This window comes from Phyllobates terribilis, unplaced genomic scaffold (assembly GCF_046119375.1).
Source record: "Phyllobates terribilis strain yellow unplaced genomic scaffold, ASM4611937v1 Scaffold_4__5_contigs__length_816908805, whole genome shotgun sequence".
NCBI lineage: Eukaryota > Metazoa > Chordata > Amphibia > Anura > Dendrobatidae > Phyllobates > Phyllobates terribilis.
This window is the reverse complement of record NW_027362764.1, coordinates 114,095,384-114,167,472: the sequence shown is the minus strand read 5'-3', so window position 1 is coordinate 114,167,472 and position 72,089 is coordinate 114,095,384.

Here is a 72,089-nt window from a genome sequence, read left to right as displayed (position 1 = left end):
CCCCCACCATCACACCTCCTCCTCCATGCTTCATGGTGGGAACCAGGCATGTAGAGTCCATCCGTTCACCTTTTCTGCGTCGCACAAAGATACGGTGGTTGGAACCAAAGATCTCAAATTTGGACTCATCAGACCAAAGCACAGATTTCCACTGGTCTAATGTCCATTCCTTGTGTTCTTTAGCCCAAACAAGTCTCTTCTGCTTGTTGCCTGTCCTTAGCAGTGGTTTCCTAGCAGCTATTTTACCATGAAGGCCTGCTGCACAAAGTCTCCTCTTAACAGTTGTTGTAGAGATGTGTCTGCTGCTAGAACTCTGTGTGGCATTGACCTGGTCTCTAATCTGAGCTGCTGTTAACCTGCGATTTCTGAGGCTGGTGACTCGGATAAACTTATCCTCAGAAGCAGAGGTGACTCTTGGTCTTCCTTTCCTGGGGAGGTATTCATGTGAGCCAGTTTCTTTGTAGCGCTTGATGGTTTTTGCAATTGCACTTGGGGACACTTTCAAAGTTTTCCCAATTTTTTACACTGACTGACCTTCATTTCTTAAAGTAATGATGGCCACTCGTTTTTCTTTACTTAGCTGCTTTTTTCTTGCCATAATACAAATTCTAACAGTCTATTCAGTAGGACTATCAGCTGTGTATCCACCAGACTTCTGCACAACACAACTGATGGTCCCAACCCCATTTATAAGGCAAGAAATCCCACTTATTAAACCTGACAGGGCACATCTGTGAAGTGAAAACCATTTCCGGTGACTACCTCTTGAAGCTCATCAAGAGAATGCCAAGAGTGTGCAAATCAGTCATCAAAGCAAAAGGTGACTACTTTGAAGAACCTAGAATATAAGACATATTTTCAGTTGTTTCACACTTTTTTGTTAAGTATATAATTCCACATGTGTTAATTCATAGTTTTGATGCCTTCAGTGTGAATCTTTAAATGAGAAGGTGTGTCCAAACTTTTGGTCTGTACTGTACATATATGTGAAACCAGAAGTTTACATACACTATATAAAAAGACACATATGCATGTTTTTCTCACATGAAATCAGAATAAACCTTTACCGTTTTAGTTAAATTAGGATTACCATAATTTTTTATATTTACTAGTGATGGGTGAGCACTAAAATGCTCGGGAGCTCGATGCTTGGGTCGAGCACATTGTAATACTCGGGTGCTCGATCCGCGCTATGAGCCCAATGTAAGTCTATGGGAAACGAGCATTTTTCAGGCGGCTCCCCCTGGCGGTCTGCAGAGGGCCTAAAAATTTCCCAAATCGATGGGAACAGTGCTCAAGTGACATGGGAACAGCATGGGGAAGACCCCTGGAAGCATTTCGGACTCTCAGGTCACTTTTGTCAACAACGTTGTCAGAGGTATTACACCTCTTTTACGGACTCACAATAAAACATACAAAAACGAAACCAAAATGGATTTTCCTGGGAAATATGTTAAGGAAATCCTTTCCAGGGTAATGACTTGTATATAAAGCAAAATAAATAACCAAAAACAAAAATATTCCTCCACACCTTGGGCTATGTTCACAGTTAGCATTTTTTATGCGTTTTTGCACTTTTGCATTGCTTTCTACCATGACAAATGCATTCACCAGGAAATGTCATTTTAACATTTTACAACCTTATCTGGCCATGGTGTGTGAGATATCAGACACATCGTGTTTCATTTATGAAGGAGGGCCTCTGAAAGTCACAAAGCCTATTTTTATAGGGCCATCAGGCGGCCTTTACTATTCTTAAATGGCCAGCAGTCGGCCCTCACTATTCTTAGAGAGCCATCTGCCGGCTATGTTTTATTGTTCCCATTATAAAGAGTGGGTCTCCTATACTATTATTGCATCTGCAGTGAGTGGCAGGTCTGCCCAAAATTTGGACGCACCCCAATACCACTTTGAAAATTTGGACGCACCCAAATATCCCTTTGAAGAGACTTAGAGGAGGGCCTCCTGAAAACAATGTTCCCATTATTAGGAAGTCGGTCTCCCATTGTGTTTGCCTATGCAGTCAAAGCAAGGGTTGCCAAAAATTTGGAGGCACTCCAATGCCCCTTGGAAGAGAACGTGAATTTTGAGAACGTGAGAGTCATGGGAAAGGCAGCGTAACATAAACTCAACCATGCGTGCCATCTGCTAACAGGCAAGACTTCAGTGTCCTCAACCAAGAGGCTGACTGACCATGCTCTCCTCCTCCTTCTCTCTGTCCTCAAGCCATCCACGCTGAACAGACGGTATGACAGTTGTGCAGGTAGTACCGTCTATAGCGCATGAAACTAGCTCCTGTTCTTCCTCCTCCTTCTCCTCTTCCTCATTGTCACCCAATCTACATTGGGATGAGATGAGGCTGGGCTGTAAGTAATCACCCTGTATGGTTCCTTGCTCCATCTCATCGTGCTCCCCCGGCAATGCCTCCTCTTTGATTGTGAGCAGAGAGCGTTTCAGAAGACAAAGAAATGGAATGGTGACGCTAATTATGGCATCATCGCCACTCACCATCTTGGTGGAGTCCTCAAAGTTTTGGAGGATGGTACATATGTCTGACAGCCATGTCCACGCCTGAGGTCTTATGTGTGGAGTCTGAACTGAATACCGACGGCCTTGTTGATGCTGGTACTCAACAACTGCCCTCTTCTGCTCACAAATCCTTTCCAACATCTGCAGTGTAGAGTTCCAACGCGTTGGGACATCACATACCAGTCTGTGAGTCGGAAGCTGCAAACGCTGCTGAAACACGGCAAGGGCGGCGGAAGCTGTAGGTGACTTTCTAAAATGGGCACACAGGCAGCGTACTTTAACAAGAAGATCCGGCAGCTCTGGGTAGGATTTGAGACACCACTGAACCACGAGGTTAAGCACATGGGCTAGGCATGGTGCGTGTGTGAGCTCACCTCAGAGCCGCCACCAGGTTCCGGACATTGTCACACATGACCATGACTGGCTGTAGGTTCAGAGGTATGAGCCACAGATCTGCCTGCTCTTTCCGAGCTGTACACAAGTCTTCAGCATGTTGCGGTTTGCCACCTAAGCATATTAGCTTCAGCACAGGATGTTACCGCTTGGCTGAGGCAGTGCTGCAGTACTTCCAGCTTGTGACTGATGTGGTAATTTTGGAGATGGAGGCTGAAGAGGAGGATGAGGTGCAGGAGCTGTAGATTGTGGGGGCAACCCTGATTGACCTAAGGCCCGCAATCCTTGGCGTTGGGAGGACGTGTTCTGTCCCAAGGTCCGACTGGGTCCCAGCTTCCACTATGTTAACCCAGTGTGCCGTCAGCAAGATGTACCGTAACTGCTCACAAGCACTTGTCCACGTGTCCATGGTTAGGTGGACTTTCCCTGTAACTGCACTGTTGAGGGCACGGCTAATATTTTGGGACACGTGCTTGTGTAATGCGGGGACGGCACACCGGGAGAAATAGTGGCGGCTGGGGACAGAGTACCAAGGGACGGCTGCTGCCATCAGGTTGCAGAATGCTTCCGTTTCCATGAGCCTAAAATGCAACATTTCAAGCGCAATCAGTCGTGTAATGTGGGAATTTAGTAGTGTGGCCTGGGGGGCGTTGGCTGCGTATTTGCGCTTGCGTTCCAAGGACTGGGGTATGGACAACTGAACGATGCGCTGGGACAAGGACGTGGATGTGCTTCCTGATGCTGCAACTTGAGAATGTGCAACGACAGGTGCAGGGCAGGAGGCATCTTCGCATGCACCATGGACAGGGGATTGGCTTGCATGCACAACAGCGAAGGAAGCAGTGGTGCCACATGCAGACACTGTTCTTGGACCCTGGGGTTCGGACCACAAAGTCGGGTGCTTTGCTGCCATGTGCCTGATCATGCTGGTGGTGGTCAGGCTGCTAGTTTTTGACTCCTGCTGATGCTGGCCTGGCAGGTGGTGCAAATGGCCTTTTAGGGGTTATTGGCAGAGTCTTTAAAAAACAACCAGACTCGGGAAGACCTAACTGTTGTACTGGCAACTTCCTTCATGTTGGTGTTACGGTTGCTTGCCTTCTGTCTGCGGCCACCACACTGCTTCTTCCTGCCTGTTGGGGTGCTTTGCCTTCCTCCCCCTGTGTGCTGCTGTCCTAACTCTGCATGTCCTCCTGCAAGGTTGGGTCAGTTACTATATCATCCACCACCTCGTCTTCCACTTCCGCACCCTGGTCCTCCTCCTGACTTTCTGGCAATTGTGTCTCATCATCGTCCACCTCTTTTGACACTTTCCTACCATCGCCTTCGTATGACCGTGGCTGCTCAAATATTTGGGCATCGCTACATGGAATCTCCTCTTGCCCCGATTCAAGTGGACCGGGTGAGAGGCCCGAATCTATAAATGGAAAAGTGAACAGCTCTTCGGAGTGTCCAAGTGTGGTATCAGTTGTGTCCGGGCACTCAGCATGGTGGGAGGAAGGAGGATCAGGGTAAGGAATATGCAGTCCAGACTCACGGCTACTGAGACTTGACCGTGTGGAAGACAGGGTGTTGGTGGTGGCAAAGTGACTGGAAGCATTATCCGTTATCCAACCAAAAACCTTTTGACACTGCTCTGGGTTCAATAGTGGTGTGCTGCGGTCCCCTAGGAATTGGGACAGGAAGGTCGGGTGAGAAGATGTGGGTGTTTGTTGTGGCACAATTTCAGCTTGCCCACGGCCTCGGCCTCTGCATGCACCATCACCATCACGTCCAGTTCCCCGTCCCTTGTCATGCACCTTGCCCATTTTAAATGGAGGACAATATCTTCCACGCTCACTACAAATGGCTGAATTTGGAGTGAAATTATATGTAATCCGTGTGACGGACAAACCAGTTTTGAATACCTGGCCTGTAGGTAACTATTTTGAACAGCAAACCGATGTCAAAAACTTTGCTGACACACTGAAAAAAATTTGAATGGAGGCCAAAATTGGCAGGATTTTCAGCGCAATTATATGTGATCCATGTGACGGACAAACCACAGTTTTAAATATCTAGCCTGTAGGTAACTGTTTTGAACAGCAAACCGGTGTCAAAAACTTTGCCGACACACTTAAAAAAATTTGAATGGAGGCCAAAAATGGCAGTATTTTCAGCGCAATTATATGTGATCCGTGTGATGGACAAACCAAAGTTTTAAATAGCTAGCTTCTTGTGCTATATGCACTGCAGTCTGCTATATACACTGCCTGCCTATATACACTGCCTGCCTGATATCTTTGGAGATGGATTAGTCCTCTGAAGGACTGTTTGTTGAGATGGATATGTGTAATGTACTTGTTTTCTCCCTACACTACCTAATACACAACCAAATCTCTCCCTAGCTCAGCAGCACCTCTCCCTACACTGCCTGATTGCATAGACCGACGAACACAGTAGCGCAAGGTCTGATATAGACCTGATGACACTGTGCGGCCAGCCAATCACTGTAATGCCACAACCAACATGGCTGCGGCATTACAGTGAGTGGCAGGCAATCCCTGCATGTTGATTGGTGATCTAAAGAGCGCCAAACATGCAGGGGGGGGACCCAAGCATCCACCCGAGCATCTCACAAGTACTGAGATGCTCGGGCAAGTACTGAGTACTTGCGAGTATGCTCGCTCATCACTAATATTTGCCAAATGCTAGAGTAATGAGCGTGTTTCACACCTGAAACACACTGCTACTTTATATAGCATCATGGGAAAGTCTAAAGAAATCAGCCAAGATATCAGGAAGAGAATTGTGGACTTGCACAAGTCTGGCTCATCCTTGGGTACAATTTCAAGATACCTGAAGGTGCCTCGTTCATTTGTACAAACAATTATATGCAAGTACAAACAAGATGGGAATGTCCAGCCATCATACTGCTCAGGAAGGAGACGGGTTCTGTGTCCCAGAGATGAACGTGCTTTAGTCCGACATGTGCATATCAACCCAAGGACAAAAGCAAAAGACCTTGTGAAGATGATGGTGGAAGTTGGTAAGATTGTGTCAATATCCACATTGAAACGAGTACTGTATCAACATGGGCTGAAAGGCCACTCTGCCAGGAAGAAGCCATTACTCCAAAAGAAACATAAAAAAGCCAGATTAATGTTTGCAAATGCACACAGGAACAAAGATCTTAATATTTGGAGACATGTCCTGTGGTCTGATGAAACTAAAATTGAACTTTTTGGGCATAATGAACATCATTACATTTGGAGGAAAAAGGGAGAAGCTTTGAAGCCTAAAAACATCATCCCTACTGTGAAATACGGGGGTGGCAGCATCATGTTGTGGGCTTTTTTTGCTGCCGGAGGGACAGGTGCACTTCACGAAATAGATGGCATCATGAGAGAAGAAGATTATGTGGCAATACTGAAGCAACATCTCAAGACATCAGCCAGGAAGTTAAAGCTTGGGGGGAAATGGGTCTTCCAAATGGACAATGACCCGAAGCATACTGCCAAAATGGTAACAAAGTGGCTTAAGGATAACAAAGTCACTGTTTTGGAGTGGCCATCACAAAGCCCTGATCTAAATAGTATTGAAAATTTATGGGTAAAGCTGAAAAGGCTGTGAGCAAGGCGACCTACAAACCTGGATCAGTTACACCAGTTTTGTCAGCAGGAATGGGCCCAAATTCCGACCAACTATTGTGAGAAGCTTGTGGAAGGAAGGATATCCCAAACGTTTGAGCCAAGTCATTCAGTTTAAGGGTAATGGAAGCAAATACTAATGAAATGTATGTAAACTTTTGACTTTGCAGTAAGAAATAAAATTGCCTTAACATTCTCTCTCTCTCTCTCTCTCGTTCTCTCTCATTATTCCAGCATTTGGCAAATATTAAAAATGATGTCAATCCTGATTGACCTAAAACGGGAAAGGTTTTATTCTGATTTCATGTCAGATATTGAGAAAAACATGCATATGTGTCTTTTTTATAGTGTATGTAAACTTCTGGTTTCAACTACATACTGTATATACAGGTGCATCTCACAAAATTAGAATATCATCAAAAAGTTAATTTATTTCAGTTCTTCAATAGAAATAATCACTTGAAATAGATCACTCTGTTTGTAATGACTCTATATAATACATGAGTTTCACTTTTTGTATTGAAGAACTGAAATAAATTAACTTTTTGATGATATTCAAATTTTGTGAGATGCACCTGTATATACACACATATATATTTATATACATGTTTATATATATTATACATTTTGCGGAATATTGCTATATTGTACAGGAGAATAGTAAACAGGACATCTATATTATTAGCTACAAGATGCTGTAATGATGTAAATCTGAGAGTGCGGAATATGCCTTCTTTTTTTATAACACTATGTCATTGCTATCCTTTAAGCCAAGAGGATTGTGGATCACAGTAATGCATCGCTTGCGTTTCTCAGATTAGGTAGTCTGATGTGTTGTACTCACAATGATCTCATCCTCTGCAGTCCTTAATGCTGTCTTTTCAGAATTAACTATACTTTCTCCTCCCTTCAACCTCATTGCTCTCACTCTTCCTCTCTTTTTCTTTTCTTCCAGTTATATTATGAAAGTAGCCTAAACAGTGTGAATGCCATAGCACACCTAAATGATATTTATTACATTAAAGGGAATGTGTCATCAGAAAATGACTTACTGTTTAAATCAGGTTTTATGTTAATGTATCTTTTTAAATTGTTGGTAATTTATTTCATTTTTCATATCATCGTCTGTATTTTAAAACAAATTAGAAATCTTGCAATTTTCATACGGGCATCCTGGGATCTTCTAGTCTTTGAATTCCTTATTTTTCAGGAAATTCACATGCACATGAACAGCAATATACAGATTCAGAACCTATTCTATTGTAGTAAAGCATCTAATGAGTGTGTGCAAAGGTAATTGTAAAGGGAGGATGAGCAGGATCAGCTGTAGCATTACCTATTGTGAATAGTGGATCATTTATTATCCGGTACATATAGAGTTGTTACTTGTCAATGTAATCCTCCCTGTCATGATAATGAGACTTCTAATTTTTTACATTTTTTTTTAAATAAGTAATTTTCTGATAACATATTCCATTTAAAGCAAACCTGTTATCAGGATTTTCCTAAGTAAACTACAGGCAGTAGCAGGTTGGCGCCGTTAAACTGATTAAAATGATACCTGGTAGATGCTACTGTGCACTTGCTGCCATTTTGTTGGAGGAAAAAAATGTAACTACAGCAAAATGGCTACGCATGCACAGTAGCATCTATCGGTTGCTACTGCGCAACCGTCAGCTGCGCCATTTTGCTGCGGCCAATTTTTTTTCCCTACAACTGTGCATGCTCAGTAGCATCTATAGCTTGTCAATAAATGCTACTGCGCAAGCAACGCCGACTGCGCCATTTTGCTGTAGCCAATATTTTTTCTCCTCCAACAAAATGGCTTCGCCGGCGGCGCTTGTGCAGTAGCATCTGTCGGTTGCAGATAGATGCTACTGCACAAGCTCAGCTGCCGTTGCCATTTTGCTGAAATTAAATTTTTTTTTTGAAAGACCACAATATGAACTGCACAAGTGCAGTATTTATAATAGAAAGTTCAGTGTCATTTAAGCCCATAAGGATGAATATAAGAGCAGAGCACCATGAAAAGCCCCCCCTACAGGCCACCCTGAAGCACGAGAGTCTCATTAACTGAAAACTGCAAATAAAGATTAAACAACCACAAGACAGATTTCATCAACCCAGGTATCATTTTAATCAGTTTAATGGCGCCAACCTGACACTGTCTGTAATTTACTTAGAAAAATCCTGATGACAGGATCACTTTAAACAGGTAATTGTTTGTTCATGCTCTCACAATAGATCTAATGTACATTAAAATGAATTTATAACCAACATGCAAGTGGGTCAGTACTGTGTGTGTGGTTTATGACCTTTAATGAAGCACTCCTCCCATCAAAGTTTTTATCCTCTTAATATATTGCAGTCATTATATTAAATGGCACTGTGTACTTACAATTGCTCATTTTGCCCTTCTACATAAAAAATTGACTAGCTGATTCTTTCTAAGCTCTATGTAGAAACAGGAAGTCTCTTTTCACTTAATAAGTCATGAGTCCCTGCAAAAGTCCATGGCAGGGGGGGAGGAGGGAGCAGCTGGGTCAGGAGTTGAAGAGGGGAATGATTCATGTAGGGAAAAGAGACTTCCTGTTTCTACATAGTGCAGAGAAAAGAAAAGAATTAACTTGGTAAAAGGGCAAAATGAGCAATTGTAAGTACACAGTGCCATATAATATAATGACTGCAATATATTAAGAGGATAAAAACTTTGATGGGAGTGCTTCTTTAACTTGACACTTGGAATAGTGCAACAACTCACATGCACACCTCAAAGTTCAGCTGAAACAGGGGTTTACTCAACAAGTGGTAACCAGCGCACTGCTTATAGTCTTTAAATAAGGGCATGATCCTGACAGTTACACACATTATTGGGGCACAGAGCTTTACTATTAGACACAGTATTGAGACAATAGAGAAAAAATGTTGCAAAACAATCCAGTTTCAGATGTGTAGACTTCAGTATTTAAAATCCATAGTTTATTGGTATGATTAAAACATAAGGATACAGTGGGCGATAAAAAAACCAATGCATTTCAAACGTCAGAGCATTCTTAGTTTGGTCTGCATGGCAATGCAAAATGATGTTGGCCTGCTCTCTAATGCTTTAGCAGTTTGGGGAATAGTGCCGGGCAAGGGTTTTGTTTTTTTTGCGAACCGCGAATCGAATCTCAATAAGTTCCAATTTGCGGGAGACCGTAAATGTCAGGCAATTCAACTGGAATTCGATCCTGTGTAAATCAATCCGCTCATCTCTACTCTAAGTAGTCTAGACAATAAAAAAAAAACTTTTTACAAAACACTTCTCTGTAGCTATACTATTTATACTCCATTTTTCAGTTACCCATTATTGCCCGCGTGAGATGCGTTTCACAAATGTAGGCAAAACAGAAAAAGAAGACTCTAATGTATTCTTAATTTTGAAAAAATTAAAGCAAAGTATATATTTTTATAGTTAACTTAAGGTTTCACAATTCAGATACTTTGGAGTTTTCCTGCTTCCTATAACATGATAACTAGATAGCATTGTCGCAAAAAACACTTGAGCATCTTCAAAATGTCTTAGACAAAAGAGTAATCCCTTATGAAGATGAACAATCACATGGAAGGAGCATTGTAATTGCTAAGCCCAAACAAATCCTTGGTGATAGCTAATGGGATAGAGCAAAAGCAGGTAGGAAGGGGTTATAAGAAGCCTATAGGTTGAGTAAGTTGAGCACCATTGGGTATGTTGATCGCAGTTGCTCTGAGCAAGTGATTGGTCATTAAAAGAAGCTAGATTTCACTTTGTGATTAGTTGGAGAGCAAGTAGAAGGTTGCTGAGTTTGAGTGGCAGATCAGGGGTTGGAGGTGGTGATTTCAAGGGATGTGGGAGAAGGTCCCTGTTGGATTGAGTGCTGACAGTGGAAGTCAGTTCAGCTGTCTTGACTATTAAGAAAAACCATAGCTTTTAGCCACTGTACAATTAAGTCTCATCATTGAAGGAACGTTGACAGGTAATCTTTCCTAGAAACCACAAGCAAGAAAGCCAGGATCAGTCAGGGTTGTGAAATCATCTAAGATATTTATAAACTATTTATTCTCAAGACCAACATGATCCCCTTCACATGATAAAAGTCTATTGAGTCTGGTGATGATCAGTGTCATGACAAAATAGGCTCTTTAATGGAATAGTCCCTGGCATGTTAAATAATAAGGTTATCTCAAGGCAAACCCTTTTGCAGTGGAATAGAGTTTAGACAGGTTAGGTCAATAATTAATGCAAGGTTAGATGATTTGAACAGTAAAATAAAGTGCAAAAACACAAGTGTGAACCAAAAATAACAGTCTTTAACTGTAAAGTCCATATATTGTTTACCATTAACGGGTTTAGTTATATTGTTAATATACAGAATTAATACAGCATAAAGTTTCTTTGTTGTACTTTTGAGTCTTTTTGATTTGCTATACCTACATTTCCCAACAGTACTTGCTTCTCCTCAGTGCTGCAGTTCCCTTCCTCTCTTTTGTGCACCTTTGCTCCTAACTCTTAGTTATCATCAAACTAATCTACAGTAAGTGTAGAATTTACCTAAAGCTTTTGGGCGCTCTCTGCTCCTGTATAGTAACCTGCATGACCGATTTTATCTTCTGCCATGCATATCAATAGAGCTGCCTGTATGTTTTTACATTATTGTTGATTTGTTTCTAGCAGAGCTCAACTTTTCTGTCCTACTCCACAATATAGCTTGTAATAACTAGGCAGTGCAGAACTGAGAGCTGTGTATTCTGCCTGATGCTAAAATATCTTTGATGTGAAACTCAAAATGTTGTATTGTTAATGCATATTGCAGAGTATTATCTTCTACCATATGCATCGAGAGAGCAACATTTGGAGTTTCACACCAGTGATCTCTCAGCAGGAAGCATCAAACACAGCTCAACTATTCTAAGTTCCTCTGTATACAGACCTATTCTACAGGATATCTCTCCTTTTAGCGCCTCTAAATACAGTCCCATTTTGTAGTTTATCACTTCTCTCTGCACCTCTATATACTGTAAAATCCTAAAGAATATCACTCCTCTCAGCCCCATTATGCAAAGGCTTATCTGCAGTATATTACTCCTCTCTATCCCATCCAATAATATATCTCTCCTTTCAGCTCACTGTATACAGAGCCCCACCTTGCAGTACATTGCTCCTCTTAATTACCAGCACATATACACACATCTGCTTCCTGGTATGAACACTGTATTCTAATGAAGGCAGCTCTGTCCCTTCACATGGCATCATTCCTTACAGTAGAAGCTCTGTTTTAAACACATCCCAGACCAATGCTGTGCTGTCAATAAGCTGAGAGAGACTGCACTGTTCATGAATAAACAGGAGCACTGCAACTACAGCTGTATGGTTTCAGTAGCAACTGGAGGGTAAATAGTAGTGTTGAGCCACCCCCGTAGTGTTCGAGTTCGGTTCGTCGAACACCCGTGTGTTCGCCGAACTGTTCGTCGAACTGTTCGTCGAACACCTTCGAACACCGTTAAAACCAATGGCAGGCAAACAAAAACACATAGAAACACATAGAAAACACCTTCAAAGGTGTCCAAAAGCTGACAAACTGCTCAGAAGACACAACTAACACATGGAAAAGTGACAAGTACATATAGTCATGCGAAAATAAAAGAGGTGGAGGAGTAAAAGGAGGGGGAGACACAGATATAGGCATGTCATGCCCTTCTAAAATCCAAAAAGTGAGAAGCCGACACGTTCAGTCCGCTCCTGCCCGTGCCACCTCCGCGTCGCCGGGTTTGTGCTAGAGCCGCGGTGAACCCTGACGGCCAGCCCCCCTCTCCCAATACTGGTGCCTGTCCGCTGGTGGGTCGAGCGAGCCCCCCTGTGGTGGAGGCAGCTCTAAGCTTTTTAATTTAAATTGTCTCTCTAATTTGAATGAATACACTTTAAATCCATTTACAAGGATCTATTGGAGGGCAAGTCTCATGCCAGCAGCCGCGTAATTCCAGCTCCAGTAGCGTCCACTAAAGCTGCTGCAGTTAATAAGTTTTTATAAGGATCGAGCTCGGCTGTCCACCGCAAGGCATCCTACTGCCAGTCCCAGCCCCTATGCCTTGGGGTGCCTCCTGATGCTCTTCACTGAGTATCCCGTGGTCCCGAAGCATTTCCTTTGAAAAAATTAAGTGTCCAAACTACAGGTGGTGTAGCTTGCTTAACAGCCGGGATAATCCGCTGACTAGCAGACACTGCTACTAGGCACAAAGTATTTCCTGGGCTAGATGCAGTTAAAAATTTGTAATTAGATACTCTCGTTGGATGCTGAGAAAGCATTCCATAGAGTCTCCTGGCACGCCATATATTATTCTCTTAAAAAGCTTGGGGTAGGGGTCTAGGGGACCCTTTTATAGCCAAAATCACGGCCTGTATCGCAATACGTCACCTAGGCTGAAGATAAATGGAACTGTAGCACCCTGAGGGCTCGGTTGCTACAGAGGTATTGCACCTCACCCAGAGGTGTGATATCTCAGTCTCAGGTAAGGATGTAGTGTGGATCAGGACCCGACACCTGCATGCATTACACCACATTGCCGTGGGGCAGGGCGACCAATATGCCCCTGAGATGGGCACGACAGTCCCTGTCCCTGGCTGGAGTGGGGGGAGGGAACACTGAGGAAGGGGAACCCTGTAGTGCAGGAGCAGGGAGGAAGCAGTTCCTGGGTGCATTGAGAAGGGAGTATAAAAGGTGGGCACCATCTTAGTTCAGTGCAGAGAAGTCTGAGCAGAAGTGGCAGGGAGCAGGGGCTCTGCATGAGCTCTGCTCCGGAGGCGGGCCTAGTAACAGAGGCCCAGGCCTGGAAGAGGGAGAAGGAAGGAAGAGGAGCAGAGAAGGCTCCAGGAACGAGGAATGAAGGGATCTCAGGGGTGCGGATGGGCGAGTCGCCACCGCACGCCCGAATCCACCTGCGTGGAGGGGTCAGGCCAAAGGGGGAGACCGGTCCCCGAACCTAGTGGAGGCAGGAAACGACCCTCAGCTAGAAACAGGAGGCTGTGACATTTTATGTGGCGCAGCCCCTCGCTACACCCGCTAGAAAGGCACCACATAGGGTCAGGGAAACTGGCGCCAAGTTTACCAAGAGGAGGCCCGAGGCAGCCGGACAGAAGGGTTGGTAAGAAAGGCCAGACAAAGGACACACAAAGGGGGTCCTGTGAAGCACTCCAAAGTTATCTGGGAGTTGTCTGAGCCCCTCACCTGGTGAGCACAGTACGACGTGGGCAGCCGTTACCTGCAGACGTGGTCTGGATAATAAGAACTGTGAGTAAAGGCCCTGGACTGCATCACTGACTCCGTGTCATTACTGCTGCTGCCCTGCACCATCACCCCCATCCTCCGCATACACTGCCCTGAGGCTATACTCCTCCCGTGGGGAGTTATGCTACGCTCTGCTGCACCCACAACACCAGCCTCAGCGGTCTGCCCTGGAGCGGCGGTTCACTCTGACCGCAATCCACGGGTGGCGTAGTCGGACATTTAAACATCAAAACCAGATAAATAGTTCCGCCACTGGTTTGACTGCCCTGAGCCACGGAACCGGGTTGCCGCCACGGAGACTACAACCACCAGCATCCACCAAAAAGGGTCCGGCTCCGGGTGTCCCAAGGCCCAGGGGGCACGTCAGAACATTTTCATCACCTTTCACAATCACCAATGGGACAAGGCAGGGATGTTCTCTGTCCCCTCTCTTATACATCCTAGTGACGGAGCACCTGCTCTCATCAATTCGCCATAACCCCAATATTAGGTGGATTGAGGTGGGAGGCACCGAGTACAAATGCTCTCTATTTGCTGATGATGTCCTAGTATATATCACTCAATCACATATATCCATCCATGCTGTTATGGCTGAAATAGATCACTTTGTTACATGGTCAAATTTTAAAATCAATGCAGCGAAGTCTGAGGCCCTCGATGTGTCCCTCCCCAAATCCATATAGGATTCCATCCAGTCCAACTTTCCCTTTGCCTGGCCCTCACAGGGTATCAAATACTTAGGAATTCCTATTCATAGAGACCTCTCCCATCTATGTTATCTTAATTTTGGGCCCTTTGGCAATCAAGAAGTATGTAGCTGATTCACAGTACACACGTGTGCGTGCTGATAAGGGCAAATTGAGGACTCTTTCCTACAGGCAATTACGTCAGGTTGAAAGAGCAGCAGCAAAAAAGCCTTGTCATAGCAGCAGACAAGTTTTTGAAGCTGCTTGTGCCTCCAACGTCCCCCGAACAACAAGATGCAGGGTCCTTCAGAGGTTTGCAGCTGTGCATACGCCATCCTGTCGACCTCCTCTATCCACTTCACACAAGCAGAAACGGCTCCAGTGGGCCAAACATTACATGAAGACTGATATCAAAACTGTTTTGTTCATGGATGAGTGCCGTGCAGCGCTCGATGGTCCAGATGGATGGAGTGGAGGATGGCTGGTTGATGGACACCCCACGCAAACACGGCTACAGCGCCAACAAGGAGGAGGTGGAGTAATGTTTTGGGCTGGAATCATGGGGAGAGAGATTGTCGGCCCCTTTAGGATCCCTGAAGGCGCTAAAGATGAACTCCATAATGTATGTGGATTTTCTCAAACAGCACTTCCTGCCATGGTTCAAGAAGAAGAACCGTGTATTTCACAGCAAGATCATTTTTCTGCATGATAATGCACCATCTCGTGCTGCACATAAAACATCTGCATCTCTGGCTGATATGGGCATAAAAGGGGACAAACTTATGGTGTGACCCCCATGCTCCCCTGACCTCTACCCCATTCAGAACCTTTGGAGCATCATTAAAAGGAGTGTCTATGATGGCGGGAGGCAGTTCACATCTAAGCAACAGCTCTGGTAGGGTATTCTGTCCTCATGCAAAACAATTGAAGCAGAAACCATCCAAAACCTGACAAATTCAATGGACGAGAGAGTTCAGAAGCTCCTTTCGAACAAGGGGTCCTATGTGAAAATGTAACATCACCTAGAATAAAGTTTTGAGTTGAAAACTGTTTGATTTCAGTTTCTAACAACCTGCTAATGCTTATAATTTCAAAAATGACCATTTTTTTGGTCTTTATTAAAATGAAAAGGTTGATCGAAAAGTTTGGGGGATCTAAGAGTGTGGCAACCCAGTAGTCATGATTACTTCGAATTCTGACAATATGAGGGTCATGCTGCAGGTAGTGCAGCAAGAAGGCACTTATGTGTCTTGCGCATCTCGGAGCCCCAAAATTATTTTCCGGGCTAGATGCAGCTAAAAATTATTATTAATTTTAAATCTGGTGAAGCTTTAGTATAGATGGCCTAATAGGATCAGTGCTGCACACTGCTACAAAGCCCAAATTATTTTCCAGTCAAGATACAGATAAACATGATTAGTAATTTTAAATCTGGTGGAGCTTATTATAGATGGCCTAATAGAATCAGTGCTGCACACTGCTACAAAGCCCAAATTATTTTCCAGCCAAGATACAGATAAACATGATTAGTAATTTGAAAGCTTAAAACGGTTGGTAGGGTGATTTTAACCAATCATCAAGCTTTTACTCTCCCCAGGATGACACAGGGGTAGAAAAGTCGTTTCGGATCCATGATTTGTTCATCTTTATGAACGTGAGTCTGTCTACATTATCAGTGGAGAGCCGTGTGCGCTTATCTGTCAGCACACCACCAGCAGCGCTGAACACACGTTCAGACAGAACGCTGGCTGCGGGGCATGACAAGATCTCCAAGGCGTAAGTGGCTAGCTCCGGCCATTTATCCAGATTGGAAGCCAAAAAGAGCAAGGGTCCAGTGACACAGTCGTGGCTTCAATGTTTACTTGGAGATACTCCTGTACCATCGTCTCTAGGCGTTGACTATGTGTCAGACTTCTTGTCTCCTGTGGCCTTGCAAAGGATGGGCTAAAAAAGTGGTGAAATGATTCCGCAAAATTGATGTTACCAGCAGATACTGTGGTTCTGTTACGGTTTGAGTGCTGAACACTTGACGGTCCCACGGTTGGCAAGTTGGAACTGTGAGATTCACTACGTGCACCACTGGTATTTTGTGGAAAAACACATGTAAGATTCTGCAACAGTCTCTGCTGATACTCCTGCATGCGTGCATCCCTTTCTATGGCAGGAATAATTTCTGCAAATTTACTTTTGTACCGGGGATCTAACAGTGTGGCAACCCAGTAGTCAGGATTATTTCTAATTCTCACAATTCGAGGGTCATGTTGCAGGTAGTGCAGCAAGAAGGCACTCATGTGTGTTACGCATCCAGGAGCACCAAGTCCCTGTTGTGTTGGTGGCGAGGTAACAATCATGCTTCCTTCCTCTGTCCTCTCCCCCCAACCTCGCACAACAGAAATGTGATCAAGGTCTCCCTCATCTGATGAGTCTTCCATCAGTTCGTCCTCCACTTCTTCCTGGGCTCCTGCACCTTCCTCACTAGTTTGGCAGCTACCATGCGCCCTGGTAAAACCATCTCCCCCACCCTCACATGCCTGCCGCCTTGGTGCTGCCGACCGTCTGGACCTTGCAGATGTTAGCCCTTCCGCATACAACTCCTCCTCCTCTACTTCCTCCACCTCCTCTTGTGCCACCACCTGACTCCGAATTCTGTTTAACATGTGCTCCAGCATGTAAATCACCGGAATAGTCATGCTGATATTGGCATCGTCAGCACTAAACATCTTCGTCGCCATTTCAAAACTGTGCAGAAGGGTGCATAGGTCCCTGATCTGAGACCACTCCTCCAGCGTGATTTGCCCCACCTCTGGATCTCGTTGGCCCAGGCTATACGTCAGAACGTATTGCACCAGGGCTTGTCGGTGCTGCCACAGTCGCTGCAACATGTGCAGAGTTGAATTCCACCGGGTAGGCACATCGCATTTTAGCCGGTGAAGTGGCAGGCCCAGCGACTTCTGTAGAGATGTAAGTCGCTGAGCTGCAGGATGCGAACGGCAAAATTGAGCACACAGCGACCGTGCCCTCTGCAGAAGGCCATCTAGTCTGGGATAGTGGGCTAAAAATTGCTGGACAACCAGGTTCAACACGTGAGCCATACAAGGCATGTGTGTGACATTGCGCCGGCGGAGGGCCGCACCCAGGTTTGCAGCATTGTCGCACACGGCCTTCCCTGGTTTCAGGTCCAGTGGAGACAACCATTCATGAAATTGGTTCTCCAGAGCTGACCACAACTCCTCAGCTGTGTGACTCACATTTCCCAGACATTTCAATGTAAAAACCGCCTGATGACGTTGAGCCCTACTGCCAGCATAGTAAGGAGGTGTGCAGGATCCCTTCTGCGCAGTTAGAAAGCTTGTGGCATGACCAGACAGGCTTTGGGTGCAGGTGGAAGACCGAGAGGAGGTTGAGGAGGCAGAAGCAGTGGAGGAACTTTGACATAAAGAGGATTGACGCACAACTCGTGGGGACGGCAAGACTTGGACAGCAGCCCCTTGTCCTGCTGTCACCATAGTTACCCAGTGCCCAGTCAGCGACATGTAACGCCCCTGTCCATGCCTACTCGTCCAAGTGTCTGTGGTGAAATGCACCCTGTCACCCACAGAGTTTCTCAAAGAAGCGGTGATGTTGTGTGCGACATGCTGGTGGAGCGCAGGCACACCTTTCTTTGAGAAGTAGTGCCGACTGGGCATCTGGTACTGGGGCACTGTGACGGACATAAGGTCTCGAAAATCCTCTGTGTCCACCAGGCGGAAAGGCAGCATTTCTGTAGCCAAGAGCTTGCAGATGGTGAAATTCAACCTCTTAGCTTTCTCATGGCTAGGAGGAAATGGTCTTTTACTTGTCCACATCTGAGGGACCGAGGGCTGGCTATTGTGCTTAGACGGGGTTGATAAGGGTGTCCCCGGCAAACTGCCGGTCTGTGAGGAAGATGCAGGCGGACATGTTAGGTTGCCTTGATCCAAAGGTGGTGCTATCGATGTCGGACAGCGCTCAACACCAGCTGGTGTTACCACCTCCAAAGAAAATGATGACCTGCCAATCACGCTGGCTGTTGCGGGTAAAGAGGTGGCAGGTCTGCGCCCCAAAACAGGTGTGACTGCTGTCCCCCCAGTCACAGAGGATGAAGAGGCCGCGGATGCACAAGATATGGCAGACGGTGATTGGCCCGGCCGGCTAGGCCGCATTGTAGCACACTGAGCTTCCCACTGCAACTTATGCTTCATGTCCATGTGCCGGTTCATGCATGAAGTACTCAAACTATGTATTTTTTGGCCTCTACTTAGCTTTTGCTGACAAATGTTACAGATAACACGAGTTGGGTCATCTTTATCGATCTGAAAAAATGCCCAGGCTATGCAAGGCTTAGCACCCATGCGACCTGAAGAGCCACCACGACTTGTGGTGAGAGGCAGAGTTGTGTTTGAGGATGCAGTTGTTGATGTGCTTCCAGTACTACGTCTCTGTCCAGGAAGGCGCAACCTGACCTCGTCGTCACTAGCATCTTCCTCCACCTCCTCTGCTGACCTCATCTCTTGGCTGACTGTGGGTTGACAGTAAGTGGGATCTCCAACCTCATCATCATCACCCTGTGCGTTATCACACCCGTCGTCCTCAGAGCCAACCTGTTCCTGCCCTGACAAAAAACTAAAGTTGTCGCTCCAATCAGGTATTTGAGTCTTATCATCGTCTTCCTCATTGTCTCCACCAACAGGAGTTACAGTTTGGGAATGAGGGTCTACATTATGGTCAGAACCTTCTGCGTCTGGTCCTGGATCCGACTCATAAAGATTCTGGGCATCAGTGCAGATCATTTCCTCGTCTGGATTCACAGAAGCGCTGGAGTCGACCTCTGATTCCCAGGCTATAGTATGAGTAAACAGCTCTGCAGACTCAACCATCTGTTCTACCTCATACTCAGACGGGCAGCTGGAGATTTGGGAGCTGTGAGGAAGCAAGTGCGATTGGGGTGACACCTTTGAGGACTGGAGTATTTGTGATGTTGAAGTTGATGTGGAGGAGAGCCCACTTAAAGGAGCACTTGATATCCGTTGAAGCACCTGCTGTTTTTGTGCCTCATCTGGAATTTGTAGCGATTGGCGTGGCCGTAAGAAAGGGATCTTATCACATTGTCCGCTAAAAGAAGTAGACATTTTAGTTTGGCTGGAAGATGGTCTTTCTTCTGCAGATGTTACTGTTGCTTTAACACCTACCCCACGGACACAACCTTTTTTCCCCTTCCCAACACGCCTATTCCCCTTTCCACCAGCAGCAGGCCTTTTTCCACTCATTTTGGTGGTTAACTAATTCACAACTCTGGAGTTGTTTGCACAAAAAAACAATGGATGGGAACCGAGCAGAGCTGAGTGGCCAAACTGTGGAATTAGGCCAAAACTATTGGCTGGGTTAGATGCAGAAAAAACTTATATTCAATTTGCAACCTGATGGAGGTCAGTATAGATGGACTAATAGAGAAAGTCCCACACACTGCTAGAAGGCCAAATATTTTTTCAGAGCTAGATGCAGATAAAAATTATTTTTAATTTGCAACCTGATGGAGGTCAGTATAGATGGACTAATAGAGAAAGTCCCACACACTGCTAGAAGGCCAAATATTTTTTCAGAGCTAGATGCAGATAAAAATTATTTTTAATTTGCAACCTGATGGAGGTCAGTATAGATGGACTAATAGAGAAAGTCCCACACACTGCTAGAAGGCCAAATATTTTTTCAGAGGTAGATGCAGAAAAAAATATATTCAGTTTGCAACCTGATGGAGGTCTGTATAGATGGATTAATAGAACAAGTCCCACACACAGCTAGAAGCCCAATATTTTTTCAGAGGTAGATGCAGAAAAAAATATATTCAGTTTGCAACCTGATGGAGGTCAGTATAGATGGACTAATACAACAAGTCCCACACACAGCTAGAAGCCCAATATTTTTTCAGAGGTAGATGCAGAAAAAAATATATTCAGTTTGCAACCTGATGGAGGTCTGTATAGATGGATTAATAGAACAAGTCCCACACACAGCTAGAAGCCCAATATTTTTTCAGAGGTAGATGCAGAAAAAAATATATTCAGTTTGCAACCTGATGGAGGTCAGTATAGATGGACTAATACAACAAGTCCCACACACAGCTAGAAGCCCAATATTTTTTCAGAGGTAGATGCAGAAAAAAATATATTCAGTTTGCAACCTGATGGAGGTCTGTATAGATGGATTAATAGAACAAGTCCCACACACAGCTAGAAGCCCAATATTTTTTCAGAGGTAGATGCAGAAAAAAATATATTCAGTTTGCAACCTGATGGAGGTCAGTATAGATGGACTAATACAACAAGTCCCACACACAGCTAGAAGCCCAATATTTTTTCAGAGGTAGATGCAGAAAAAAATATATTCAGTTTGCAACCTGATGGAGGTCTGTATAGATGGATTAATAGAACAAGTCCCACACACAGCTAGAAGCCCAATATTTTTTCAGAGGTAGATGCAGAAAAAAATATATTCAGTTTGCAACCTGATGGAGGTCTGTATAGATGGATTAATAGAACAAGTCCCACACACAGCTAGAAGCCCAATATTTTTTCAGAGGTAGATGAAGAAAAAAATATATGCAGTTTGCAACCTGATGGAGGTCAGTATAGATGGACTAATACAACAAGTCCCACACACAGCTAGAAGCCCAATATTTTTTCAGAGCTAGATGCAAAAAAAAATTATATTCAATTTGCAACCTGATGGAGGTCAGTATAGATGGACTAATAGAATGATGCTATGCCCAAAAGATTTTACTTCACTAGGTGCAGTAAAATAATTGGTATTCTATACACAGGTGGTATATCTTGCAACACAGATAGGCTACTCCACTGACTAACACACTCTGCAATAGGCCAAAAAGGATTAGCTTTGCTAGATTCAGCCAAATGCTGTGAAAAAAACTTGCACAGCACTGGCACAGACCTGCCTGGCAAAAACTGATAGGAACTGATGTAACCTAGTCCTGAAAAGGACTCCAATTACAATTAGTCTTTACTCCCACAATCTATCTATTTAAGAGCACAGACCTGTCTGATAAAAGTCGTAGGAAATGCTGTAACCTAGTCCTTAAAAGGACTGCAATCACAACTATTCCCTACTCCCAAGCTATCTGTAGATTTGTGCGAAAATTGGCTTGAAATTAACAAGGTATAGTGCACACAGCAACAGCGGTGCCGTCTAACACGCAGCTGCAGCAGTGAGAAAATGGTGGCGACGGGGAAAATGGCTTGGTCTTATAGGGCAAGGACATGTGACATACACTGCCAATGACACATGCCCTTGCTTGTGTGAAATAAAGCACTTCGCTCCGTGTGTGCACTGCTGATAGGCTGACAGATTGCACCTCCCCACTGTAAATGCGGGAAAGAGAAAAAAAAAAATGGAGATCTTCATTGTTCCTGCAGAGATCCATCCCCTGCCCCTCCCCCCACCCCGCTGTACACTCAAACTGCGTATTAACATTAATTTTCATCATTACTGAGAAAAAATCCAGTTATGATTTTGGTGCACGAACAGTTATCGAACATAACCTCGAACAGCCGAATTTTTCTCAAATTGTTCGTGTTCGCCGAACGGCTCGAACACCGCCCAAAACAGCTCGAATTTGAGATTGGCGAACAGTTCGAGTAGAACAACGCTCATCTCTAGTAAATAGAGTTTGGAGTGGCATCCATTAGAAGGTGATATGTGCAAAATGTGTCATATAAAACTGAACTATATTGGCACAAATAAATAAATCCTGCATATTATACAGGCTGAGGCTATTAGCTTCAGTGAATTAAAACTGTTAAGTTTCCTACAGCATGTGATGTGCAAAAGGGGGTTAATCCACCCTTTGTAAAAGGGTGTGTCTTTTTGAGAACAACCATAGAGCGGGTGTGAGGTTGCTCTACATATCTCCACCTCAGGGTGAGGTCTGGGATTAAAATACTCAGCCTGTATAGGCATTCAGGGTTCAGTAGGTCTGGAGAGAGTAACTCCAGATCTGTTTGTGTATGGAGCTATCCTGAACCACGTGGAGTTGCTGAACTCTGTGCAGGTGGATCCCTGCTACCACAAAGATTGTGCTTTTGTGTCACCATTTTGCTTTGTTTTCCCTGTTTTGCCCAAAAGGCCGTGTTTTCTTAGTCCATATCTTCTCCCAAATGGGCCTGCTAGAGGAGATCTTGATGGACCAAGGAACTCATTTCATGTCGAAAGTGATGAGGGAGTTGTGTAAGGCTCTGCAGATTACCCAACTCTGGACGTCTGTCTACCATCTGCAGATGGACGGCCTAGTAGAGAGATTCAAAAAGACCCTGAAGTCTATGCTTAGGAAGGTCGTGTAGAAGGATGTCCAAGACTGGGACTGCCTACTACCGTACCTACTGTTCTCCATTAGGGAAGTTCCCCAGGCCTCTACGGGGTTCTCACCCTTCGAGTTGCTTTATGGGCAGCACCCTCAGAGACTATTGGATTTTGCGATGGAGACCTGGAAGCCGAGGAAACACCCCACCGGAGCGTCATCGAGTATGTAACCCAGATGCAGGACCGGATCGCGATGGTGATGCCGATTGTAAGAGAAAACCTCCTTCAAGCACAAGAGGCCCAGGCAAGGGTCTACAATTGGTCGGCGAGACTGAGACCATTTAGCCCTGTAGACCGGATGTTGGTGTTGATCCCCACGGTGGAGAGTAAATTCCTGGCCAAGTGGCAAGGGCCATATGAGGTGGTCTAAAAGTTGATTGACGTCAATTACAAGGTCCACCAGCCAGTAAGAAGAAAGCCGTATCAGGTGTACCACATTAACCTGCTCAAACCTTGGCAAGACAGGGAGCTGGTGGAAGTTACGTGCCTGGGGGCCCATCGTGAAGCCCCAGTCGAGGATATCACAGTGGCTGAAACACTGTCATTGGCCAAGAAGAAACAGTGCCGAGAGCTGCTTCAGCGGAACCGGGAGACCTGTTTTCAGAGCTGCCAGGTTGTACACAGTTGGTTGAGCATGAAATCTTGACGGAGCCGCATGTGAGGGTGAATCAAAGGCCGTATCAGATTCCTGAAGCCCACCGCAAAATGATCTCCAAGGAGGTGAGGAGACTGTTGAGCCTAGGTGTCATGGAGGAGTCAAACAGCCGCGGGTCCAGCCCCATTGTCCTGGTGCCGAAGCCAGATGGAGAATGGTGGTTGTGTAATGATTACAGGAAGCTGAATGAGGTGTAAAAGTTTGACGCGTATATGATGCCCCACGTTGATGAGCTTATTGAGAGGTTAGGGTCAGCCAGATATATTACCACCATGGACCTAACAAAAGGGTACTGGCTGATTCTCTTGTCCCCAAGTGCCAAGGAGAAGACGGCCTTCTCTACTCCTGACGAGTGATTTCAGTACACCCGGATGCCGTTCTGTCTGCAGGGAGTCCCAACTACCTTCCAGAGGGCCTAGTCTCTCACAAAAAGTATGCCGCAGCTTACCTGGATGACATTGTGATATTCAGCCCGGATTGGGGAAGTCATTTACAGAAAGTCCAGGCAGTACTGGATGCGCTAAGAAAGGCAGGGTTTACTATAAACCCAAAGAAGGGCACCATGGGGAAAGAAGAGGCAAAATACTTGGGCTACATCGTTGGCAGGGACAAAATAAAGCCGCAAGTAAATAAGTTGAAGGCTATCCGAAATTGTCCGCAACCGAACTCCATGAAGCAAATTCGGCGTTTCTGGAAATTTTGGGATATTATCAGCGATTTATCCCAAATTTCACCAGGATAGCCACCCCCCTGACTGATCTTCTTAAGCGCACGAAGACATTGATGGCCAATTGGTCCTCTGAAGTGGAGATGGCATTCCAGGAGTTGAAGCTCGCCATATGTAAACAGTCGGTCTTAGTAGCGCCTGACTTCACTAAGGAGTTCGTGGTTCAGATGGACGCCTCCAAGGTCGGTTTGGGAGCTGTGTTGTCCCAGGAAATAGATGGGGATGAACATCCAGTCCTAATCCTGAGCAGGAAACTCTCCTCCTGTGAAAAGAACTATGCCATTGTAGAGAAGGAGTGCTTGGCCATCAAATGGGCAATTGAGACACTAAGATATTATCTCGTAGGCCGGAAGTTCAGGCTAGGATCAGATCATGCACCCCTGAGATGGATGAGGGAAAGGAAGGGGAAGAATGCCCGGGTGACTAGGTGTTTTCTAGCGCTCCAGGACTTTAATTTTCTTGTAGCGCACAGGCCAGGGAAACTACATGGGAATGCAGATGCCCTGTCCAGACTTCCCTGTTTAGTGAGCGAAGGTGCCAAAACCCCTACCTTTGGGCAGGGGAGGGGGGTATGTGACAAAATCACTGGTAAAGTGCTGAAGGGGAAATATGTTTCACTGAGGCTATTAGCTTCAGTGAATTAAAACTGTTAAATTTCCTCCAGCATGTTATGTGCAAAAGGGGGTTAATCCACCATCTGTAAAAGGGCATACTTTTTTGAGAACAACCATAGAGCGGGTGGGAGGTTGTTCTCCATATCTCCACCTCAGGGTGTGGTCTGGGGTATAAATACTCGGCCTATAGAGGTATTCAGGGTTCTTTAGGTCTGGAGAAAGTGGCTCCAGATCTGTTTGTGTGTGGAGCTATCCAGTGGGATTGCTGAACTCTGAGCAGGCGGATCCCTACTACCACAAAGACTGTGCTTTTTTATCACCATTTTGCTCTGTTTTCTGTGTTTTGCCCAAAGAGCCATGTTTTCTTTTATGTAGGAAAATATGCACGTGCACCACCCTAGCTATACGGAGTGCCGACTATTCCTTTTTGATACTGATGTTTTCTTTTATGGACTCAGTGTTGGTTTATGCTGCATTTTTATAAACCAATCAGAAATTTAAAGAGACAACGTACCTGTGTGCAGCTGAGTGAGCAATGTACCACAATATACTGTATTATATAAATTATGTTAAAACCACATTGTGATTTTGGGAATAACCCTTTGAATGAAGATTTAAAAAAAAAAAATCTTAGCCAAGAGTGTTTGAACGTCTACATCTATGCCTTGGTTAATCTGAAAACATTGCCTGATCTTGTAAGCTGTTAAACAATTCAAGTCATGCAAAATTAGCTTACAGTGATATGAACTATTTATTAGTAGCTGCATTTCAGTTTTAACCCAAGTGGCAGAAAATACGCTGATTCTGTATTTATTGCAGCCATTTTTTACACATTGTTTAGCCTAAAGGTATTGTAGCAGTTATACTTAATTGCCCCCTAATCCTTCCCATTATGTACTTCAAAATGTCTTAGCTTGACAACCAAAATACATATGTAATACTTGCTAATAGCTATCCCTCCTCATTGATGTCTTGCTCATTTAGAATAGTTTTATTGCAAACTTTTTTAAATGTAGTTTCCATGTATTTTTCAATAATATCTCAGCCTATAGAAACATAGGGCATTGTGGGTAAAGCAAAGCAGGGTTAAAACAGGAAAGACTACCATGGTGTGTGTTCAAGGTGATGGTTGATGGAGGGCGCTTACAAGCTATTGTGCATTGCCCAAAATACACTGCTCAAAAAAATAAAGGGAACACTCAAATAACACATCCTAGATCTGAATGAATGAAATATTCTCATTGAATACTTTGTTTTGTACAAAGGTGAATGTGCTGACAACAAAATCACACAAAAATCATCAATGGAAATTAAATTTATTAACCAATGGAGGCCTGGATTTGGTGTCACCCCCAAAATTAAAGTGGAAAAACACACTACAGGCTCATCCAACTTTGATGTAATGTCCTTAAAGCAAGTCAAAATGAGGCTCAGTATTGTGTGTGGCCTCCACGTGCCGGTATGACCTCCCTACAACACCTGGGCATGCTCCTGATGAGGTTGCGGATGGTCTCCTGTGGAATCTTCTCCCAGACCTGGACTAAAGCATCCGCCAACTCCTGGACAGTCTGTGGTGCAACGTGACGTTGGTGGATGGAGCGAGACATGATGTCCCAGATGTGCTCAATCGGATTCAGGTCTGGGGAACGGGCGGGCCAGTCCATAGCTTCAATGCCTTCATCTTGCAAGAACTGCTGACACATTCCAGCCACATGAGGTCTGGCATTGTCCTGCATTAGGAGGAACCCAGGGCCAACCGCACCAGCATATGGTCTCACAAGGGGTCTGAGAATCTCATCTCGGTACCTATTGGCAGTCAGGCTATCTCTGGCAAGCACATGGAGGGCTGTGCGGCCCTCTAAAGAAATGCACAGAACACCAGGATTGGCAAAGTCGCCACTGGCGCCCTGTGCTCTTCACAGATGAAAGCAGGTTCACACTGAGCACATGTGACAGACGTGACAGAGTCTGGAGACGCCGTGGAGAGCGATCTGCTGCCTGCAACAGCCTTCAGCATGGCTGGTTTGGCAGTGGGTCAGTAATGGTGTGGGGTTCATCCACCAACGTCACGTTGCACCACAGACTGTCCAGGAGTTGGACACCCACATCTTGTCGCTCGACCTTCCTGTCCCAATTACTAGGGGACTGCAGAACTCCACTATTGAACACAGAGCAGTGTCAAAAGGTTGTTGTTTGGATAGCAGATAATGCTTCCAGTCACTTTGCCACCACCACCACCCTGTCTTCCACATGGTCAAGTCTCAGCAGCCGTGAGTCTGGACCACATATTCCTCACCCTTATCCTCCTTCCTCCCACCATGCCGAGTGCCCGGGGACAACTGATCCCACACTTGGACACTTAGTAGAGCCGTTCACTTTTCCATTTGTAGATTCGGGCCTCTTGCCTGGCCAGCTTCAAGCGAGTCAAGAGGAGAACGCGTGTAGTGATCCTCAAATATTGGAGCAGTCACGGTCACATGAAGGCGATGGTGGGAAAGTGCAATTCCGGTCACAAGAGGTGAATGATGATGATGATGAGACACAACTTCCAGAAAGTCAGGAGGAGGAACAGGGTGCGGAAGTGGAAGACAAGGTCGTGGATGATATAGTAACTGATCCAACCTGGCAGGGGGACATACAGAGTGAAGACAGCAGCACACAGGGGGAAGGAGATCTAGCACCACAATAGGCAGAAAGAAGCAGTGTAGTGGCCGCAGACACAAGGCGAGAAAGCGCTCCTCGTAATTAGTGTTGAGCCACCCCTGTAGTGTTCGAGTTCGGTTCGGTTAGTCGAACACCCGTATGTTCGCCGAACTGTTCGTCGAACTGTTCGTCGAACATCTTCGAACACCGTTAAAACCAATGGAAGGCAAACAAAAACACATAGAAACACATAGAAAACACCTTCAAAGGTGTCCAAAAGCTGACAAACTGCTCAGAAGACACAACTAACACACGGAAAAGTGACAAGTACATATAGTCATGCGAAAAGAAAAGAGGTGGAGGAGTAAAAGGAGGGGGAGACACAGATATAGGCATCTCATGCCCTTCTAAAACCAAAAAAGTGCGAAGCCGACACGGCCAGTCCGTTCCTGCCCGTGCGACCTCCGTGTCGCCAGGTTTGTGCCAGAGCCGCGGTGGACCCTGACGGCCAGCCCCCCTCTCCCAATACTGGTGCCTGTCCGCTGGTGGGTCGAGCGAGCCCCCCTGCGGTGGAGGCAGGTCTAATCTTTTTAATTTAAATTGTCTCTCTAATTTGAATGAGTACACTTTAAATCCTTTTACAAGGATCTATTGAAGGGCAAGTCTCATGCCAGCAGCCACGGTAATTCCAGCTCCAGTAGCGTCCACTAAAGCTGCTGCAGTTAAAAAGCTTTTATAAGGATCGAGCCCCTGTGCCTTGGGGTGCCTCCCCGATGCGCTTCACTGAGTTTCCCGGGGGCCCGAACCATTTCCTTTGAAAAAATTAAGTGTCCAAACTGCGGGTGGTGTAGCTTGCTTAACAGCTGGGATAATCCACTGACTAGCAGACACTGCTACTAGGCACAAAGTATTTCCTGGGCTAGATGCAGTTAAAAATTTGTAATTAGATACTCTCGTTGGATGCTGAGAAAGCATTCCATAGAGTCTCCTGGCACGCCATATATTATTCTCTTAAAAAGCTTGGGGTAGGGGTCTAGGGGACCCTTTTATAGGCAAAATCACGCCCTGTATCGCAATACGTCACCTAGGCTGAAGATAAATGGAACATTTTCATCACCTTTCATAATCACCAATGGGACAAGGCAGGGATGTCCTCTGTCCCCTCTCTTATACATCCTAGTGACGGAGCACCTGCTCTCATCAATTCGCCATAACCCCAATATTAGGTGGATTGAGGTGGGAGGCACCGAGTACAAGTGCTCTGCATTTGCTGATGATGTCCTAGTATATATCACTCAATCACATATATCCATCCCTGCTGTTATGGCTAAAATAGATCACTTTGTTACATGGTCAAATTTTAAAATCAATGCAGCGAAGTCTGAGGCCCTCGATGTCTCCCTCCCCAAATCCATACAGGATTCCATCCAGTCCAACTTTCCCTTTGCCTGGCCCTCACAGGGTATCAAATACTTAGGAATTCCTATTCATAGAGACCTCTCCCATCTATGTTATCTTAATTTTGGGCCCTTTATTGAACAACTCCATACAGACCACGGTTGGCAAGTTAGAACTGTAAGATTCACTACGTGAACCACTGGTGTTTTGTGGAAAAGCACATGTACACTGTGTTCCAAATTATTATGCAAAAAGTGTTTAGGAGTGATAAGGGAAGAATTTGTTTGTTTGTCAGTTAAACTCATTGATGGTGATGTGTGTCAGGGCTCTTTATATCACTGTAAGCAATTGCAGACAGCTGTGCTAATTAGTTTGGCAGGTGTGTCCAATGAAAGGCAAGACTACTTAAGAAGGCTGTCCCACATTATTAAGCAGCCTACATTTTCTGCCAAAATGGGAAAGAAAAAGGATGTGTCGGCTGCTGAGAAGCAACAAATTGTGGAGTGTTTAGGTCAAGGCATGACTACAATCAACATTGCCAAGACACTTCATCCTGATCATCGCACAATCAAGAAGTATGTAGCTGATTCACAGTACACAGGTGTGCGTGCTGATAAGGGAAAATTGAGGACTCTTTACTACAGGCAATTACGTCAGGTTAAAAGAGCAGCGGGAAAAAAGCCTTGTCATAGCAGCAGACAAGTTTTTGAAGCTGCTGGTGCCTCCAACGTCCCTCGAACAACAAGATGCAGGGTGCTTCAGAGGTTTGCAGCTGTGAATAAGCCATCCTGTCGACCTCCTCTATCCACTGTACACAAGCAGAAACGGCTCCAGTGGGCCAAACAATACATGGAGACTGACTTCAAAACTGTTTTGTTCACTGATGAGTGCCGCGCAACGCTCGATGGTCCAGATGGATGGAGTGGAGGATGGCTGGTTGATGGACACCCCATGCAAACACGGCTACGGCGCCAACAAGGAGGAGGTGGAGTAATGTTTTGGGCTGGAATCATGGGGAGAGAGATTGTCGGCCTCTTTAGGATCCCTGAAGGGGTAAAGATGAACTCCATAATGTATGTGGAGTTTCTCAAACAGCACTTCCTGCCATGGTTCAAGAAGAAGAACCGTGTATTCCGCAGCAAGATCATTTTCATGCATGATAATGCACCGTCTCATGCTGCACATAACACATCTGCATCTCTGGCTGATATGGGCATAAAAGGGGACAAACTTATGGTGTGACCCCCATGCTCCCCTGACCTCAACCCCATTCAGAACCTCTGGAGCATCATCAAAAGGAGTGTCTATGATGGCGGGAGGCAGTTCACATCTAAGCAACAGCTCTGGGAGGGTATTCTCTCCTCATGCAAAACAATTGAAGCAGAAACCATCCAAAACCTGACAAATTCAATGGACGAGAGAGTTCAGAAGCTCCTTTCGAACAAGGGGTCCTATGTGCAAATGTAACATCACCTAGAATAAAGTTTTGAGTTGAAAACTGTTTGATTTCAGTTTCTAATAACCTGCTAATGCTTATAATTTCAAAAATGACCATTTTTTTGTTCTTTATTAAAATGAAAAGGTTGATCGAAGAGTGTGGGGGATCTAAGAGTCTGGCAACCCAGTAGTCAGGATTACTTCGAATTCTGACAATCTGAGGGTCATGTTGCTGGTAGTGCAGCAAAAAGGCACTAATGTGTCTTGCGCATCTAGGAGCCCCAAAATTACTTTCCGGGCTAGATGCAGCTAAAAATTATTACTAATTTTAAATCTGGTGGAGCTTAGTATAGATGGCCTAATAGAATCAGTACTGCATACTGCTACAAAGCCCAAATTATTTTCCAGCCAAGATACAGATAAACATGATTAGTAATTTTAAAGCTTAAAACGGTTTGTGAGGTGATTTTAACAAATCATCAAGCTTTTACTCTCTCCAGGATGACACAGGGGTAGAAAAGTCGTTTCGGATCCATGATTTGTTCATCTTTATGAACGTGAGTCTGTCTACATTATCAGTGGAGCGCCGCGTGCGCTTATCTGTCAGCACACCACCAGCAGCGCTGAACACACGTTCAGACAGAATGCTGGCTGCGGGGCATGACAAGATCTCCAAGGCGTAAGTGGCGAGCTCCGGCCATTTATCCAGATTGGAAGCCCAAAAAGAGCAATGGTCTAGTGACACAGTCATGGCTTCAATGTTTACTTGGAGATACTCCTGTACCATCGTCTCTAGGCGTTGACTATGTGTCAGACTTCTTGTCTCCTGTGGCCTTGCAAAGGATGGGCTAAAAAAGTGGTGAAATGATTCCGCAAAATTGATATTACCTGCAGATATTGTGTTTCTGTTACGGTTTGAGTGCTGAACACTCGACGGTCCCACGGTTGGCAAGTTGGAACTGTGAGATTCACTACGTGCACCACTGGTGTTTTGTGGAAAAGCACATGTAAGATTCTGCAACAGTCTCTGCTGATACTCCTGCATGCGTGCATCCCTTTCTATGGCAGGAATAATTTCTGCAAATTTACTTTTGTACCGGGGATCTAACAGTGTGGCAACCCAGTAGTCAGGATTATTTCTAATTCTCCCAATTCGAGGGTCATGTTGCAGGTAGTGCAGCAAGAAGGCACTCATGTGTCTTGCGCATCCAGGAGCACCAAGTCCCTGTTGTGTTGGTGGCGAGGTAACAATCATGCTTCCTTCCTCTGTCCTCTCCCCCCAACCTCGCACAACAGAAATGTGATCAAGGTCTCCCTCATCTGATGAGTCTTCCATCAGTTCGTCCTCCACTTCTTCCTGGGCTCCTTCAGATTCCTCACTAGTTTGGCTGCTACCATGCGCCCTGGTAAAACCATCTCCCCCACCCTCACATGCCTGCCGCCTTGGTGCTGCCGACCGTCTGGACCTTGCAGATGTTAGCCCTTCCGCATACAACTCCTCCTCCTCTACTTCCTCCACCTCCTCTTGTGCCACCACCTGACTCCGAATTCTGTTTAACATGTGCTCCAGCATGTAAATCATCGGAATAGTCATGCTGATAATGGCATCGTCAGCACTAAACATCTTCGTCGCCATTTCAAAGCTGTGCAGAAGGGTGCATAGGTCTCTGATCTGAGACCATGCCTCCAGCGTGATTTGCCCCACCTCTGTATCTCGTTGGCCCAGGCTATACGTCAGAACGTACTGCACCAGGGCTTGTCGCTGCTGCCACAGTCGCTGCAACATGTGCAGAGTTGAATTCCACCGGGTAGGCACATCGCATTTTAGCCGGTGAAGTGGCAGGCCCAACGACTTCTGTAGAGATGTAAGTTGCTTAGCTGCGGGATGCGAACGGCGGAAGTGAGCACACAGCGACCGTGCCCTCTGCAGAAGGCCATCTAGTCCGGGATAGTGGGCTAAAAATTGCTGGACAACCAGGTTCAACACGTGAGGCATACAAGGCACGTGTGTGACATTGCCCCGGCGGAGGGCCGCACCCAGGTTTGCAGCATTGTCGCACACGGCCTTCCCTGGTTTCAGGTCCAGTGGAGACAACCATTCATGAAACTGGTTCTCCAGAGCTGACCACAACTCCTCAGCTGAGTGACTCACATTTCCCAGACATTTCAAAGTAAAAACCACCTGATGACGTTGAGCCCTGCTGCCAGCATAGTAAGGAGGTGTGCAGGATCCCTTCTGCGCAGTTAGAAAGCTTGGGCATGACCAGACAGGCTTTAGGTGCAGGTGGAGGACCGAGAGGAGGTTGAGGAGGCAGAAGCAGTGGTGGAACTTTGAGATAAAGAGGATTGACGCACAACTCGTGGGGACGGCAAGACTTGGACAGCAGCCCCTTGTCCTGCTTTCACCATAGTTACCCAGTGCCCAGTCAGCGACATGTAACGCCCCTGTCCATGCCTACTCGTCCAAGTGTCTGTGGTGAAATGCACCCTGTCACACACAGAGTTTCTCAAAGAAGCGGTGATGTTGTGTGCGACATGCTGGTGGAGCGCAGGCACACCTTTCTTTGAGAAGTAGTGCCGACTGGGCATCTGGTACTGGGGCACTGCGACGGACATAAGGTCTCGAAAATCCTCTGTGTCCACCAGGCGGAAAGGCAGCATTTCTGTAGCCAAGAGCTTGCAGATGGTGAAATTCAACCTCTTGGCTTTCTCATGGCTAGGAGGAAATGGTCTTTTACTTGTCCACATCTGAGGGACCGAGGGCTGGCTGTTGTGCTTAGACGGGGTTGAGAAGGGTGTCCCCGGCAAACTGCCGGTCTGAGAGAAAGATGCAGGCGGACATGTTAGGTTGCCTTGATCCAAAGGTGGTGCTATCGATGTCGGACAGCGCTGAACACCAGCTGGTGTTTCCACCTCCAAAGAAAATGATGACCTGCCAATCACGCTGGCTGTTGCGGGTAAAGAGGTGGCATGTCTGCGTCCCAAAACAGGTGTGACCGCTGTCCCCCCAGTCACAGAGGATGAAGACGCCGCGGATGCACAAGATGTGGCAGATGGTGGTTGGCCCGGCCGGCTAGGCCGCATTGTAGCACAGTGAGCTTCCCACTGCAACTTATGCTTCATATCCATGTGCCGGTTCATGCATGAAGTACTCAAACTATGTATTTTTTGGCCTCTACTTAGTTTTTGCTGACAAATGTTACAGATAACACGAGTTGGGTCATCTTTATAGATCTGAAAAAATGCCCAGGCTATGCAAGGCTTAGCACCCATGCGACCTGAAGAGCCACCACGACTTGTGGTCAGAGGCAGAGTTGTGTTTGAGGATGCAGTTGTTGACGTGCTTCCAGTACTACGTCTCTGTCCAGGAAGGCGCAACCTGACCTCGTCGTCACTAGCATCCTCCTCCACCTCCTCTGCTGATCTCATCTCTTGGCTGACTGTGGGTTGACAGTAAGTGGGATTTCCAACCTCATCATCATCACCCTGTGTGTTATCACACCCGTTGTCCTCAGAGCAAACCTGTTCCTGCCCTGACAAAAAACTAAAGTTGTCGCTCCAATCAGGTATTTGAGTCTCATCATCGTCTTCCTCATTGTCTCCACCAACAGGAGTTACAGTTTGGGAACGAGGGTCTACATTATGGTCAGAACCTTCTGCGTCTGGTCCTGGATCCGACTCATAAAGATTCTGGGCATCAGTGCAGATCATTTCCTCGTCTGGATTCACAGAAGCTCTGGAGCCGACCTCTGATTCCCAGGCTATAGTATGAGTAAACAGCTCTGCAGACTCAACCATCTGTTCTAGCTCATACTCAGACGAGCAGCTGGAGACTTGGGAGCTGTGGAGAAGCAAGTGCGATTGGGGTGACACCTCTGAGGACTGGAGTATTTGTGATGTTGAAGTTGAGGTGGAGGCGAGCCCACTTAAAGGAGCACTTGATATCCGTTGAAGCACCAGCTGTTTTTGTGCCTCATCTGGAATTTGTAGCGATTGGCGCGGCCGTAAGAAAGGGATCTTATTACATTGTCCGCTAAAAGAAGTAGACATTTTAGTTTGGCTGGAAGATGGTCTTTCTTCTGCAGATGTTACTGTTGCTTTAACACCTACTCCACGGACACAACTTTTTTTCCCCTTCCCAACACGCCTATTCCCCTTTCCACCAGCAGCAGGCCTTTTTCCACTCATTTTGGTGGTTAACTAATTCACAACTCTGGAGTTGTTTGCACAAAAAAACAATGGATGGGAACCGAGCAGAGCTGAGTGGCCAAACTATGGTATTAGGCCAAAAGTATTGGCTGGGTTAGATGCAGAAAAAAATTATATTGAATTTGCAACCTGATGGAGGTCAGTATAGATGGACTAATAGACCAAGTCCCACACACTGCTAGAAGCCTAAATATTTTTTCAGAGCTAGATGCAGAAAAAAATTATTTTTAAATTGCAACCTGGTGGAGGTTAGTATACATGGACTAATAGAACAAGTCCCACACACTGCTAGAAGCCTAAATATTTTTTCAGAGCTAGATGCAGGGAAAAATTATTTTTAATTTGCATCCTGGTGGAGGTTAGTATAGATGGACTAATAGAACAAGTCCCACACACTGCTAGAAGCCTAAATATTTTTTCAGAGCTAGATGCAGAAAAAATTATATTGAATTTGCAACCTGATGGAGGTCAGTATAGATGGACTAATAGACCAAGTCCCACACACTGCTAGAAGCCTAAATATTTTTTCAGAGCTAGATGCAGAAAAAAAATATTTTTAATTTGCAACCTGGTGGAGGTTAGTATAGATGGACTAATAGAACAAGTCCCACACACTGCTAGAAGCCTAAATATTTTTTCAGAGCTAGATGCAGAAAAAAATTATATTGAATTTGCAACCTGATGGGGGTCAGTATAGATGGACTAAAAGACCAAGTCCCACACACTGCTAGAAGCCTAAATATTTTTTCAGAGCTAGATGCAGAAAAAAATTATATTGAATTTGCAACCTGATGGAGGTCAGTATAGATGGACTAATAGACCAAGTACCACACACTGCTAGAAGCCTAAATATTTTTTCAGAGCTAGATGCCAAAAAAAATTATATTGAGTTTGCAACCTGATGGAGGTCAGTATAGATGGACTAATAGAACAAGTCCCACACACTGCTAGAAGCCGAAATATTTTTTCAGAGCTAGATACAGAAAAAAATTATATTGAATTTGCAACCTGATGGAGGTCAGTATAGATGGACTAATAGACCAAGTCCCACACACTGCTAGAAGCTGAAATATTTTTTCAGAGCTAGATGCAGAAAAAAAATATTTTTAATTTGCACCCTGGTGGAGGTTAGTATAGATGGACTAATAGAATGATGCTATGCCCAAAAGGTTTTACTTCACTAGGTGCAGTAAAAAAATTTGTATTCTATACACAGGTGGTGTATCTTGCAACACAGATAGGCTACTCCACTGACTAACACACTCTGCAATAGGCCAAAAAGGATTTGCTTTGCTAGATTTACCCAAATGCTGTGAAAGAAACTTGCACAACACTGGCACAAACCTGCCTGGCAAAAAGTGATAGGAACTGATGTAACCTAGCCCTGAAAAGGACTGCAATTACAATTAGTCTTTACTCCCAACCTATCTATTTAAGAGCACAGACCTGCCTGATAAAAGTCGTATGAAATGATGTAACCTAGTCCTTAAAAGGACTGCAATCACAACTCTTCCCTACTCCCAAGCTATCTGTAGATTTGTGCGAAAATTGGCTTGAAATTAACAAAGCATAGCGCACACAGTAACAGCGGTGCCATCTAACATGCAGCTGCAGCAGTGAGAAAATGGTGGCGACGGGGAAAATGGCTGGGTCTTATAGGGCAAGGACATGTGACATACACTGCCAATGACACATGCCCTTGCTTGTGTGAAAAAAAGCAGTTTGCTCCGTGTGTGCGCTGCTGATAGGCTGACAGATTGCACCTCCCCACTGTAAATGCGGGAAAGAGAAAAAAAAATGGAGATCTTCATTATTCCTGCAGAGATCCATCCCCTGCCCCTCCCCCCGCCCCGCTGCGTATTAGCATTAATTTTCAGCATTACTGAGAAAAAATCCAGTTATGATTTTGGTGCACGAACAGTTATCGAACATAACCTCGAACAGCCGAATTTTTTTCAAATCGTTCGTGTTCGCCGACCGGCTCGAACACCACCCAAAACAGCGCGAATTTGAGATTGGCGAACAGTTCGAGTCAAAGACAGCTCATCTCTACTCTTTACTGTGGCCCAGCTGTATGTTTTTCCTCAATTTTGGCAGCCATTGGATTCACTGCATACTCTATAACTGTATAGCAGACCCTCTGCTTTCTAATGGGAACATGTTGTTACTGTTGCCCAGCTCTATGTGTCTTTAAATTGTTAGTAGGGTTTTTCCTAAATTTTGGCAGCCATTGCACTCACTGTATACCCTATAACTGAATAGCAGACCCTCTCCTTTCTGATGGGAACATGTCATTACTGTGGCCCAGCTCTATGTGTCTTTAAATTGTTAGGAGGGTTTTTCCTAAATTTTGACAGCCTTTGGACTCACTGCACACCCTATAACTTAATAGCAGACCCTCTCCTTTCTAATGGGAACATGTCGTGCTCGTTACTGTGGCCCAGCTCTATGTGTCTTTAAATTGTTAGTGGGGTTTTTTCCAAATTTTGGCCGCCCTTGCAGTCACAGCATGGGCATTACCACTATAGGAGACGCGGTTCTTTATATTGGGAACATTTTTTTTACTGAGGCCCTCCTCTATGTCTCTTCAAAGGGATATTAGGTTGCGTCCAAATTTTTGGCATCCCTTGCTGTCACTGCATATGCAATAACTGTATAGGAGACCCACTCGTTAATAATGGGAACAATAAAGCATAGCCGGCTGATGTCTCTCTAACAATAGCGAGGGCGGACTGCTGGCCCTTTAAGAATAGTAAGGGTCACCTGATGGCCCTATAAAAATAGGCTTTGTGACTTTCAGAGTCCCTCCACCATAAATTAAACAGGATGTGTCTGATGATGTGTCAAACACCACATTGCCAGATAAGGTTGTAAAATGTTAAAATTACATTTCTTGGTGAATGCATTTGTCTTGGTTGAAAGCAATGCAAAAGTGCAAAAACGCTACGTGTGAACTTAGCCCAAGGTGTGGAGGAGCATTTTTATATATTTATTTTGCCTTATATACAAGTCATTACCCTGTAAAGTATGTTCTTTAACATATTTCTCAGAAAAATCCATTTTGGTTTCGTTTTTGTATGTTTTATTGTGAGTCAGTAAAAGTGGCGTAATACCTTTGACAAAATTGTTAACAACATTGACCTGGGAGTCAGAAATGCTTCCAGGGGTCTTCACCATGCTGTTTCCATGTCATTTGAGCACTGTTCCCATCAATTTGGGCAATTTTTAGGCCCTTTGCAGACCTTCGGGGGGAGCCGCCTGAAAAATGCTCAAGTTTCCCATTTCGTTACTCGGACCGAGTGCACTTTAGTGCTGGCTCATCACTAATAGTTAACTCTGTCTTTACTCTTTACTGAACTTGCAAAGGATAATGCAAATGACAAGATCACACTGAGTGATCTTAAGAAAGCACACTCAGGTATACCAAAGTAAGCTAATAAATAGATAATAGTAGTCTCTGAATTTGACAAGAGTAAACTTCTTAGAAGTCTTTGGTAGCATTCTGCAGTAATATATTTGATTAACATTGTATTGCATTGTATTGAAACAACACAGTCTGTCTCACTATATAAGTTGTGCTGTTGGTACACCACGTGCCTTCTGAATACTGTCTAATTCTTCTGCTAATGCTTGACCTTGTCTATGACCTTGGATGTCTTTCATCAGTTCTGTCTGTGATGCACTTTCATAGATCCATGCAATGCCCCAGCCAACTTGGGGGTGCTTCAGTGTCTACTCATTTTCAGGTGGCCTTCTTGCCCTCTCACCGGGTCCACTCTCAGTCTGTCATTTACTGTCTTTGGGCAACGACCAGAAGCTGTCTGATGTAATCTGAAATCATGTCTGTTAACGAATATTTCTAAGTCCACATGGTTCTATACCTCTTGTGACAAAAAGAGGCAATTATGCTGTTCTAGAGCCAAAATTGGTAAAGAGACGAAAACAGTTTAACTTAAATAATTTTGTGGTGCTGAAAATGAATATGATACTTAAATTTGCTGATTGGCTCTAATTTTCACGATCCAGAGGAGGTTTTAATATCTTATGACACCTTTTATGCAGGGTTATAGAAAAATTGCGTTTTTATTATTTCCTCATCATTATTGTATTGTTAGTAGCTAGTCTATTACATCATTTATTTAGTCTATCGAGCTTTCAGTATTCTATCATCTTAGGGTGACCAATCAAAAAATGCCAACTCAGCTCCGATGACGTAATCCTAATTACAGTTGCATCACCTACTTTTATAAATGCTCTCTGTGTAAGGTATACAGTTTTGGGATTTCTTGGCTTAGTTTCTTAGTACATTGACAAGTTTATATATGTTTTTTTCAGATATGCCTCGTTATTGCATTAATAAAGTGGATAGTTTTTGCTACATATACAGAAAAGTCACATTTTTGTCAGAAAAGCAAAACTTGACTATCATGATAAGGAAAGCATACAACCTGTATTTTGGCTGCAGAATAGGAGATCAGGATATGAGTAGGGCTCCACACATATGCTGCAATAGATGTGCATCACATCTTACCCAGTGGTTGCATGGGAAGATGCAATCTGTGCCTTTTGCAGTCCCAATGATCTGAAGAAAGATCACTCTAACAATTTCTATTTCTGAATGTTGCCCCTCATTAAATAGAAAGGAGTTTCAAGGAAGAAGTGGACTTTACTGTTTCCAAGCATTCCATTTGCAATATACCTAGCACCACATACAGAAGAACTGCCGGTTCCAAAAGCACCTGAAACATTTTCCGTCAAGTCAAGTGTGGATGAGGAGGGTGCCTGGTGTCATGAAGCATCTTCTTTTCACAACCCAGACTTTCTAACAGCAACCTCAACTGAACCACACCTTATAACAAAAAGTTAACTGAATGATCTTGTTAGAGATTTGGATCTGCCCAAGAGTAAGGCTGAGCTCTTAGGTTCCAGGCTACAGCAGTGAAACCGAACATTTCTTTGTTCCGCAACCGTGATAAAGTTCAATACTTCTTCATGGAGGGCAATCTTGTGACATGCAACAACATGAAAAGTTTAATGGAAGCTCTGAAGATAAGTCATGATCCAGAGCAATGGAGGCTCTTCATCGATTTGTCCAAAACAAGCCTAAAAGCTGTCTGGCTGCAAAATGGCAATGCTCTTCATTCAATTCCAGTTGGTTATGCAGTCTACATGAAAGAAACTTATGAGCAACATGAAACAGCTGTTGAGGTGTTTGAACTAAGACCAAGATTTGTGGCCCCTCTGTGGTAACTTAAAGGTGGTTGCCCTCTTACTTGGTCTCCAGGGTGGACACACAGAATACCACTTCTTCCTGTGGAAGTGGGATTGTCATACAAGAGATTATTATCATTACAATAAAAGAGACTGACCTCTCCGACATTCACTTCAGCCGGGTATTAAAAATGTCCTGTATTCAGCACATGTTGACCCACATAACATGTTGTTACCACCACTGCCCATCAAGTTGGGCCTAATGAAGAACTTTGTAAAGGCAATGGATAAAAATGCAAAAGCATTCAAGTATTTCATTGATAAATTTTCAAGGTTCAGTGAAGTAAAGATAAAGAAAGGAAGAAGTCTTTTTTGGACCTCAGATTCGTAAGCTTCTTCAAGATGAGGAGTTTCTCCATTTGTTGCAGGGCAAAGAAAAGGCTGCATTGGTAGCATTCGCATTAGTGGTAACTCATTTTTTTGGGAAACTCAGGAGCAGATAACTATGAAACTCTCCTCAAAACATATAAGGATCTTGGCTCTAAAATGTCCTTAAAGCTTCATTTTCTTCATTTGCATCTAGACTTTATTAAACTTAACGGGGGAGTAGTGCTATGATCTGCTACAAGCACTAAGGAAAGAGAGGAGATCTGTCCCTACAATAGAACTAAACTGGATCCCTACGATGTAATGGGGAACCTGATCCTGCGATCAGACCCGCTAAAGTCCTCAGCTAGTCTGTACGAAGACCTATAGATGCAAGGAAGGGATCCCTACAAGAACTAGGGACTGGGATAAAGTTGGACACCTCCTAGCAGAAATTGTAGCAGTAAAACACAAACACACAACATAGAACATAGAGGTCAGAAGACCTAGCAAAACCAACAGAGAAAGGTAACAGAGCACCAAGCTAGCTCAAGAGTAGAAATTACAATGAAGTCCAGCAAGGCCAGGAGGGCGGAGCCGGATTAAATAAGCAAAAAAGGTCATGTGACCAGCAAAATAGAAAAAAGCCAACAGGAGAGTTCTAACAGTACCCCCTCTTCTAAGAGGATCCTCCGGATCCCCTAGGCCCGGGCTTATCAGGAAACCTCCTGTGAAACGCTCTGACAAGTCTGGAAGCAGAAACATCATCCGCCCTCACCAATGAGTTATCCTCGGGTCCGAAACCCTTCCAAGCGACGAGATACTGCAAACTCCCTCTATACCGTCTAGAATTTAGGATGCGGGAAATTTCAGATTCCCCGTCCTCCACCACCGGAGGAACAGTGGCAGAGGCGTCACCAACCGACACATCAGCTCTTTTCAACAGAGAAACATGAAACACCGGATTAATCTTCCAGGAGGTAGGAACCTCCAACCTAACAGCAGATTGGTTAACTATCTGAAGCACCTTAAAGGGCCCTACAAACTTGGGACCCAATTTTTTAGAAGGAATCCTCAATCGCAGATTCTTAGAGGACAACCAAACCATGTCACCAATAGCAAATGAAACCTCTTGCCGTTTACTATCAAAGTACCTCTTAGATTTTTTGTTAGCCTCCTGAAGATTATCACGCACATCCGTCCAAACTCTCTCCAAATCACCGGAAAAACTCTCCTCCTCAGGCACAGCCGATACCAATTTGGAGAATGACCCAAAAGACGGATGTCTCCCAGAACAACAAAAAAAAGGCGAACACCCAGCAGAAGAGGATGCATGGTTGTTCAGAGCAAATTCAGCAAGTGGCAGAAACTCAGACCACCCCTCTTGATTGTCTGCCACAAAGCAACGCAAGAACTGCTCAACATCCTCGTTCTTTCTTTCTGTCTGGCCATTAGACTCAGGATGATATCCGGATGAAAACGACAAATGAACTCCCTACCTGTTACAAAAGGCACGCCAAAAACGAGCTACGAACTGAGGTCCCCTATCAGAAACAATGTCAGTAGGAACGCCATGTAGTCTGACAATTTCCTTGAAAAGGCCTTAGCGAGTGTCTTAGCGCAAGGCAGTTTGATGAAGGGAACCAAGTGACACATCTTGCTAAAACGGTCCACGACCACCCAGATGACCGTGAAACCTTCAGAGGGGGGAAGGTCAGTAATAAAGTCCATAGCCAGATGTGTCCAAGGTGCACTAGGAACCTCCAGAGGGCAAAGCAACCCCGCAGAAGGAGCATGCGAAGACTTAGATCTAGCACACACAGTACATTGACGCACCCACTTAATGACTTCCTTCTGCCATCCAGGCCACCAAAAACTGCGACCCACAAGTCTCTTGGTCTCAGAAATTCCTGGGGGAGTGTTAGATGGGGCATTCTCCTGAGCTTTAAGAATCTCATCCTCCAAAACGGAGTCCAAAGCAGCAATCACAACACCTTCTTGTAAAATGCTCTCCTCCTCAGCACCGACCATGGGAGAAAAGCTGCGAGACAAAGCATCCGCTTTAACATTCTTGGTACCCGGGATATAAGTAACGGAAAAATTAAACCGCGAGAAAAAAAGTGCCCACCTAGCCTGACGGGCATTCAAGCGCTTGGCAGCATCAAGATAGATCAGATTTTTATGATCAGTGAAAACCTGAATGGGAAATTCAGCACCTTCCAAGCGATGACGCCAGTGTTCAAATGCGAGTTTAATAGCCAGCAATTCCCGATTACCAATATCGTAATTAAGTTCTGTCTCAGAAAATTTTTTTGAAAAAAAGGCACAGGGATGTACTCCATCCTTGCTTTCCTGAGACAACACCGCACCGACCCCCACAGAAGAAGCATCAACCTCAACCAAAAACGGCTTAGTCACATCAGGCTGCATAAGGATGGGGGCAGAGCTGAACCTCTCCTTTAGAAACACAAAAGCTTCAATGGCCTCAGAAGTCCACTGAACAGCATTAGCACCTTTCCTGGTGAGATCGGTCAGCGGTTTGACAATAATAGAATTTTTTTTTATGAATTTTCTGTAATAATTGGCGAAACCCAAAAACCTCTGTATCGATTTCAAACCAATAGGCCTAGGCCATTCCTGCACAGCTTGAACTTTAACCGGGTCCATCTCAAAACCTTCACTGGAGATAATGTAACCCAAAAAACTAATTCTCTGTACAGCGAACTCACATTTCTCTAGCTTAGCAAAAAGCGAATTGTCCATTAATAACTGTAAAACCTCACGTACGCTCCGCCAATGAGACTCCAGATCAGGCGAATAAATCAGAATGTCATCCAAATACACAACCACATTTTTGCCGATCAAAGGTCTAAGGATGTTATTAATAAGATTCAGAAAAAATGCTGGAGCATTGGTAAGACCAAAAGGCATAACCAGATTCTCAAAATGACCCACAGGAGTGTTAAAAGCAGTCTTCCATTCATCACCCTCCTTCATGGGCAACAAATTGTATGCCCCCCTGAGATCAATTTTAGAGAACCACTTGGCCCCCACTAACTGGTTAAACAAATCAGGAATCAATGGCAGTGGGTAAGGATTGCGTACAGTAATTTTATTAATCTCAGGAAAGTCCAGACAAGGACGTAAACTGCCATCTTTTTTTTTTACAAAAGAAAATCCAACTGCCACAGGAGACTTGGAAGGCCTAATGTGACCGGCGGCCAAGCTTGTCTGTATGTATTCCTCCAAAGCCTTTCTCTCAGGAATAGTAAGATTAAATAAATGACTTTTAGGAAGAGTCGCTCCAGGGACAAATTCAATGGTACAATCATAGTCTCTATGGGGAGGCAAAATTTGTGACTCCTCCTCAGAAAAAACTCTCCAAAAATCCTGAATAGGTACAGGTGATTCCCCTTTTTCCACCGCAGCAATACGTCCGTTACAACACTTGTCATAACATTTAGGGCTCCAGGACTTAATTTCATTGGTAGACCAATCCAGTACAGGATTGTGCAATTTTAACCAGGGCAACCCCAAAATTACTGGAGAAGGCAAATTATCTAATACTACCAAATCCAAATTCTCTTGATGAATACCATTAACAGTGAGGAGAAATTCACAGACCTTGTGAGTAACACTCTTCAAGGGAGAGCCATCAACAGAAACCACAGCAATAGGGGATGACAAAGGTTTAGGTTTTAATTTAAGTTTTTCCAAGAATCCCCCATCAATCACATTCAGAGTAGAACCACAATCCACAAATACCCGAAATTCAATTAATTCTTCCTGAGCAGCGGTAGTAGCAGATAGGAATACTCCCTTAGTATTTAAACAGGCTATACGTGCATGACTGACCATTTTTTTTTTCTTTGTTCATACGAAGCACACAGTTCTTAATAAAATGACCAGAATTTCCGCAATAAAAGCACAAACCTCCAGAAAGCCTGCGGTCTTTTTCCTGAGAGCGGGGTGCCATCGCCCCAATCTCCATCGGCTCTCCTTTGTCAGCACAGACCCTCTCAAAACTCGGAGCTGACATGGCAGAGGATTTACTCTCATTAACCCTTGCACGCAGTCTCCTGTCCACCCGTATAGCTAATTGCATTGCCTCCTGCAAATTTCCAGGTGTGGGATAAGCAATCAGCAAATCCTTAACCCTTTCACCTAGCCCTGCAAGAAACAAACTTTTCAAAGCTGAATCGTTCCACCCCGCCTGGGCAGACCACCGACGGAAGTGAGAACAATATTTTTCCACATTACCTGATCCCTGCCTCAGACGTCTCAATTCAGACTCAGCAGATGAGACACGATCAGGATCATCGTACAACAAACCCAAAGCAGAAAAAAAACTATCCACTGATCTAAAGCATGGATCACTAGGTTGGAGAGAAAAGGCCCATCCCTGAGGATCTTTGCGCAAAAGTGACATTATGAACCCTATGCACTGTGATTCATCACCAGAGGATCTGGGTCTTAAACGAAAATACAATAAACAAGCATTTTTAAAAGAAAAAAAATCTTGTTATTCACCAAAAAATAGATCAGGCAGACGTACCTTTGGCTCCACAAAATGTGCTCCAGAACAGCTACTCACGTGTTGTTGGAGCTCGGCCACCTCCAGAGAGAGTCCCTGCAAGCGTTGAGCCAAATCTTGAACAGAGACCATGATGGAAACTGGAGGTCTTTCCTTAGAGAAATTTTTTTTTTTTTTTGGGCTGGACTTACTGTTATGATCTGCTACAAGCACTAAGGAAAGAGAGGAGATCTGTCCCTACAATAGAACTAAACTGGATCCCTACGATGTAACGGGGAACCTGATCCTGCGATCAGACCCGCTAAAGTCCTCACCTAGTCTGTACGAAGACCTATAGATGCAAGGAAGGGATCCCTACAAGAACTAGGGACTGGGATAAAGTTGGACACCTCCTAGCAGAAATTGTAGCAGTAAAAGACAAACACACAACATAGAACATAGAGGTCAGAAGACCTAGCAAAACCAACAGAGAAAGGTAACAGAGCACCAAGCTAGCTCAAGAGTAGTAATTACAATGAAGTCCAGCAAGGCCAGGAGGGCGGAGACGGATTAAATAGGCAAAAAAGGTCATGTGACCAGCAAACTAGAAAAAAACCAACAGGAGAGTTCTAACAAGTAGTGAGCGACACACACTGTGAGAGATTTCACCAAGATACTGCGGCTATGGATAAAAGATATAATAGAAAATGGGATCCATCAATGCTTGCAGATTACGGTTTGACAATTTTAAGAGATGATCAGATGCAGGAGTACAAGAGACAAGAAAAAAGAGTTGTCACTGAATGAGGACCTAATTTTGTAGTGCAATTTCTGTAACTGTTTACAATTCACAATAGTGTTTAGATATGTTTTTAGTTATTTGAATTGTTGCTAAGTTTCCTCTAAATAAATATCAGAAAATTGGCATAACAAAATATTCTACATCTTTATATTTGCAAAAATAATAATGTTTCAAAGTACTGAAACTGTTATGCATTAATTATATGTAGTAGTAAATGGAAAACTCTTTGATATAGAAAAAAGGAGGGACACAACACAAAAAAAACAACGTATTCAGTATGGCGAGTAATGAATTGCTTAACTGCATGAGTTACTGTACATCATTCATTATAATTATTTTACTGCTCATATTATATCAGCAAAAATTACAATGAATGCACTTAAAATTACCATCAGGCTGCATTCTTTATAACCATTTACTGTTTTTTTATTTTATTTAATCTACTTCTTACTAAATATTCTTACTTCTCTATAGTCTTTTAAAGTTGCCTGAGAAATCTATTGTCAAGGTCAGTGTTATGCACGTGTCTGACGCACATGGTTTGTGGACCCACTGTGCCACAGGGCCGTGCTTACCTAGGAAGAGCATGGCTAAGTGGCTACCTTGTCTTCGCTAGAGCTCCTGATGGTGGAGTTAGACTTGAGATGCAGGTAGCAGTCAGATCCCACTCCTAGGCAGTCCCTGGGACTGCAGTTGCTGACCCCAAGGGTCAGGATCGCAGACACGGACTGGACTCGGAGTAACTGTCAACACAGGATACGGACTCTGTTCACACTACAAAGTTTCTAGATCCTCGGGCAGAACGGATATTGACACGGAGTCACAGACAGGGCTGGATTCAGATACTGGAACAGGCTCCAACAGTACGGACTCTGGAAAATTAACCAGGACAGACACTAGTAAAGGTTCAAGTACCACCGGAATGGTTTGAAGTTCGGGTTCACCGTTGTGGCTTCAGGGTATAGGTACTGCCAGTGTGGCTTCAGGGTATAGGTACCACCAGTGTGGCTTCAGAGTTTAGGTACCACCGATGTGGCTTCAGGGTTCAAGTACTGCCGGTGCGGCTTCAGGGTTCAAGTACTGCCGGTGCGGCTTAAGGGTTCAGGTACCGCCGGTGCGGTTTCGGGTTCAGAGACCGCCAGTTGCGGTTTCAGGTTTAGGCCCTCGGTCACACAAGGACCAGGGGTTCAGGTTCAAGCCATGGCCACACAAGGACCAGGGGTTCAGGTTCAGGCCATGGCCACACAAGGACCAGGGGTTCAGGTTCACGTACTAACTGCATGGGATACTAGGACAGGAGACCTGGCAGCATACAGTTTGAAGGTACCAGGAAAAAGTATATCAATAGAGTTAATCAAACCTTCATGTAAACATACAAAACCTCTAAAAAATTATTCTTTGTTTAAATATTCTTGAAAAATACTCCAGAGAAACCCCATGTTCAGAAAATAAAAATTACGCCATACAGTCGTAATTGAACTCGAGAACCAGTGTCCCTATGGGACTTCATATAATCAAAACTGAAGATAATAAGGACATGGATACCGGCATATTATATATGATAGAAGCCTTAACTTTCCCTGTCTGTAGCCTATACTGAAATTGCCTAGCGTGGAGGTTGTCACCCTATAAAATGATTTTGGCGCCCCTCACTCTCCTTATTTTGCCCTGATTAAGTGAGCTATGTACAGAGAAATGGGTGACTGCCTCCTCTAATGCATGTATCACACTATACTAGTGTATATATCAATAAACATGCATATCCTGATAATATAACTTATCTTGTATTCTGGAAACCACCTCGACGCGTTTCCCCATCCTGTCGGTTCATCAGGAGGCCAGGTAAAAGAAAAATCCCGAGATATGTCATCATAGGTACATGGTGAATAAGGCAGGCTATATAGGTCTATTTGGTGGCTGCTTATAAATGGAGCCATCCATTAATCCCACATGCCCCCTTTCCTCTAGTTCTCCCTTACAGAATGGTAGTCTCCTGTCCCACACTTTACAATGCGCATGTCATGCTCTCCTCATCACTAGAGGTTGTGCCTACAAACAATTCTCGGTTCGTGTAACGTCATTTCTGGTCCGGAAGTGACGCCTGGATCTCATGGTGGAACGCAAAGGGAGTTACTGCGCATGCACATATACGTCAGATCCGGTCTGGCGGTGATGCTCACGTCCCACAAAACACCTAAACAAGAGCGTCTTCTGATGAGAAGAAAATTGACATGCAAGTTTACTGCAGTTAGCTCAAGAAGTGGAAAGCTAAACTGGGGTGAGTGTTTCCTGTGATTCAATATAGCATACAATGCAGAGGAATGGCATACAGGGGTGTCTTCCACAAAGGAAGCCTCACCTAAAGCCCTTGAACAAAAAAAGCCCTCCTACAATTTGCCAGGGCCCATGCTGAAAAGTATGAACACTACTGGTACTCTATACTCTGGAGTGATAATACCATGAAAAATGCTTTTGGAACTAATGGCTTCAAAACTGTATGGCGCATACGCCAGTTTCCTGGACTCATAAATTTCATAAACAACTCTCCAATTATATTTGTCAAAATAAACCTCCTAGAATATCTAAATTACTCCTGTTTAAAAATAAAGGAGGCATAGGTCTCCCTAATATCCAGGCCTACTATGAATCTAACATTATCCTTCAAAGCAGAAATTGGTTTTTAACCAACAATAAACCAAGTTGGGTCTCCTTGGAAGTGGAAGTGTTCGGAAACTCGTCTCTGATATCTCTTATATTGATTTATTTATTTGACTTCTCCCTCCCTTTACCTGAACAACTAACATTGAAATCTACAAACATTCAATGGAGAAAATTATACAGAATGAAATTGAATAATATGGCAACATATGCATTGGAAAAGGTTCCTATTACCATCTTTAAAATAATAATTTCTCCCAATTTTATCTTTGAAAATTGGATAAAATTGGGGATCAAAAACGACTCCTTTTTATTCTTTGGAACAAATAAGTATATAATTATAAACTTTCAAGCTCTAAAATCATGGTCTCCCTGATGAGGAACTACTAAATACATAAGGAACAAACTTAGTTTACCACTGTCCCTACCGAAAGCTATACTATTGGACAATATTACAACAGATTCAATCTGGAGTACAAAAAATATGTATATGTTCCTTAACTCAGATTTGGAATTTAGTAAATCTAAACCCATGATTAAATGGGAATCAGACTAAAACCAAAAATTTTCCTTCAAGAATTGACAGCAAGCACTCAGAATCACTTATAAATTTAATATAAAAGCTAACATCCATGAGAACTATTTTAAAATACTTTCACAATGGCATTTTACACTTGTTAGGCTTAAGGAAGCCTTCTCAGATCATTCTAACTTATTTTGGAGAGATTGTGGACAACGTGGCAACATCATTCATATCTTCTGGGCCTGCCCGAAATTAAAACCTCTCTGGAAAGAGATAAATGTTCTATTGATTAAGGTAGGGAAAGACAAAGTGTCTGTTTCTCCCCAACTTTACCTTCTTTCTCTTGATGCAGATTTGCTTCCTAGAGAAAGTAGATACATAATTATCCATATTTTTGCAGTTACCAAAATGCTCATTGAAGTCAAATGAAAATCATCTGTTAACCCTGCGACAGATGATATTATTGACAGAATCTCGGTTCACAACACCTTTGAATTAGCATTTGCTCATAAAAATAACTCTCTTTCCAAATATGAGATGTGATGGTCTTCATGGAATCTTTTTTTCCTTCAAATGTGGACAACCATGATCCATGTTCTTGGATAAAATTTGATTGTTAGCCAGTATGATCTTTTTTTGTTGAATACATATTCTAAACTTTCGGCATGAGGTATGTTTTATTCTGTTTTTTTATTTCAGATGAATCTTTTCCCTGTGTTTCCTTTTCTTTTCCACCTCCCTCTTTTTCCAGTTTATTTTTATTCCTCCCTTCTTTTCCTTATTCTTTCCTTTCCCCTTTTCCTCCTCCTTTTGCATTTCCTTTCTCTCCTTTTTTTCTTTCTTCTTTAATCCTGACACTTTTCCTTGTTTTTCCCTTCCCCCTTAGATAGTTGGGTTGACAATTTACATTTTTATTAATATTAATTTGTATTGCTCATTATATATGTTTATTATGTCTTCCCCTTTTCCCCTGTTAAATGTTTAAATTCCCCACAATAAAAACTATTTTAACAAAAAACTATATGGCGCCGCAAAGGTAAGGAGTACAAAGAAAAATGCATGGTGGTTTCAATGAAACATGAAGCTGGGAGTGTCCTATAGTGGGGCTGCATCAGTGTTACTGTTGTCGGGGAATTACATTTCATGGATGGTATAAATTCACAGATATGCTGCTCTATATTGAAGTAGAAGATACTACCATTACTCCGTGCCCTTGGTAGAAGTGACCTTTTCTAACATGACAATGATCCAAAACACACATATTAGGCCACTGTTGCATTTCTGAAGAACAAGATGAATGTGTTTCAGCGGCCAAGTGTCTCCTGATCTGAACCCAATCGAACACCTATGGGGAATTCTGAAGAGACAAGTAGAGCATCTCTCTCCATCCAACATCCAGGCTCTACAAGAGATCGTTCTTGAAGAATGGAAAAAGATAGATATTGCAATATGTCGCAAACTTGTTTATTCAATGCTTAGAATACTTGGTGCTTTCCTTAAAAGTCATGGAGGTCACATAAAATACTAGATGTAGTCGTTTTTAATATGCTGTGTATTTATTGTTGCATCAACTAAATTCAGTAAAACTGACGATTTTGTAATGAAAGTTATATTATTAACCTTATTTTCATGTTATGGGTTAAAAAAATGTTCTATGAAACTCAGTTACTTTTCATAGGTGGTGTACTTATTTATGCTTAGTACTGTATCTGTGTACATATTATTAAATATTTTTCATGTTTATGGTGATTTATATGTATATTCTTTTTCCACTTGTCTCACTTTGACTTGATCCTTGCTAACAGCGCCCTACACAATCCTTTTACTTCTATTCCTTTGAAGGTTTATTTAAAAACATGTTGTAAATTTAAAAGTTTGTGTGATCACGTAAAGGGTTCAGAATGATGACCTTACTCATAGCCTGATCTATGTATGAATAAAGACTTTTATGTAAAATGAATACGCAAGCCAAATGGGCTTTGTAGCTTCTTTACACGTTTTGGAGTAAACCTTGGAATTTTTTTTAACTCAACTCTTTTTTTAAACTTTTTGCTTCTACTGCTCGATTCAAGTTATAACAATGCAAATACTTTTATTTTCCTAAATATTTCTTCAAGTGTAATTCGCTATAAGGTAACTTTTCAGAATAAGCTGTCATGGGTGTCTTCATGATAAATAACACTATTTGTCCAATCATCTGACTAATCCTACTAAATGTAGCAACTTTCCCCTTAATTCTATAGAAATCCCAGCAATTTCTCATTGCATCCTTAGACTTCTGTAGGCACTAGGGTTAAGTTAATGCTCATTGAACAGAAATATATAAAAAGATTTGAGGAGTTTTTCCAGAGAGAATAATTAGTGCAGGAAACAAAAAGTGAATTACAAATAGGGTAAAGGCATTTTCTCTTAAATGATATATTACAATGTTATCTTCACTTATACTGTTGATTTATGAAAAAAATAACAGTGTAGTTACTAGTGTTGAGCGAGCACTAAAATGCTCGGGTGCTCGAAGCTCGGGCCGAGCTCGCCGTGATACTAGGGTGCTCGACCCGAGCAACGAACCCAATGTTAGTCTATGGGAGACTCGAGCATTTTTGCGGTGGCACCCCTGGCAGTCTTTTAAAAGCCTAACAAGTGCCCAAAACTATAGTGACAGTGCTCAAATGACATGGGGACAGCATGGGGATCGCCCCAGGAAGCATTTCTGACCCCCAGGTCACTGTTGTCAACAACGTGGTCAGAGGTATTAAGCCACTTTTACAGGCTCACAATAAAACGAAAGTGAAACTTTTTTCCTGTGAAATATGTTAAGGAACATCCTTTCCAGGGAAAAGACTTGTGTATAAGTTAAAATAAATAACCAAAAACAAAAATACTCCTCCACACCTTCGGCTATGTTCACAAGTAGCATTTTTTATGCGTTTTTGCACTTTTATATTGCTTTCAACTATGACAAATGCATTCACCGGGAAATGTCATTTTAACATTTTACAACCTTATCTGGCCATGTGCTGTGTGACACATGCATAAAGTGCTGAATAGACATGGGAACAGCATAGGGAAGACCCCTGGAAGCATCTCTGACTCCCAGGTCACTGTCTAAAAGTGTGCCCATCATAAGTGATCCTTGCCGCATCAGAAGATGCATACTTGCAACTATCCCCATGCAAGTTCTAGTCCCAGGGCAGTGTTCAATTGTACCTCCCCCATTCCTTGCAATACAAGCGCAAGTATGTAGCCTGCCACCCACCCACCCCCAGGCTGCAATACCATACTGCTTGCTTGCTTGAACTTGAAATTGGGCCTTTTAGGCATGTGGAGGCGGAATCTGGCCACCATACTCAGTCCCCAGCCGCCTGGTGGCCGGGTGTCCCCGCTTGCTCCCCAGCCTCCAGGGGGTGGCCGGGTGTCCATACTCGGTCCCCAGCCACCCCTATTTGTACCGGTAACCTTTCCCACACTTTTCTTAGCCTGGCCTGCTTTAGGGCAGCATTGGCCGAGCCCACCGGACTATCAGACTCCTCCAGTGGGCCCTGGCTTCTCCATCAGGGGAGTTGAGAGTGCCAAGGTGAGGAGCATGATAAGGATGATAGAAGTTAGCATCTGCTTTGTTTTGTTGTAATGCAAGCGCATGTATGTAGTAGCGGCTAGGCCTGAGGAGGTCAGCGTTTTGGCGCATATCCGACCTCCTCCAAGGATTGCTGGATGTTTTCCTGCTACTATCCAAGTTCTATGACTCCCGTTAAAACAAAGCTTCAGGTGATAAATGATGGATGAGGTAGTGGCAAAGGAGAAAGAGCAGGAGGAACAGGGACCATTCACATCAATATCAGGCCAGTCAACCAGATATGTCTTGTAGGATATGTTTCTGTAACAAAAGGAGCAGTTCGGCTACACAGTTATAGGGCATACAGTGAGTGCAATGCCTACCAAAAATTTCGAGAGCACTCCAATGCCCCTTGGAAATGACATGGAGGTCAGAGGGCATTAACTAAACCTTTTTTTCCATTTATAGCAACTGGGTCTCTGTGCACTGTTGGCCTAAGCAGTGAATGGAATGCTTTCCAAAAATTATGAGGTACTGCAATGCCCCTTACAAGAGCCATGTGTGGCACCCCAGGGGTCTGGTCACCACACTAATAGAGATTACGTCGGAGAGCAAGTGGGAGGTTTCCTGGTCAGGATCCCTTAAACATGCAACATCCTCCTGTCCTAGTCCTGGGAGGGGAGAATTCTGCCCTTATAAACTGGATCTGGGGTGGGGTTGAGTGAGTCAGAGAACAGAGAACAGTCAGAGTCAGAGTGAGAGCAAGGGAAAGTAACAGCAAGGAGCTCTGTAGGAGCTAGGAGCTAAAGACGAGGGGCTGGAAGCTGAGCAGAGCTCGCCCTGGCAGAAGACAATAGGAACCAGACACAGGAGTCCGAAGCTGTGAGGACTTATATATCCAGCAGCAGAAACCAGCCGGTAGGGGATTTCAGGTCCTCTGGCCATAGAAGCCCGGAGGCTCAGTCACAAGCAAGGGACCAGCACCGCCGTCGTGGAGCGGAGGCTAACAGAAGGCCCCAAGTCACCAGCCATACGGGTGAGCACTACACGGTACACTCAGGGACGTGGGCTACTTCTACCCGCTTACAGCAAGGTAGCCAGGAAGAGTGCAGACAGACGGGGAGGCCTACAACTCCACCTGGCCAGGGGAACTCCTGCTTGCTCACAGACTGACCAGGCCTCTTATGCTAGCCAGTACTCCCGGGAGGGTCTACCTTATAATCATCAGTAAAGACCCTGAACTGCACTGCAAAGACTCTGAGTCATTCCTGCTGCGCTCGTGCACCATCACCCCCATCATCCACACTCACTGCCCTGAGGCTATACTCCTCCCGAGGGGAGTTATCCCATTTTATGCTGCGCACACAACACCAGCCTCAGCGGTCTGCCTCGCAGCGGTGGTACTCCCTGACCGCAATCCACGGGTGGCGCAGTCGGACAATTAACCTCAAAACCTAAGAAAGATTGCCACTGGTTTGACCAGCCTGAGCCACGGGACCGGGTCACCGCCACGGAGACTACAGACCCCAGAGACCCGGCACCGGGTATCCCACACACGTGTACACACGGCCCAGGGGGCGCGTCACATGCAGTACAGCATATTACAAACATAAGTCCCATTATTGGGGAGTGGGTGTCCCATAGTATTTGCTTATGCCTTGCAAGCAAAAGCTGCCAAAAATTAGGACGGAGCAACTTGCAATGCCCCTTACAAGAGCCATGCAGTACAGCATATTACAAACATAAGTCCCATTATTGGGGAGTGGGTCTCCCATAGTATTTGCTTATGCTTTCCCAGCAAAAGCTGCCAAAAATTAGGACGGAGCAACTTGCAATGCCCCTTACAAGAGCCATGCAGTACAGCATATTACAAACATAAGTCCCATTATTGGGGAGTGGGTCTCCCATAGTATTTGCTTATGCTTTCCCAGCAAAAGCTGCCAAAAATTAGGACGGAGCAACTTGCAATGCCCCTTACAAGAGCCATGCAGTACAGCATATTACAAACATAAGTCCCATTATTGGGGAGTGAGTCTCCCATAGTATTTGCTTATGCTTTCCCAGCAAAAGCTGCCAAAAATTAGGACGGAGCAACTTGCAATGCCCCTTACAAGAGCCATGCAGTACAGCATATTACAAACATAAGTCCCATTATTGGGGAGTGAGTCTCCCATAGTATTTGCTTATGCTTTCCCAGCAAAAGCTGCCAAAAATTAGGACGGAGCAACTTGCAATGCCCCTTACAAGAGCCATGCAGTACAGCATATTACAAACATAAGTCCCATTATTGGGGAGTGAGTCTCCCATAGTATTTGCTTATGCTTTCCCAGCAAAAGCTGCCAAAAATTAGGATGGAGCAACTTGCAATGCCCCTTACAAGAGCCATGCAGTACAGCATATTACAAACATAAGTCCCATTATTGGGGAGTGGGTCTCCCATAGTATTTGCTTATGCTTTCCCAGCAAAAGCTGCCAAAAATTAGGACGGAGCAACTTGCAATGCCCCTTGCAAGAACCATGCAGTACAGCATATTACAAACATAAGTCCCATTATTGGGGAGTGGGTGTCCCATGGTATTTGCTTATGCTTTCCCAGCAAAAGCTGCCAAAAATTAGGACGGAGGAACTTGCAATGCTGGCACCCTGGTGGTATAGTGGTGGTGGAGGCTGAGGATAAGGAGAAGAAGATTAAACAGCCGAAACGAGGAAGTGTATACCCATGTGTGGGTGTGAAGCGGTGCATGTGAATACACCTCCCGAAATAACACAGTGGATTTGACTTTATGTTACTCTGCTGTCATTTGGTGGTGATGAGAAGTCTGGCCCAATCCAGCCCTTGTTCATTTTGATAAGGGTCAGCTTGTCAGCATTGTCAGTTGACAGGCGAGTGTGCTTATCAGTTATAATTCCCCCAGCGGCACTAAAAACACGCTCCGATAACACGCTAGTGGCAGGGCAGGCCAGGACCTCCAAGGCGTACAGAGCGAGTTCATTCCAAGTGTCCAGCTTGGATACCCAATAATTAAAAGGCACAGAGGAATCATGGAGGACGCTGGTACGATCGGCAAGGTACTCCCTCACCATCTTTTGAAACTTTCCACTCCTTGTGAGAGTACCCCGCGCCTCAGGGCCTGTAAGCTGGGCGGGTGTCAGAAAACTGTCCCAGAACGTTGACAGTGTTCCCCTGCATTTGCTGGATTGGAGTTGCATCTCTCTCGCCTGTACGCCTTGGTTGGGCAACGAACTGTGACCTCTGCCGCTAGCGTGTTCAGATGGGAATTTTTTTTAGAGTTCTGCAGCAAGGGCCTTCTCGTATTGCCCCATTTTTGTAGACCTCTCCACCTCAGGAATAAGAGAGTGAAAGTTCTCCTTGTAGCGGGGGTCTACAAGTGTCACCAACCAGTAATGACTGTCACCCAACATTTTGACAACGCGAGGGTCACGGTTAAGGCAGCGTAACATAAAGTCAGCCATGCGTGCCAGACTGGTAACGGGCAAGATTTCCGTGTCCTCACCAAGATGACGACTGACCATGCTCTCCTCCTCCTCCTCTTCCTCCTCCACCCTGTCCTCAGGCCACCCACGCTGAACCGACGGTATGACACTTGTACAGGTACTACCGTCTACAACACATGATAGCAGCTCCTGTTCTTCCTCCTCCTCCTCCTCCTCCTCCTCCTCTCCCTCATTGTCCCCCAATGCACGTTGGGATGAGATGAGGCTGGGCTGTGTGTAATCGCCCGCTACGGCTTCTTGATCCATCTCATCATACTCTGACTGCAATGCCTCCTCTTTAATTCTCTGCAGAGAGCGTTGCAAAAGACAGACAAGTGGGATGCTGACACTAATGATGGCGTCATCGCCACTCACCATCTTGGTGGCCTCCTCAAAGATTGTCAGGATGGTACATATGTCAGACATCCAGGTCCACTCCTGAGGTCTTATGTGTGGAGTCTGACCTGAATATCGACAGCCTTGTTGCAGCTGGTACTCCACAACTGCTCTCTTCTGCTCACAAATCCTTTGCAACATGTGGAGGGTAGAGTTCCAACGTGTGGGGACATCACACACCAGTCGGTGTGCCGGAAGCTGCAAACGCTGCTGCAACACAGCAAGGGCGGCGGAAGCTGTAGCCGACTTGCGAAAATGAGCTGACAGGCGGCGTACTTTCACGAGCAGATCTGGCAACTCGGGGTACGATTTAAGAAACCGCTGAACCACGAGGTTAAGCACATGAGCCAGGCATGGTACGTGTGTGATCTCACCTCGCCTCAGAGCCGCCACCAGGTTACGGCCATTGTCACACACGACCACGTCGGGATGTAGGTTCAGCGGTCTCAGCCACAGATCTGCCTGCTCTTTCACAGCTGTCCACAACTCACAAGCAGTGTGAGGTTTATCACCTAAACTTATGAGTTTCAGCACAGCCTGTTGCCGCTTGGCGGAGGCAGTACTGCAATGCTTCCAGCTTGTAACTGATGTGGTGATATCTGAGATGGAGGCTGAACATGAGGAGGAGGAGGAGTATGCGCAGGAGCTGTACACTGTGGGGGCAACTCTGACTGACATAGGGCCCGCAATCCTCGGTGTGGGGAGGATGTGTTCCGTCCCAAGGTCCGACTGGGTCCCGGCTTCCACTATGTTTACCCAGTGTGCCGTCAGAGATATGTACCATCCCTGGCCACAAGCACTTGTCCACATGTCCGTTGTCAGGTGGACTCTCCCAGTAACTGCATTGTTGAGGGCACGGCAGATGCTTTGGGACACGTGCTTGTGTAGTGCGGGGATGGCACACCGGGCAAAATAGTGTCGGCTGGGGACCGAGTACCGAGGGACGGCCACCGCCATAAGATTGCGGAAGGATTCCGTCTCCACCAGCCTAAAAGGCAGCATTTCCAATGCAAGCAGGCGTGAAATGTGCGAATTTAGGACTGTGGCCTTTGGGGCGTTAGCTGCGAATTTCCGCTTTCGTTCAAAGGTCTGGGATATGGACAATTGAACGCTGCGGTGGTACGTGGACGTGGACGTTGATGCTGTTTCTTGAGAAACTGCCATAACAAGTGAAGACTGAGAGGAGGGGGCATCTTTACATGCAGTATGGACAGGGGATTGCCTTGCACACACAACAGGGGGTTCTATTGCACGCACAACAGTGGAAGAAGTAGTGGTGACACCTGCTGACACTGGTCGTGGACCCTGGGTTTCGCCCCACAAAGTCGGGTGCTTTGCTGCCATGTGCCTGATCATGCTGGTGGTGGACAGGCTGGTAGTTTTGTCACCCCTGCTGATGCTGGCATGGCAGGTGGAACATATGGCCTTTTTGGGGTTATCAGCAGAGTCTTTAAAAAAATTCCAGACTCTGGAAGACCTACCGCTTGTACTGGCAACGTCCCTCATGTTGGTGTTACGGGGAACGGTTGCCTGCCTTCTGTCTGCGGCCACCACACTGCTTCTTCCTGCCTGTTGGGGTACTCTGCCTCCCTCTCCCTGTGTGCTGCTGGCCTCACTCTGCATGTCCTCCTTCCACGTTGGGTCAGTTACTAGATCATCCACCACCTCCTCCTCTTCCACTTGCACACCACGATCCTCCTCCTAACTTCCTGGCAATTGTGTCTCATCATCGTCCACCTCTTGTGACAGATTGCCAATGTCGACTTCCTGTGGCCGTGGCTGTTCAAATATTTGGGCATCGCAACATGGGATCTCCTCTTCCACCACTTCAAGCGTATCAGGCGAGGGGCCCAAATATGGAAATGGACCAGTGAACAGCTCTTCAGAGTGTCCAAGTGTGGGATCACTTGCTGTCTGACGACACTCGGCATGGTGGGAGGAAGGAGCATCAGGGTGAGGAGGAGTATGCGGTCGAGACTCACGGCTACTAAGAGTTGACCGTGTGGAAGACAGACCGGAGGTGGTGGTGCCCAGGTAACTGGAAGTATTGTCTGCTATCCAATTAATAACCTGTTCACACTGATCAGTTCTCAATACTGGTGTTGTTCTGTGCTTCCCTAGTAATTCGGTCAAGAAGTGGGAGCGAGAAGATGTGGCTGTTGGTTGTGGCACATTTTCACCTTGGTCACGGCCCCGTCCTCTGCACGAACCATCACCAGAACGTCCAATTCCACGTCCCTTGCCACGCGCCTTGCCCATTGTAAATGAAGTAAAATAGCTTACACTTGCACTATCAATGGAAAAAGGGTAATAAAGAGTAGATTAGAACCGTGGAAGAGGAAAACCACAGTTATTGTTTACTGGGGTATGCCACACTTTTTTAAATAGAGATATTTGCGGCTGAACAGTGAGCGACACACTCAAACTGCTTTTTTTTTTAGATACCAAAGGCCCAAAACTGGATAGTACAGCGATTTGACCCGTGGAATTGCAAAACCACACTGGGATGTCGGGCCAACACAAGACTATTTTCAACAGATATATTTGTGTCTGAAAAATCAGGGAGACACTTATTATTTTTATACAGCAAAAAATGCCAAAAAACAGGATAATAGAGATGTTTTACCATGGAACATCAAAACCACAGTAATAATTTACTGGTGTATACCAGGCTTTTTAAAATATATACATATTTGCGGCTGAACAGTGAGCGACACACTCAAACTGTTTTTTTTAGATACAAATGGCCCATAGAACTGCAAAACCACACTTCTATTTCTCTGGCCTACACCAGACTATTTTCAACAGATATATTTGTGTCTGAAAAATCAGAGGCACACTTTTTTTTTTTAAGGGGGGGGGGCACCAAAAGGTTAATAAGATGGGTATTTGTACATTGTGAAGGAGGAAAAAAAAAAGAGGATTTAGATAAAAAAAAGGATTTTTCCTGGCCCCCAGCAATTTCAGCAACAGGAGCAGCACACAGGACTGTAATGCAGCGTTTGCTGGTATAACCACTGCGTCTCCTATACAGCCTGCCTGCCTGCCTGCCTGATATACCTGGGATGGATATTAGTCCTGAGAAAGACTGTTTGATCTGCCAGCCTTTACAGACCCTACACTAACTATTTTGCAGGATATATCTCTCCCTAAATCAGCAGCGCTGTCCCTACACTGTCTGATCCGGAGCGACTGTGTCCAAGATGGCGGCGCCCGGTTTTAAATACTCGAGGTGACGCTGTGCGGCCAGCCAATCACTGTAATGCCCACAAACAACATGGCTGCGGCATTACAGTGACTGGCTGGCAATCCCTGCATGTTCATTGGCTCTGTAAAGAGCGCCAAACATGCAGGGCGGAGACCCGAGCTCCCGCCCGAGTAACCCGGAAATGCTCGGTGCTCGCCGAACATCCCGAGTAGCGTGATGCTCGGGCGAGTACCGAGCAGTGTCGAGCATGTTCGCTCAACACTAGTAGTTACTCTTTAAACGTTCCCATTTGCTTTGTAGTTATATCTTTTTTTATATCCAAAGTATTTTGGCATGCAGAAAGTTGCAGCTTTATCTTCTGATCTGTTAGTACAGTACATTCCAAACTATGATGATTTTTGTAAACTTTGCCAATATAACTTATGTCTGCCTATGTTATAGGCCATCATAGAATAACACATAGAATACTGATCTACAACTAATTGTAACTTAAACCTTATATAAGTTAAAAACCTTAGAGGGGTTGTCCAGTCTAGAATGACAAGTCTGCAGTCACTCAGTGTGACTGAAGACTTGGGAATCCTCCCAGCGCGCTCACTGTGCACTGCGGACATTCGCCAATGTCTGCGCCGGAAATGGTGGTCAGAGTGTCACGCAATTCCCGGAAGAGCGAGTGCCGACACCACTGAAAAGGTGCTGGCATCGGAGGTGAGTATAAGTGTTATTATTTTATTGGGGGCAAATACAGTGATTCAGAAGTTGTCCAAGTAGCGGGCAACCCTTTTAGGTTTTATTTTGTGAGAAAGCAGCTACATACCTAAGCTAAGTTTTGTTTTGCTATGAATCTATATTACACAAGATGGGGAATGAGAACAGAAAGTATACAAATTTCTGCCTTGCCTTTACACTTTTAACTATACAATCTAAAAATGCACCATGTATAAACACAGGGACTTTTGCTGGATGTTAAATTTTCTGCATCTTTAGACTTATTGCTCTAATCTTACACCATCACTTACTTTGTGCCATTTTGTTGAGCCTGAATTTTGGCGCATGTCGTTGCTTCTTAGGTCATGGCCCTTTGCTGCTAAGCTACGCCCCTCCCTGTGAAGTCATGCCTACTCTTCTAAAGAGGCACACAAATTGTTTTCTACACATAAAAAATAGGTTAAAAACTAGATGCTACAATTTGCACCGCAATGCATCAAAATTTGGCACATATTTCACCAATGTTGAGGCACACGGACAATAGGAAATGTGCCTCCTTATGTAATGATGCTGAAAAAAAATTGCATGTCATGATGGTTTTCTGAAGAAGGCATCATGGCTTTCTTTATCTTGTGTCTACACTACAGACTAACATCTTCATACATGGTAATCAAGTCTAGACTGGTTATACCGCAAACCTCATTGTGGCCTTCTCCGAGAATGTTTTTTTATTACAGAATAAATAAAGTTAGCACCCCGAGGTGGTAGTAGTTTGGTGAATGTAAAGAATGTGCACAAAAATCAGAGGATCTATTTGGATTTTTTAATTGGGTTATCCCTTACCCTGTGTTCGCCCTTGCAATTGTATTTTGATGGGTTCTCAATGTACTAAGTATTGTGATTTTATGATTTTAAACTAAAATATTGAATTGCAATAAATGATTTAATTTCCTACATAGCAGAAATGTAAAAATAAAAGGACAGTAAATTAACTAACTGGTTGATCAGTTCTCAAAGCCCTAATGTAATTTGCAGTAATAAACTGACCACAATATCTATAGAAAATGTAATACTAAGCACAGTGAGGAGCACTAGAAATAAACAGAAAGTCATTAGAATCATTCCAAAAGGTCGACTTAGAGGAGCCATGATAGGAACATGAACAACAGAATTGATCTGATACTAATGGAAGGAGCTTATTTAGTAAGAGACGGATTGGTACTATGCCAAACAATGATGAAAGTGACAAATATATCAGTATAATACAGAGTGAAAACTAACATGTGACAGAGGCTAAAATAAGAACATTAAAAAATACCTTTAATATATGATCTCAGACACCTATAATCATTAATACATTAAAAAATACATAGATTAGTGCACTTAATCACTACAGTACATAAAAGACCCATCATATCTCATGTTTTATATATTTATTAATATTTAACCATCAAATATATTTCAAGAATACCCGACACATACAGATTTTATAGCTGAGTCAGCATTCATGTCGAAGGAGCATTTACAAAGCAATCTAAGCTATCATTTGTTGTAGGTTAAATATATACTCCATTACATAACCCTTTATTTATTTCCTGATGCTCTTATACATGTTGTGTGGTACTCTACAGAGAATGGCATTACTCAGATCAGTTCCTATGTGGGAGAAGTCTAAGGACCCAGAAGTGAGTCATCCAAAAACAAGGAGAACATACACATTCTATGGTTGTCTTTCAAATGATTCAAATCCAGGATTCTAGTGCTGCAAAGAAATAGTCTTAACCACTGAGCCCATTCCAATGAGTTACGAAGTACGGTTAAATTGCAATCTGTAAACTTGGTTATGCTGCTTTAAAGGACAATTCCCAAATTCGTAAAATATCCCTTATCTATCGAATAGTGAAGAACTTACTGACCGCTTGGGGTCCAACTGCTGGCCCCCCGAACATTCCAAAAACAATGATCTGAAACGTGCAAACCAGGGTCAGCAGAGCTCCGTCTCAAATTTATCAGGTGCATTGTTTATGGGAATACTGGAAATAACAGAGTGCTGGTGCCAGGTAACAGAGACCGGTTCTCGGGATCACAAGGGATCCTAGCAGTCGAACCCCCAGTGATCAATTATTGATATTCCATATCCAACAGATAGGTGATAGTTAATGTTTTATTACCACAGTAGTGAACTAACGGAAAGCACAAAGTAATGACAGACATGCTGATTTCAGCAGGCTCTCAGTATTTCAAAAAGTATTCATATCCCATGAACTTTTCCTCATTTTTTCATGTTACACCCACAAACTTAAATGTATTTTATTGGGATTTTATCTGATATACCAACACTAAGTAGTAAGTATTTGTGAAGTGTAAAGGAAATGATACATGGTTTACTAATTATTTTTAAAATATAAATCTAAAAATTGTGACGTGTATTTGTATTCAGCCCCCCTGAGTCAATACTTTGTAGAACCACCTTCTGATGCGATTACTGCTGCAAGTCTTTTGGGGTATGTCTGTACCAGCTTTGCTCATGTAGAGGCTGTAGTTTTTGCCCATTTTTCTTTGCAAACAATATCTAGCTCAGTGAGATTGGATGGAGACATCTGTGATCAGCAAATTTTCTAGTCCTGCCACAGATTATCAATGGGATTAGGGTGTGGACTTTGACTGGGCCATTCACACACTTATGAATATGCTTTGATCTAAACCATTCCATTGTAGCTCTGGCACTATGTTTCTGGTCGTTGTCCTGCTAGAAGGTGAACCTACGCCACAGTCACAAGACTTTTGCAGCCTCTAACAGGTTTTCCTCCAGGATTGCCCTGTATTTAGCTCCATTCATCTTCCAATCAACTATGACCATCTTCCCTTTCCCATCTGAAGAAAAGCATCCCCACAGCATGAGTCTGCCACCACCATGTTTAATGGTGGAAATGTTGTTTACAGGATGATGTTTTACACCACAGATAGCATTTTGAATTTAGCCCAAAAAGTTTTACTTTGGCCTCATCTGAGCATCTTCTTTCACATGCTAGCTGTGTCCCCTACATGATTTTTTGAAAATGGCAAACGGGACTTCTTTTGGTATGCTTTCAAAAATAATGGCTTTCTTCTTGCCACTCTCCCATGAAGGCCAGATTTGTGGAACTAATAGTTGTCCTGTGGACAGATTCTCCCACCTGAGCTGTGGATCTCTACAGCTCCTCCAGAGAGACTTTGGGCTTCTTGGCTGCTTCTCTAATTAGTGCTCTCCTTGCTTGGGTCACTTTAGATGGACGGCCGTGTCTTGGTAGGTTTGCAGTTGTGCCATACTCCTTCCATTTTTGGATGATGGATTGAATAATGGTCTGTGAAATGTTCAGAACTGGGGATTTTTTTGGAACCATCACCTTTAACCCCTTAATGTAAATTGATGGGACTGTACATCAGCGTAGGAGTTTGCGTGTATACAGGGATCTCAGAAGCTGAGCTCACGCCACATGCAGAAAAATGCTGGCTATGTTACATAGCAGCGGCCAGAGCTGAGCTCTGATTGGTGCTGATAACCATTTGGATGCTGCTTTCTCTGACAGCAGCATCTAAATGGAGGGCGTGTGCATTGGCTCCCATCGCTCCCTTGTGATGGGATCACAGGGCACCAATGGCTTACAATTGCAGCTGAGGGCCTCTGAAGGCTCCTGTTGCTTTCATCTTAGTACTCTTGTGAAACTCAGCCACAGGCTGAGCTTCAGAGGAGACCACGATTTACACTATATACTGCAATACTATTGCAGTATATAGTATAATTAAGGGGTCAGATGATCACATGTTTAAGTCAATAAAGGGGACTAAAAAATAAAGTAGAACATTTCAAAATGTTTAAAAATGTTAAAAAAAATGAGGAATATAAAAATTGTAATCACTTTATTTATCATACATTAAAAATAAGAAATTAAAAAAATGTAAAATATAAATTTATGTTAGAATGCTGCACCCATAAAATTCTGGTCTATAAAAATATAAAATGAATTAACCTGTACTGTACTATAAATGCCATAAAGAGTAGAAAAATCAAAACGACAGAACCAAGGAGTTTTGGTCATTACCTCTTCCTAAAAAATTCAATAAAAAGCGGTCAAAACACCATATATACCCCAATGCTTCCAAAAAATAGTTGATTATTTCCTTTATCTATCTGTTCTGAAGTTTCTTCTGTCTTAGGTTTGTCTGTATTATGATTTTTTCATTGTTTCCTCCATTCTTCTGTTCCTCTCTAGCTTTCTTCATAGTTTCCTTCTTCCTATTCCTTCTTTCATCTTTTCCATACTTTTTTCCATCCATTCATCGCCTTCTTTCCATACCTCATATTTTTATTTTTTCTTTACTTCTTTCCTTTTTTAATAGTTTATTTTCTCTTCCTTCTTTCCTTCCTTCCTCTTTTGATGTTTTCCTTCCTCCCTTATTTTTTTCTTTCCTTCTTCCTTCCTATTTTCCTTCCTTCATCTTTTTACCTTCTTCTCTTCTTTCCTCAATCCCTCTTTTCATTTCCTCCTTCTATTCTAGTTCTTGACTTGTTACTCTATAAATATAATAGTAAATGCTATACAGTCACTGAGATGATATCTTCGTTTAATATACGTATATGTCATTTAATAGGTAGAATGTAAGCCCGCACGGGCAGGGTCCTCTTCCCTCCGTACCAGTCTATCATTGATAGTTGTTTACTGTAAGTGATATCTTTATTTTGTATGTAACTAGTGATGAGCGAGCATGCTCGCCACTGCTCGGTACTCGCCCGAGCATCTCGAGTACTGAGAGCGCAGGCAATGTCTCTGAAGGATGACAAGCTGGATGGAGCGGAGCGCAGGCAATGTCTCTGAAGGATGACAAGCTGGATGGCAGCATTCTGCTACCATCCAGCCTGCCATCTCAATGCCATCCCAGCGTGGGAGAATTCTCCTGCTCAAGCAGTGACGTCATTTGCCGGCACCGCATGCGCAGGAGAATTCTCCCACGCTGTCAGTGACGTGCATGAGGTGAGCTGAGTTCATTGGACATGAACTCGGCTCATCTGGATGCCGTCACAGCCAGACACTGAGGAGCTTACCTGAGGAGCTTCTCAGTGTCTGCGGCATGGCAAGCTGGATGGCAGCGTTCTGCTGCGCTCCAGCCTGTCATGTCAATGTAGCAGAGCTGAAGCTGTCCTGGGAACCATGGAAAGGTAAGGATGAGTTTGGTTTATTATTTTACTTTTATTGCAGGAGATCGTTGGTATTGGAGTTTAATTTAGAACATTAAAGTATTGTGTCTTTATTTCAATTAAAGGATTTTATTCTGAGTGTTGGTAACATAGTAACATAGTTTGTAAAGCCGAATAAAGACTTGCGTCCATCAAGTTTGACCTGTTAGTTCTGTAATTGCTAAAGTTGATCCAAAGGAGGGCAAAAAACCCAAATGATTTGGCCAATCTTCACCTGAGGAAAAATTCCCTCCTGACTCTGAAACCAGCAGTCAGAATAAATCCCTGTATCAACTTACTATTTTATTTTATTTTTAAGTATACACTGAAATCTGCCTGGTATCTAGAAATGCATCCAGTCCCCGCTTGAACTGGTTTAGTGAATCCGACATTACCGTCTCCTCACTCAGTGAATTCCATATTCTCACTGCTCTTACCGTAAAGAACCCCTTCCTATGCTGGTGCTGAAACCTTTTCTCTTCCAGTCTTAGTGAATGCCCTCTTGTTACCGTAATATCCCTCCTTTTGAACAAATCCCGGGCAAGATCTCTATACTGTCCCCTAACATATTTGTACACATTTATTATGTCCCCCCTCAACCTTCTCTTTTCCAGGCTGAATAGTCCTAGTTTTGCCAACCTCTCTGGGTATTGCAGTCCCTCCATTCCCTTTATTAATTTTGTTGCCCTCCTTTGTACCTTTTCAAGCTCATTTATATCCTTTCTATATATTGGGGCCCATAACTGAGCACAGTATTCCAAGTGTGGCCTGACCAGTGCTTTGTACAGTGGAAGAACAATGTTCTCATCCTTTGCAGCTATACCTCTTCTGATACATCCCATTACCCTGTTTGCCCTTACAGCAGCGGCCTGACTTTGGGCACTCCAATTTAGTTTGCTATCAATCAAGATGCCCAAGTCCTTCTCCATCTCTGAATTCCCCAATGATTTCCCATTCAGTGAGTACTGGTGACTTCCATTTTTCCTTCCCATATGTATGACCTTACATTTCTCCTCGTTAAACCTCATTTGCCATTTAATGCTCCACATACCCAGCTTATCCAAATCCCTCTGTAGGTCTGCACTGTCCTCTTTTGTATTAATTGTTTTACATAACTTTGTGTCATCTGCAAATATTGATATTTTACTATTTATCCCGTTGACTATGTCGTTAATAAAGATATTAAATAACATTGGGCCTAATACAGACCCCTGTGGTACCCCACTAGTGACGCTTACCCAATCTGAGTATATTCCATTTATAACCACTCTCTGCCTTCTATCCTTTAGCCAGTTAGCTACCCACTTGCAGACATTTTCCCCCAGCCCCATCATTCTCATTTTGTATACCAACCTATTATGTGGCACGCTATCGAACGCTTTTGAGAAGTCGAGATACACGACATCCACTGGTTCCCCCTGATCTACTCGAGAGCTAACCTCCTCGTAGAAGTCAATCAGGTTTGTTTGGCAGGAGCGATTCCTCATCAATCCATGTTGGTTCGGGATTAAAAGATTATTAGCATCAAGATGCTCCGTAATTGCCTCTTTAATGAAGCTTTCAAAAATTTTGCCCACAACGGACGTCAGACTCACCGGCCGATAGTTTCCAGCGTCACTTTTCACCCCCTTTTTGAATATTGGCACTACATTCGCCTGTCGCCAATCAAGTGGCACAGACCCAGTCTCAACAGAGTCCTTAAATATAAGATATAACGGTCTGTCTATCACATTACTTAGTTCCCTTAGTACCCGTGGGTGTATGCCATCAGGTCCTGGTGATTTGTTTATTTTAATGTTACTGAGGCATTTCTGTACCTCAACTTGGGTTAGATTAGTCATACTTAGTGGAGGATTAAGCTTGTCACTTCTCATTTCTCCTGTTAGTTCGATTTCCTTTGTGAAAGTTGTCGAAAAAAAATTATTTAATAGATTAGCTTTATCCTCATCTTTCTCTATGATTTTGCCTTCATCACTTTTTATCGGTCCAATATTATCCGATTTAATCCTTTTACTATTTATATACATAAAGAACAGTTTGGGATTTGATCTACTTTCCCTAGCAATACGTTTCTCTGTTTCCTCCTTCGCTATTTTTATTTGTTTTTTGCAGGTTCTCGTTTTTTCCTTGTAACACATTAGTGCCTCCTTACTGTTTTCCTGTTTTAATCTCTTGAATGCCTCTTTTTTGCTATTTAACGCCCCTTTTACGTTCTTGTTCAACCATATTGGTTTCCTCTTATTTCTAGCCCTTTTATTCCCATACGGTATATACCTCTCGCACTGAGTATTCAGAATTCTTTTGAAGGTTTCCCATTTACTATTCGTATTCCTTTGATTAAGAACTTCGTCCCAGTTAATAAGCTGAAGGCTTTCTTTCAGCTGATCAAACTTCGCCCTCCTAAAGTTTAATGTTTTTGTTGTTCCCTTATTGATAACCCTACTGAAGGGCATTTTGAAGTCGATAATATTATGGTCGCTATTACCTAGGTGCCCCCCTATCTGTACCTCAGTTATTCTATCAGGCCTATTAGTCAATATTAAGTCCAACACGGCCTTCCCTCTCGTTGGTTCCTGCACTAGTTGGGAGAGATAATTATCCTTAATATTTGTCAAGAACCTTTTTCCTTTCTGAGATCTACAGGTTTCTGTTTCCCAGTCAATATCCGGGTAGTTGAAATCCCCCATTACAATCACTTCATTATGTTTTGCTACTTTGTCTATTTGTCCTAATAGCAGATTCTCATTCTCCTCTGTTATATTTGGTGGCTTATAGCAGACCCCCAGTAATATTTTATTATTATTTTTAGTTCCCTCTATCTCTACCCACATGGACTCGACCCCCTCTTCTCCCTCTCCTATATCTTCCCTTAGTCTGGGTTTTAGACATGACTTTACATATAAGCAGACTCCTCCGCCTTTCCCCTGTTTCCGGTCCCTTCTAAATAAACTATAATCTAATAAATTTACCGCCCAGTCGTAGCTATCGTCTAGCCAAGTCTCTGTTATACCTACGATGTCATACCTCTCCTCCGATATAAGCGCCCGCAGCTCATCCGCCTTATTGGTCAGGCTTCTTGCGTTGGTCAGCATGCAAGATAAAACTTTGGGGTTATTTAGCATCCTATTCTTCTCTAACGATCTAACTGTACTATCCCCACCCCCCTCTCCACCCTCATTATATTCACTTCTCCCCTTCCCCCTTGCTTGCCTCACATCCCACCTATTTCCTTGGTTCCCCCCCCGTCTCTAGTTTAAAAACTCCTCCATCCTATTAGCCATCTTCTTCCCCAGCACCGCTGCACCCTCCCCATTGAGGTGCAGCCTGTCCCTACGGTAGAGCCTGTAGCCGACAGCGAAGTTGGCCCAGTTCTCCATGAACCTAAACCCTTCTGCCTTGCACCAACTCTTTAGCCACTTATTCACCTCCCTAACCTCCTGTTGGCGCTCCTGTGTGGCTCGCGGGATTGGTAGTATTTCTGAGAAAACTACCTTGGAGGTCCTTGCCCTAAGCTTCCTACCTAGGTCCCTGAAATCATTTTTAAGGACCCTCCATCTACCACTCACTTTGTCACTGGTGCCGATGTGGACCATGACCGCTGGGTCTTCGCCAGCCCCACCCAGTAACCTGTCAACCCGATCCGCGATGTACCGGACTCGAGCGCCAGGGAGGCAGGACACCGTTCGGCGATCCCGGTCTTTGTGACAGATTGCCCTGTCTGTCCCCCTAATAATAGAGTCACCCACTACCAGAACCTGTCTTGCCTGCCCTACACTTCCCCCCTCCCCCTCATTACTGGAGCATACACTCCCCCGGCGGTCAGAGGATCTGTCGTGCTCCAATAATGCCGGTTCTGAACCAGCCTTCCTATACTTCTTCCCTCTATCCCTCCTAACTGTTATCCAGCTCCCTGCCTGTTCAGCTTGCACTTCCCCTCTATGCTCCACCCCCAGTATTGACCCATTGAGTGTCTGCTCGGTGAGCAGCAAACTCCGTTCCATGTTGTCGATGCTCCTCAGTACCGCTATCTGAGCACTTAGATCCAGAATTTGGGCTTCCAAGTGCACGATATGCTCACATCTCTCGCAGCAGTATGGATCCTCGAGCGGGTGCTCACGGAATGCATACATTGCGCAAGATGTACACTGCACGGCTCCGGCCAACATGGACGTCATTCTAAATATGGGGATACAGTCAGTATATATATACAAGTACAAAACACAATTATTTATATATAGGTGTATGGACGGGGATCAATTAGGGATGTGCAAGTGTATCAATTAGATATCGGCGGGGGATCAGTTAAGTATGGACGGGGGATCAATTAAGTATCAAGTATGGACGGGGGAATCAGCTAAGTAGGTCAGGTGGATTAATTAAGTAAAAATTAAAGTAAAGAAAGAATGAAATACAGTCAGCAATTCAGTCCTAAGTCCTCCCTTCCAAACTCCCTGAATCCAAAGTCACTGAAAAACAAGTCACACACTTACTTTCGTTCGCACTTACGCTCCGGACACACGCAGCTCGTTCACACTCGCAAACTAAGAGATTTAAAGAGTTTTTTTTTTTTTTTTCCTTTTCCAGCAATGTACCCTTCACCTCAATGCACTTCCAAAGGACTTGATGCCCAACCAGCTGCCCCTTATAAACCCTTAATTATGACCCCTTCCCCTTAATTAACCCCTTGTGAGTAAATCTACACCTCAGGATTTTAGTGCAATGTAGTTAACCCTTAAATACACAGGTAGTAAACTAAGAAACTAAAACTGTAGTGAGAAAATAGATTTTAAAAAGCCCAATAAATCTAAACAGGTAGAAAAGCACTCAGCAGATCACAATGCAGCACTCACCGCAATTCACACAGGTATTTTCTGCAGGATTCCCAATACCTCTTCACTGAAAAACAAGTCACACACTTACTTTCGTTCGCACTTATGCTCCGGACACACGCAGCTCGTTCACACTCGCAAACTAAGAGATTTAAAGAGGTTTTTTTTTTTTTTTTTCCTTTTCCAGCAATGTACCCTTCACCTCAATGCACTTCCAAAGGTGTTTTTTTTTAACTTTCGCTATGGGGTTAGTAATGGGGGCGTCTTATAGACACCTCTCCATTACTAAAATGGGCTTGATGTCAACTGGCATTATAAGCTGACATCAACCCCAGCCCTATTACCCCACTGCCACCGCTACAGGGCTGTGGGAAGAGTGAGGCTAAGTGCCAGAATTGGCACATCCTATGAATGCGCCATTTCTGGGGCAGCTGACGGCTGGTGTTTCTAGCCTGGGAGGGGGCCAATATTCATGGCACCCTTCCTGGGCTATTAATATCAGCCCCCAGCTGTCTGCCTAGCCTTTGCTAGCTATTAAAATAGGGGGGACCCCACGTCATTTTTTTTGTGGTCCCCCATTTTAATAGCTAGTAAAGGCTAGGTGTTCAGCTGGGGGCTGATATTAGTAGCCTGGGAAGCTCTGTGGCTATTACTCCCTTCACAGGCTTCAAACATCTGCCCCAGCCTAACCTCTGCTAGAGGCTAAAATTACGGGGAACCCCACGCCAATTTTTTTTTTAATAAATCCTTTATTTTAACACTAAATGACAAGTAAAGTAACCAACACTGTCACTGTACTTATTATATATGTGACTGACATGTTTCTATGTATCTAATCTATGTAGATGCTCTATTCTTTCTGTTCTATATTGTTGGGTACTGGCGTATGCCGCTAATGAATTGCCGGCCGGCTTTTTAAAGAGACGGGTGCATGAAAATCGGAGGGCACTAGTGTATTCTGAGTGCCCTGCTATGTTTTTCATGCACCCTCCTATATACCCTGCCTGCCTGTCTGCCTATATATTCTGCCTGCCTGACGTTTAATTGAGCACTGTTCCCATCGATTTGGGCAATTTTTGACCTTCTGCAGACCGCCGGGGAGGACCGCCAGAAAAATGCTCGAGTTTCCCATAGACTTACATTGGGCTCGTTGCTCGGGTCGAGCACCCGAGTATTCCAATGTGCTTGACCCGAGCTTCGAGCACCTGGGCATTTTAGTCCTCGCTCATCACTATATGTAACCCCTTCTCATGTACAGCACCATGGAATCAATGGCGCTATATAAATAAATAATAATAATTTAATAGCAGCTCTACACTACACAACATGCATATGGAGATGACGAACTTGATACTACACATCTGTTCTAATTCCTTACACACATAAGTATACTTAAAATTTCTGGTATATATTTTTTATAAGAAGACAAATACAACTTAACCTCCAAAAACAAAGATGCTTAAACTTAGAACAGCAAAAACAACAAATTTTCTTATTAAATTATTCTGAAATGTAACATTTCCATGGAAACAGCCCTTTCACTATATTCATATGGTTATCTCACTCATCATTAATATCATTATCATTATCTTCCAATTGAAATGACTGAATGTGAGTTGATTGGTGCCACCTAACATCAATGGCAAGAGACCTTATTACGGCAATACACAGCCAGGATATTTTAGTAGAAAAAAATAATAAAAATGATATAAACACAATATATGTAATATTTAAATCAGATAGTTTAAAATATATTACTATTTGGGCTCCAGACTCTGCACAAAGAATTAAAGGAGTGTTTCAGTTTGTTTCTTATCTGTTGTTAGGATATTACTGTGTGTATGTACTTTTCTAATATTTGCATTAATACATATGTATCATGGTAGGATCTAGTGCTGAATCTGCTATGGTGTTATTCTCTTTATTGCAAGAATTGAGTAGACCAGTGGGTTTAATATTGTTTTTTTCTTCTCTGTATTTGGCTATGGATAATATGAATGTGAAAA